Source organism: Pinus tabuliformis, chromosome 6 (genome assembly GCF_031772625.1).
Source record: "Pinus tabuliformis cultivar Carrire ecotype Pingquan chromosome 6, CPIR1, whole genome shotgun sequence".
In the NCBI taxonomy this organism is placed as follows: domain Eukaryota; kingdom Viridiplantae; phylum Streptophyta; class Pinopsida; order Pinales; family Pinaceae; genus Pinus; species Pinus tabuliformis.
The window spans coordinates 352,075,788-352,147,876 of record NC_142292.1 but is presented as its reverse complement, the minus strand read 5'-3'; the positions used below and the strand labels follow the sequence as shown (position 1 = coordinate 352,147,876).

The 72,089-nt window shown below is 37.8% G+C and overlaps 2 pseudogenes; both read right to left on the bottom strand.

The window, feature by feature from the left end:
* Window positions 1–36,879: 36,879 nt before the first annotated feature.
* On the bottom strand, window positions 36,880–38,138 carry LOC149258753 (putative E3 ubiquitin-protein ligase XBAT31 pseudogene; annotated as a pseudogene).
* Window positions 38,139–39,590: 1,452 nt separating this feature from the next.
* On the bottom strand, window positions 39,591–62,266 carry LOC149258752 (putative E3 ubiquitin-protein ligase XBAT31; annotated as a pseudogene).
* Between the last annotated feature and the right edge of the window lie 9,823 nt (window positions 62,267–72,089).

The window sequence follows — 72,089 nt, the reverse complement described above, 5'->3', positions numbered from 1 at the left end:
ATGGGAGGTGCTGATGTTGTACTAGGAGTCCAATGGCTACAATCCTTGGGTACAATAGCTTTTAATTTTCAAGAACTTTTCATGAAATTTTCTATGGAAGGAAAGGAAGTTGAATTAAGGGGTATTGCAGGGAAACCAGGAAAGATAATCAGCTCTAATGGTATGACAAAGCTTCTAAAAAAGGAGCAAAGAGGTGTAATTGCACAATTATGTTCGCTAGATGTTTCCACATTGGAATCATCTATTTCTCCAGATCTCCAAAAAGTCCTGGACAATCATTCCAAGGTATTTGAGACTCCCAAAGGTCTCCCACCTATGCGTGATCATGATCATGCTATTCATCTGATTCCAGGAAGTGTTCCTCCAAACATCAGGCCGTACAGATATCCCTATGTCCAAAAAAGTGAAATTGAACGTATGGTTGCAGAAATGCTAGAGGCTGGTATAATTCAACCGAGTCAAAGTTCTTTCTCTGCTCCAGTAGTATTGGTGCACAAGAAGGATGGATCATGGCGCATGTGTCCGGATTATAGGGAGCTCAACAAGCTCACTATTAAAGATAAGTTCCCCATTCCTGTCATTGATGAATTACTGGATGAATTGCATGGATCAATTTACTTCACCAAGTTGGATCTTCGTTCAGGATATCATCAAATCAGAATGAAGATTGAAGACATTCCGAAAACGGCATTTAGAACTCATGAGGGTCATTATGAATTTTTGGTCATGCCTTTTGGCCTTACCAATGCACCTTCAACATTTCAAGGTTTGATGAATTCAATTTTCAAACCATTCCTTAGAAAATTTGTGTTAGTATTTTTTGATGATATACTAATCTACAGCAAGTCTTGGAAGGATCATGTTGAACATGTTGACAGGGTGCTACAACTATTGGAGGAGAAACAATTATATGCAAAAAGATCCAAATGTTTCTTTGGAGTCCAGGAGGTGGAATATTTGGGTCATATTGTATCTCATGAAGGAGTTAAGGTAGACCCTAGCAAAATTAAAGCCATTAAGGAATGGAAAATCCCCACATCCATAAAGCATCTGCGAGGATTTCTTGGGTTGACAGGGTATTATCGCAAGTTTGTTAAGAATTATGGGAGAATAGCAGCACCTCTAACAACATTATTGAAGAAAGATGCATTTTCATGGACTCCGAAAGCAACAAAGGCCTTTGAACATCTTAAAGAGGCAATGTGCCAAGCACCGGTCTTAGCTACACCGGACTTCACAAAAACCTTTATTGTGGAATGTGATGCTTCAGGAAATGGAATTGGTGCTGTTCTAATGCAAGATGAAAGACCCATTGCTTTTGAAAGTCGTCCAATCAAGGGAAAGTTTTTAAGCAAAGCTATTTATGAGAAGGAAATGTTGGCAATACTCCATGCACTTAAGAAATGGCGACCCTACCTAATGGGAAGACACTTCAAGGTAAAAACGGATCATGATAGCCTTAAATACTTTTTAGAACAAAGATTATCCTCTGAAGAGCAACAAAAGTGGGTCACAAAGATGTTGGGTTATGACTTTGAAATCATCTACAAAAAAGGGAAGCAAAATGTGGTGGCAGATGCACTCTCAAGAAAGGATGAGGATGTGGAAGCATTGTTGTGCGCCATTTCTATTATCCAACCAGATTGGATAAACGAAGCAAGGGAGGAATGGAAGAATGACGAAGAAGTGTGGGCACTTATTCGAAAGCTACAACAAGATTCCAGTACGTCTGATACATTTAGCTGGAAAAATGATTCGTTATGGTACAAAGATCGCTTATACCTCTGTAAGAATTCCCAGCTAAAACAAAAGATTCTTATGGAATTGCACACTTCTCCCTTAGGAGGGCACTCAGGATTTTTAAAAACTTACCACAGGGTTAAGAAGGAATTTTTTTGGGATGGCCTTAAATCAGATATTCAAAAGTTTGTGGCGGAATGTTTGGTTTGCCAACAAAATAAAGTTGAAACAATTAAGACACCGGGTCTATTACAACCTTTATCCATTCCAAGCCAACGTTGGGAGGAGGTTTCAATGGATTTTATCACAGGTTTACCCAAGTCTGAGGGAAAGAGTGTCATCATGGTGGTAGTTGACAGACTTACCAAGTATGCACACTTTTGTGCATTATCACATCCATTTAAAGCCAGTACAGTTTCTACTGCATTTATGGAAACAATTCAAAAGCTACATGGAAACCCAAAGATTATTGTAAGTGACAGAGATCCCATTTTCACTGGAAATTTTTGGACAGAATTATTTTCTTGTCTTGGTACTCAGTTAGCTCATAGCTCATCTTATCATCCTCAATCTGATGGGCAAACTGAGATAGTAAACAAATGTTTGGAAGGATATCTTCGTTGCTTTGTATCTGATAAACAGACACAATGGGTCAAATGGTTGCCTCTGGCTGAATGGTGGTATAACACTTCCTTCCATACAGCAACAAAAATGACCCCATTTATGGCACTTTATGGGTATCAACCACCATCCATCACATCATATTTAAGAGAAAATTCTAAGGTTCAGGCAGTGGAACATCACATCGAACATCAACAACAAGTCCTCCAACTCTTAAAGGATAACCTCGTGTTGGCACAAAATAGAATGAAACAACAGGCAGATCAACATCGCAGTGAAAGAAGTTTTGATGTAGGTGATTGGGTATTCCTACGGCTACAACCATATAAGCAAATGTCCCTCAAGCAAGCTAAGAAGGATAATAAATTATCACCAAAGTATTATGGTCCGTACAAGGTGTTGCAAAAGATTGGTACTATGGCATACAAATTGGAGCTTCCTGCAGCTTCTCGATTGCACCCAGTTTTCCATGTTTCATGTTTAAAGAAGGTTATAGGCGACAAGCTCCCAGTTCAAACAATATTGCCAGAACTTGACGAGGAAGGAAAAATTATATTGGAACCGGAAGCAGTCACAGAAACAAGAACTCGACAGCTACGAAATCGATCAATTTCAGAGTATCTTATCAAGTGGAAGAACTTATCCGCTGAAGATTCCACATGGGAGGATGAGAATTTTATGCAGAAGTATCCAGAACTACTCAAGCGTTGAGGACAACACTTTTTTGAAGGAGAGGGGCATGTTGGGTCCCTATAATACTAGTGATTACCCCATTACTATTGTAGTTATACCCCTTATTTATATTGTTGTGCCCATGTAGTGCCCATATTGTTACTATTGTGCCCCATAGAATCCCTCTATTGTTATTTTTGTGCCTTATATTATTATTGTTAGGTCGGCTTTGATTATATTGTGACCCTTAGACTCCTATATATAGAAAGGAGGTTTTTCATTTGTATCATCCAAGAATTGTTCATTTATGTAATGTAAAGGAGGTTGCCCCCTCGAAGAGGCTGAATTCTAAGGCGTGGATCTCTCTTTTCTATCTTTTTGTGAGCTGGTTTCATAACAGAACCTCAAATGCTTTATTAATGGAATAAAGTAAGGTTCAGGCGGTGATACAACCATAAGAGGTCCAATCCAGCATCACCTTCCCGACGGAAAGAAATCTCCTCTTCACCTCCCTCAAGCAATCACCCAATACTCTCAACTGTAAACCAACAACAATTCTTTGCACAAAATTCCGACCTCTAGATCCCATGGGATGAGATCCTTATATAGAGTTTTGGAGTGAAGATAAGTCAGCTTGATGTATGACTTGTTGTCCTCTTCAACTCCAGTTGTTCTTCAGTCCTCGAGTCCACTCGGAGTTTCTACCTTCAACTTGGAGTTTTAGAACCTCTTTACTCATCATTAGGCGAATCTTCTGATCCAAGTGTCATTTTGGAAGCTTCCTGGGCACTGGCACATTGAGAAAAGATTCCTCCACATGTCAAAGTACGCCCAGCGCAGGTAGCCTTTGTTGCACTTGCTATGCAGCGCAGGTACACCATAGAGCTTTTGACATTCAGCGCAGATGCTTAGTGGAGCAGCTGCTTTGATCCAAAATTGACCTGTTTTTGAGTGTTTTTCAGTGGAGAACTGATCTGAAGTGCTGTGGTTTGCTGACCTTGTTCCTCTAGGGGTAGGAACAACATGTTTAGGGACTTTGGATCCCTCAGATTATTGACATTTCATGCTCTATGCTGTAAGGCACAAAAATGTCTATAACAAAGGGATATTTAGTTTCCAAGATAAGGCTTTGGTCACTTCCAGGGCTTCTTTCTTGAATTCACCAATCTTCGGATAACCTTTGAATTTCTCTACCTGTAATTTCAGCTGTGAAATTTGTTCTTCTTTAGCCTTCTTTTCCTACTGAATTGCCACTTGAAGCTTGCTGAGTTCTTGAGACAACTTTTGTTGTTTCTAAAGAGCCTGCTGATCGATCTTTTGTTTCTTCAAATTTAACTATTCTTTTAGTTGCTCATTCTGTTGTTTTTGCTCTGCTAGCTGTTTCTCAAGCTGACCGACCCTCTACTATTCCACTACCGTTTTCTCTTCAGGTTGGGTGATCCTTAGATCCTTTTCTTTAACTAGTTGGCTAACTTCAGAGGCCTTGTCCATTGTAGCAGCTGTATAGGCACCTGCATATTGAGATAACTTGGTTAAATCCTCAGAAGGATTGACTTCTGAGTCTTTCCATACAACATTCATTAGTTCAGCTTGAAGAGTTGAGAATGGTCCCTGGTCAATTTTTCTCTTTTTTCTTTGTCTTTTAACCACAACCCTATGCTTTGGACTGTAAAATACATCCATGGGTGGTATTTCCTCTACCGTCAATACAATATCTTCTGAAGGATTCTTTGGAATTATTTCAATATCATGCTGAGTGTTATCTGTGCCGACTGCCCCTTCAATTGTAGTACTAGTAATAATAGGCTCTTGTGTTGCGGGCGATTCTGGTATAACAATGTTTTGGGAGTCATTTTGGTTCTTGATCATTTGATCAAATTGCTCCCATTTCTTGATTAAGCTGGAATAAATATGCACATCGGTATCTAGGAGCTCGCTGGTCTTTTCATTTGTCTGCTCCTTTTTAGGACTCTTCTCAGTAGTTTGTTCTTCACTGTGGCCTTCGTGCTGCACCATAGGGGTAGTGTTTGTAACCTCTGTGTCCTGAACGTCATAAACTTATCTATCCCCCCTGCTCCCAATTTGATCCCTGCTAAATGTTTGACCTATGTAAACAACTCAACTAAAGCGAAAAAGTCATCATATTCATATTTCTCATGTTCAATTTGGTAAGTTTCACCTGAGTGGTAAATTTGTAAGCCACATTGTTTGGGTCATACTGTGTCTTAGGAATGATTGCTAATTTCAGAGTTTTTATCTTCTCTACTTCTTTCTCTGCATGTTGGAAATGATGCAGTGAGTAAGTACCACAGTGGAGGGGAAATGAAGGCCACATTTGTTTCTTGGACTCTTTGAGGTTCCTGGACGTTCTTCTTTTTTTTAAATGGTAAGCTATTTCTTTGGCCAATAGCTTATCAGGAATGTATAAGGGGAGAACATGTGGATCTGTGGTGTTGCCAAAAAGTTTAACATAGGTGAACTTTTCTTCACCGAACCAACTGCCGATTGATGTTAGGTCAATGCTGGCCTCATTGGATAACCGAGGAGCAGGTTTGTTGAATATGGCGTGTTGGACGGGTAAAACAAAACCATGGCAAATTCTCTATATATGATCCTTATAATGGGCCTTCCACAAATACTTATGATAAATGTGAATAGGAGTTGGGTCTTGAGGAGTCCATTTCCAACCTAAAATGGGGAAGTCAGAATTGAAACAGATGGTATCCATAATGTAGGCGCTCATATAGAATGGGGGTATTATTCGGGTAGTTACAAACCTATTTCTTATATAATCAAGGATTTGGTTGGCCATTTTATCTGATAAAATGGTTGCCCAATCCATGATATAAGAGTTAATTGCTGCTTCTATTAAAGGTACCATTTCTATGGAAATCTAGCTGAATCAGAGGCTCCAAAGAGTCTACATATCATAGCACCAGCATAGCAATAGGGAGATGCTAAGGAGTCGACGAAGTACATACCAGAGGATTCTTATGCTTTTTTGGGAAATGTCTCCATTGCTTGATAGGGTCCTACTCTACCTCATTCTCCTTGGTGAAAGCTTCTAAAAATGCCTTGTTGTAATGTTTCTAGGGGTCCGGAAAATGATACATCTTCTTGACATCTTTTGCCTTGAATGACCACAACATCCTTCCATCGGCAGTAAAGAATGCTCTATCGGTTATGTTGATACTTTCTATTACCCATCTCACTAGGTCATTGTATGGTAACACTTTTGCACGGGCTGCTATTCTGTGGAGGAAGGAGCTGGCTAAATCCTTAAGAGTATTTTCTGATTTATCACTTGAATCAGTCGTTTCTCCTTATTATTCAATTTCGGTTGGATCCCCAGCTTCGAGTAGATTATATATGCCTTCCCATGAAGTCTTGCCAAGGCCTAGACAGGTAATATCAGCTCTCAGCACCAACTTTGCTAGTTCATCTTTCACTATGACAGGGACCTTTACTTTCCGAGATTTCTTAGTCATTTTTGTTGAACTGATGATTTCAGATTCGCTCTGCAAAATGAAACAGAAGGATGTAACAGTGGAAAAACTTGTACAAAGCTAATACACGACATACAGGACTAACAGAAATTAAGCGTAATAGATGCTACGAATCTATGATATATTAAGCCAACACGGAATAAATCCTTGAAGGATTCAACCATAACTGCTTATTAATGATTTCCCCGTAACTCCCACGTGAAACTTTAATGTCGTGATGGTATGTCACATCGCAAATTTATAACGGTCCTTTTTAGAATGGGTATTGTGACTTCCCGATCAGAGATTAACGATAATCACATATCACAGATCGAGAGTTACAAGTGTCGTGCTTAAATGGTTCCTTTTCATGGTTGCGATTGCGATCAGTGGTGAGATGGCATGGGCAGGCGGCATGCTTTTAAAATTGATAAATCATTTGAATTTTCTTTATAATTGACATATAACTTTAAACCGCACATGTTCATAATATTTCAAGTTTTTCCTTTATCGAAAGCACGCTACACAATAATGAAATCGCATCGGAAGATTTCAAAGGGGCTTTTGGGATGTGTTTTATGATTTTAGTGATGCGTGATTGTGATCGGTTTATCGCATTGGAGGATTTCTATGGAACACTTGGGATAGCTTCTTGATGAGTAGTGATATGCGATTTCCGATGGAGTTATCGCATCGGCGGATCTCAATGGAACACTTTAAGTCCACCATTGAAATAAAGGATGTGCGCGATGCGACATATTCCCTTAATAATTGTTTTCATTCAATAAATATTTATGATAAGGTTTTATTATAATTCAAATCGGATAGGACTTTATCAAGAGGACTTTCATGGGTTCGATGGATTTGCAAATTACGATTGCGATTTAACCTATCCTAAAATCAAATTTTATATGACCTATTATAAAAATTTATTTTCAAACATTTTATTGATTTTATTTATATTCTAAAGGGGACCCATTTCTTATTAAAGTTTTATATAAAATTTTTGAAATGGGGAGGGTTGTTGTATAGCACAACACGGTCATAAATAATGAAAGCACGACATAATTCTCTGAGCATGTGATCAAAATAGTATATAGATGCTGAGGGCAATGTGTGACACCATTTCTTTGCATGCCCTTTCAACGTGAAAGAAAACAACACACAAACAACACCATCCGAGGGGACATCATGCCTATCACAGAAGCCAACAAAGGAAATTGTGTGCCTGAACGAGGGTGTTCCGTTATTGCCATTGAACTTATATATGGACAAGTAATCTATAATTTTTTTTTGTGCTTCAAAATAACACATCGTGAGAGAAACATGTCGGGGCTATGATTTCAATAGAAGTCATGAAATATGTGCAGAAATTAAAACATACTTCAAAGGCTCATCTTGTCATCTGGCCTTCCTTCTAGTGCCTGAAACGTTGATGGTGCTGGACCCACCAACATTCAGGGGATCTCCCCGATATGAAGTCCCAACTAGACCTCAAACCGTTTGGAGTAGGAGTCCCAATAGCGGGTGGTAGTGTAATGCATTGACCATGATAACACGCAGAGGTAAGTAAGATAACTTTGGGTAAGAGCAAGTGTGTGACCCTGCAGAGAGTCAAGTGCGATGCATGAAGGTTCTAACACACGGAGGGGAAAAGGAAGTGCACCCCTTAGAACCCTGTAATAGTGCGCAACTTGAAAGGGACACACGAGCGGAATGACATCACAAGCTAAAATGTATAATAGTCCACAAATTAAAGTGACAAGTTGATCCAATGACACGCATTCAAAAAGATTCATACAATTGCATACAAAGTAGTTCATAAGCAAATGCGTAAGTTAAACAACATACATTGCTAAAGCAACTGGAATAGTCCAACTACAATAACAACATATGCATTAAATCATGCTGGCTATGTTATTATTATTATAAGTGGAAGTTTCATCCATACATACACCATTGAAAACCACTAGCCCCGATAGTGGAACATTACAGTCAAGAACACCTGCTCCTCTAAAGAAGTATACTCACTCTACATTGTGGAGAAGCCAAGGTTCGTCACAATACTCCCAAGCCTTTTCTAAGCCTAAACCTAGCCAAAAGCTTGGTTCCCAAAATCATGTTCTATGAGTTATGAGGTTCTATTCATAAAAAAGGGTGGGGTGACCCTTGACATTCCCCCTTTTGACTCTTTGACTACCCTCATGACTCTTCAAATTATTTACAAATAACTCATTACATAACATACTTACCTTTCACATTCCACTACTGATACTTGAAATTTCACTTACAACATGTTTACAATTAATATTACAGTTTACACATGTACCATGTGAGACAAAATAGGCTAGAGACAACCTAAGAAGAAAAAACACTATGACTCTGAAGTTTGGGGAAAGACCAACTCGGCAACATCCACTTGGTGCTTCTCAGTCACATATTGATGCCAAGCTTGGTACAGTGTGATGATGTCCCTAAATTTCTTGATGGTGTCTTTCTAATAGCAGACTCTTGCCTCCATAGCATCTGGGTATATGGTCTTGGAACCTGTATCCAACTTGTCCTGAAGCATGTGCAACATGGTGTTGACCATGACAGGTCCACCAATGTACTTCTGCATGTTAGTTCAATATAGTTGACGATTTCACCATATTGGTTTTATGAGTGGTTAGATTGGTATAACTGATGCCATAGTATATAACACCAGAGGACGGATAGGGTGGGAACAGAAATAGGTTAGGAAGGATATAGATTAGTTGGAGACTCTTGATGGGAAGTGGTGTCATTGTCTGATTTATCAAAGTTTACTACTATAACTATCTCTCTATTTTATTATGCCTTCTTGTCAAACTGCTTTCGAACTCCTTGTATCTTTTTCACTCTAACTTTGGGACGAAGTTTTTTGAAGGAGGGGTGTATGTAATGCCCTACTTAATCATATCATGCAAATTTTATTAGTGTTTAAATTACCTGAAAATATTGACTAATAATTATCAAGAAATATTGGGACATACCTACATTTGTGAACTGTAAATTTATTTATTGATATAAATTTATTTATTGTTATTATTCAATTCCCATCTTGTCTTCTCAAATTTAATTTTGGATATGAAATGGTTTCCTTCCATTATTCCAATTTAAATATCGATATCTCCAAAATGTCCTCTCAAATCTACTTGAGAGAAGATATGGTCTTTCCCAATTAATTTCCAAATTAAATATCCATATCTTATCCCAAAATGTCCTCTCAAATTTACTTGGAAGAAGATATGGTCTTCCCCAATTAGTTTCCAAATTAAATATCCATATATTATCCCAAAAATTTCCGCTCAAATTTACTTGGGAGAAGATATGGTAATAAAAGTCAAATGAAAGGATGAGGGGGTAGTCATGACATTAATGATAGGTGGTTGAGGTGGATGGGAGGAAGAGGCATAAAAGGGGAAGGATTATGAGAGGAGGGGGGATCCTTGGTTTATGTTTTGGTTTGGTTCTATTTTGGAGGACTTTTGTTTGGAGGAGGGATGTGGAGAAAGATGAGGGAGATAAAACTTGGATTTGGAGAGTGTTGGTTAAAGTTATACACACTACATCTGGTTGGACTTGGGCTCGGAGGGCTAGGGAACTTGTGGAGGTTCCTTGGGCTAGGAAATACTTCCTAGTTGGCTGGGAGGCAAATCCAGTTGGGTAGTCAAGAGGAGCAGCCCAACAGAGTCAGGAGCTCATGGGAATCTCATCTAAGCTATTGGAACATGTATTCCTCTGTTTATTGATTACTTATGTAAATGGTTGCAATGAAATTCTTACTTATTTAATTTATGGTAAATAAATTTTAATGGTATATTATCATCAAATAAATGTTTAGATATAAATAAGTTATTTATCATCTTATTGTGTTTAAAATTAGAGAAATTTAGTTTTTAGTTAGAGGACCTTAGGAAGGAGCCTCACAAGAGGCCCATCCAATAAGGACTATACATTGTAAAAATGAAAAATAAATAAGTTGCATGGAAACTTATTAAGATTTCATGAAATAAGTAATTATCATGTAGAGCACATATTAATGTTATGTAAAAGAACTATCACATATCATCACATGACTAAGACAGATTAGACTTCATTTATGATTAAATAAGCCTTCTTTTATTCACATTTGAAAAATAATCTTTTTAAATGTCTACTAAAACTAGGTGAATAGCCGCAATACATTTGGCATGTTATGATGGTTCAGATATTGACTATGTTGAACTAACCTGTAGACTTCTCAAGTTTAGATGATGCACAACACGAACGTGTAGCACTGCAAACACTAATGTGTAGGAATGGAAGTGGAGACACACGGTGCCCAAGAAGAGGTAATGATACAGGAGTATCTACGAAAAACATTAATATAACTTAAGGTGGTGTAAAAATATAAGTGTAGAAATAAAGCTACGTGTCCAAGATAAACCGTGACTGAAACAGAGACACAAACCCCCATTATATCACACAAAAATATTCATACAAATTATAAAATCATTAATAAATATAATGAAAACTATACAAATGAGCTATGAAGCTAAACAAGGAATCTTTCCATAAAAACATTTAATGTAGAATTAAGTTTGATGAGCTAGGAGTATTATCAAATATTCTAGTCAAATTTATTATACAAACGATCTATGATAACTAGAACTTTTTAACAATTTGAAACAAGTAATACTTGCAATATGGATAAATACTCAGATACTTTACACTTTGGGTAAACTGTGATTTCATCATATGAATGAAGAGACAAGTGTGAAGAAGCATTAAGAATTTAGATGATGTTTTGTAGCACAAAACAAATATGAACCATATGAAGTCCAAATTGTTATTCAATGATTCAATAGAATCTACAATGCGAGATTTTTAAACAACATCCTACTCGGGCAAGTGTGGCTTTAAGGATTTGTACACAATATACTAGACAGATTAGGATAAACCTTCATTAGTTTACCACTACTACAAGTCAAAAATTCTGTAGGCTTTCTGGATCTGTGAATACTTGCAGGATTCATCACATGAGCCTCCAAAGCATTTGTTGAGGAAGAATGGTCAAAGGCAGAACGCTGCAGAGGTGTGACAATCCTGAATGGAAATCGAATGGTAATGACAACGACAACGCTTCCTTCTAACATCAGGATGACTTTGTTCCTTGAAAGAGGGAAAGATGCATTGAAGTGGAGGTGGATGCAACACAGTTAAGTAAAAACTCATTTTGCTTTGCTTCAGTCATTGTTTGTCATGTTCCCCTTTATCAGATTTCCAAACTCACCCTTCTCCCCTTGCTTAAATGCCCACTATGATGGTAGAAATTACTTGATCTACTTTCTCTATTATGAAAGTCAATGTTCTCCCTTCCCCATGATCTCCATAAACAACATACCATAACAGTAAACATCACATTCTTCACCACATATCTTGGGTAGCCTATGAGACAATCAAAATCTGCAACTTTTAGCAAAGAATGGGAATAAAAAAAATAACACCTTGGGGCTTCATATCACAATGTCAGATAACATTTATGCACTCTTCATGTAGGTATATGACTGCAATGAAAAAAAATTGTTTCCAAACAACTTATAATCATGGTCTCCATTACATATCAGTAAAACTTTAACCATATATTCATACATCAAACCTCTTTTGGATCCTAGAGACAAAAACCCAAAAGACCACTCTAGCCACTTCATCGTCTTTTGTAACCTGAAGACAACAACACAAATATCATTATAGCCACTTCGGTGATGAACAATCATTTACTCTCTTGAGATTCATCCAACATTGACTGCCACTGTAAGCTTCCTTTTATAAACTGTTCAACAAGATTACTACAATATATCGAATATAAAGAAACGTAAACAATGGATCAGTTTCTCACAAAAAAATGGGAGTTATAACATAATCATTTTACTCTACCTGAAAGCTCCACTTTATCCAAGATTACAAACGTTATTCCTCTGGTTGGTTAGCCCACGATTCCATTTCAGCTACTAATAACAACTAGCTTTTTGGATCACGAAATTTTTTAGGGTACTACCTTCAGACAGGGGCACCAAGAGATCTATGACTCCAGATCAGTGAGGATCCGTGGGACCTCACCCTGTCACATGAGATATCAGCAGCAGTTCCGTCTTAGATCCGTTCCTGGGAGACAGACTAGGTTCTCCAGCATTCAGCAGTGTGTGAACCCCACAGGAAACGATTTAGTGGATAGTTTGCACTTGTCATTGGCTCTTCACCGGGCCAACAGACTTTGTGGAGTTTCTTCAGTGTTATTCATTCAGCCTCAGATGTTAGGAGAGAGATGGGTCTAATCCTCAGACCTATTAGCTCTTGGATCTTCTCCGCTAAGGCCAAATGTTGATTTACTTCATGCATTGTATCTTTTATAGGAGATCGTTCTCCCACTTTGTATATGCATCAGTGTACTCAACAGTTCCTTTGACCTATTTTGTAGTCATTAGTTAGACATAAATATAATTATCTTATCTTATACATAAAAGTAGTAATTGTTAACTGTACTGATTTACCAAAGTGAATTGGATAACTGAGGTTTTTTGAACAGTTAAAAAAGGAAGAGATTTTGGATAAATTGAAATAGGGAGAGTGAATCGATGGTGGTCTCTTGGGTTATTATTCCCATGGATCCAAAAGAGATTTGATGTATGAATACATGTTTGTCAATAGAAACCATTACCATGAGTTGGATTGGATAAAAAAAAATTGGCATAGCTTGGCTGTATTGCATCTTTGATTGTGACATAAAGCTCTACAATCTTATTTTTGCTACCCACATCTTGCCCAAAGTTGCAGACTTTAGTATAGCGAAAAATCATATAGAAAGTAAGATCACATCTAAGTTATTCATGGAGGCACACTAGGTTTCGCCTCCCCAAAGATATGGTAAAACGTGTGTATGACTTGTCACTGAGAATGTGATGTTTACAACTATGGTATGTTGGTTATGGAGATGGTGGGGAGGATAGAACATTAACTTTAGTCAGAGAAAGTAGATCAAGAAAATTCTACAATCAGCGTGGGAATTTAAGCAAGTGGAGAAGGGTGAATTTGGAAATCTAAGAAAAGGAAACATGACAAAGGAAGACTAGGATATAGAAAAAAAAAATCACCCGAACTATAGTACATCCCATTCAATATATCTCACTGAGTCCGTCTATGAAGGAACACATCCAAATGTAGAGGGACGAGCAGGAGGTGCTGAATCCATCCTTGTTTACACACCTATGCTGTTTTGTTCCGCTGATAACAATTTTTATTTAACTTATGCTTTGGAGGTTCAAATGATAAATCTAGCATGCATTAAAACTGTCAAAATCTCCAATCAAGGCAGTATTCAAAATATTCTGCTAGGCTATGTTCTTCCTTTTGAACCCTAGTGATTGAAACGGTTGAAAACCATGATCATATTGGGAAGAGCACTCCTTTCGGGACCAAGCATCAACATATCTTATAACAAAGGATTTGTCTTCTCGACAACGAGTTTTTCACTTCAAAACACCTTCAATGGTAAATGGTTTCACAACGGGAGATCTCTCGGAGGACTTTCGCTCCCACGATCTCAACCTCCAGTGCTGCGTAGAGGACGCCCTATTTCAGTCATACCCACTATCTTGTCGATGACAAATCCCTCTCCCAGTGGGAGCACTGGCCCATTAAAAGAAATAATTCTGTGGTTGCGAGCCCTATGAAGGCTATCCCACCTAGCGGGATGAAAACATTAACAGCTATATTAAACCCATCGCCCAGATCGGGTTCCCAGAAACCCTCGAAGGGCCAAAAATCATGGCCTTGGCAGCTCGTCTTTAACGAAACCCTTGTATTTCATCTCAAAACCCTAGTCGTCTCGTTCAATAGGAACACCGACGTTATCACGTGCAAATGACAGATCTGGGGTTTTAATAAGTTCTACATCAAAATGGACAAAACCCAAAAGGCAACAACTACCAACCGACTCTTTATCTATTCGCTTGACACAGAATCAATGGAGATATTTGAGAAATCCTTCTCAGGAAGCGTCTAACACTGACGTTGAATTCTCTAGAAAGCATTGCTATTATGAAGACCAAGCTTCAGGACAAGGTGGAACTTTTCTCTGGATCAACACAGGCCGATATTTTTTCTCAAACGTAGTTTTACCCTCGCTGCTTCAATGGATACCTCTTCGATCTTGACAAACTGGGATGATGACACGAGGCTGCTATCGCATGTTACCAAGAAAAAATGTTTCCACTTGAAACATGCATAACCAACGTTGGCCTTATGTTAAAATTGGTAACCAGGGAAAAAATTCATGTGGTTCATCTTATTCATGGCTAATAATATTTTTATTGGAATCCTCTCGTCGAGACGTGTAGGATTGATATAAATATCATCCAATTCTGATAAGTATTCATGGAGATATGAATTTATTTTGATTATGGAATTATTTTCAAGCCGACCTACAACTCATGTAGGCTCAAAAGCCCAACAGTCGCATCTATTCACCCACCAACGTTGTGTATAAATAGAAGAGGACTTTTCCTCATTTTCACTCACTCATATCATCACATCTCTCTCTCTCTACTACGCAGATATGAGTCTCTTCTCTACTGCGCTGAAATGAGTCTCTCTCTCTCACACATGTGAAGCCGGAAGCTGTTGAATTTGAAGCTGCAACTGCAGAAGTAAAGATTGACTTGCGTGGCATAGAATATCTCCTCTTTGGAACTATGCTGTAGGTTCATCTGAACCTCCTTTGAAAGCCGCAACTTTTGGTGGTGGAATGAAGTCAATCCGACGAATGGTTTGCAAGATATCGACTGCCCTAGTTTGAAGATGGAAATTGCTCAAACTGAAGCTGCAACTGTAGAAGTAAAGATTGACTTGCGTGGCCTAGAATATCTCCTCATCTGAACTGCGTTATAGGTTCATCTGAACCTCCTCTGGAAGCCGAAACTTTTGGTGGTGGAATGAAGTCAATCCGACTGTCGGTTTGTGAGATATGGTCTACCCTAGTTTGATAATGAAGCCGCTAATGCTGATGCTACTGATCTAGGGTTTGCTACTGCTGATATGAATTAGATTTATTGTACTATTTCTCTCTGCTGAATTATTGAAGATAAAAGAAGATTTGATCAAAGGGTTTCCCCACACATTGTGGGGTTTGTCCCTGGCTAGCCGCCACATCTTGTGTCTCTTGTCTTGGCTTGTTTTCTGTCGATCGTTTAATGTTCTATCTGCACTTTACTTTATGTACATGTGATTGCTAATCGATGGAATATAATAAGAAAAAGAAGTAAACTGTTATAAGCATAGAACATACCATAACTTAACATGGTATCAGAGTTGAGGTGAAGACAAAGCCCGAGCAAGAGCAAGAGCAATCATTGAAGAGAAGATTGGCAAGGCTATCCTAAAAGAACTATGGGGTCCTCAACACTCTTTCCTGCCGAAGACAAGCTCCGTGAGAAAGCTGACTATCACGGATGGAAGATGTCTATTGATCTAACCCTTGAAGATCAAGGAGTGCTGGACCATGTAAGAGGCAATATTGTTGAGCCTTCATCAAATGCATCTGCTGCTGCCTAGAACAAATGGAAAAATGGAGAAGTCAAAACAAAGAAGATCATTCGAGACTCTATCGACAAGCGCTTGGTGGCCTACATCTCTGATTTAGACACCTCCAAGGAAATCTACGACAGACTGGTGAGTTTATTTAAAGTTAATGATGCAAATCAAGTTTTGTTTCTTAGAAATAAGTTGAGGGAAATCAAGAAGGGTAAAGATGAAAGTATGCAAGCATACTTTTTAAGAATCATCGAGATCAAGAACAATCTCCTATCTATTGGGGAAACCATTACTGACAGAGAAATGGCACTCACAACTCTCGGAGGATTACCATCTGAATGGTATGTGTTCAGGACTACTCTTCTGAACAATAATGTAATTCCTAGTTTCGAGGAATTAATGGCTAGATGCATTCAAGAACAATCAAGGGTAGAAGAGCAGGAAATGACCTTGCCTAAAGGTCCTCCTGCTGCTTTTTCTTCTCATGCTAAGAAAAGAAATAATTCTGGGTCTAAATCGAAAAGAAGGCTGGATTTAAGGGTGGAAGAAAAGGACGATGTTTCATTTGCAATAAAGCAGGTCACTATGCAAGGGAATGCCCTGATAGAAAGGACTCTCACCGTGACGATGATCAAAATCCCTCTCATGGTAATAAAAGGAATGACAAATTCAACAGCAAAGGTAAGAGGAGAGCTGGGAATCAAGGAAGAGGGCAACCATTCAAGAAGGCTAGAAATTCTAGGTATGAATCTAACACTGTTGACGATAAGCAAGCTGAATATTATCTACCAGCTGCTCTATCTACCTCCGCTCCTTCGAACTCAATGGGAATTTGGCTCATTGATAGTGGTGCCTCAAGACACTTCACTGGTTACAAAGAAGCACTCTATTATCTGGTAGAGAAAGAAACTAACCTGGAAATTGTCCTTGGAGATGACATGAAATACCTAGTGAAAGGTGTAGGCAATGTTTCTCTTAAACTGAATCAAGGTAATACGATTTACTTACAAGATGTATTATATGTACATGATCTCAAAAAGAACCTTGTATCCATCTCCGCAATGGAAGACAAAGGCTACAAGGTAACCTTCAGCGATGGCAAGGTATGTATATGGAAAAATAATGTTAAAGATGCCTTTACTCTTGGTTTAGTGTTGATTCATTATATCAGGTCGATGGAAGTCCGTTAGGTGTCATGTCTTGTGACACAACTCTTTAGTCCGAACTTTGGCATTGGAGGTTTGCCCACCTTCATTACAAAGCTCTACCCGATGTAAGACAGATGGTAACAAGGATGCCTGAATTCCAAGTAGAAAAAGAAGGTGTATGTCCGAGATGTGCCATAGGAAAGCTCAAAAGGGGACCATTCCCCTCAAGCCAAAGCAAGACCTCCGATATATTACAATTGGTTTACTCAGGCATACCTGAGGTTGGCATTAAGAGGGAGACTATTACACCACATACTCCTGAGTAGAATGGTGTGGTGGGAAGGAAGAACCACATGATGATGGAAGCTGTCCGGGCCATGCTACATGATCAAAGACTTCTAAATTTTCTATGGGTTGAAACTACAATCACTGCTGTATATGTACAAAATCGATACCCTCATCAAGAATTAGGTTCTTAAACTCCTAAAGAAATGTTCACCACCGGTCAAAGGGAAGTCGTGATTAGTCATGATGTCACCTTTGACAAAGATATGGCTCTCAGCAAGGTGGACAATCTGCTGACTTTAAGTAGCTCTCAAGAAGCCGACACCAAGGAACCGAAAGAAAAGGATGATGAATCAATGCCTGATGTAGAAGAAACCCATGGATCCGATTGATCCTCATCCACATGAGCCTTCCTCTTCTAGGAAGAGGCCTTCATGGCTTAGGAGGATACTTGATGATGCTGAAGGACATGCTGTACCCTGAGGAACCTTCCATCAAAGTAAGGAACTTAACAGGTATCAGGGATACCTCACCATCATGAGCACGATCATACAAAACGAACCTTCATCATTCTCAGATGTCATTAAGCATTAACTATGGAAGGATGCTATGACCATAGAATATGAGTCTATTATGGAGAATGATGTCTGGGAAGTAGTTCCCAGACCATGGACAAGACAATTGTTACTTCAAAATGGCTTTACAAGATAAAGCATGCAGCAGATGGAAGCACGGAAAAGTATAAGGCTCGTTTTGTTGCTCGAGGTTTCTCCCAAAAGGAAGGTATAGACTATGATGAGATATTTGCACCTGTTGCGAGATATACGACCATCCACTCGATCATGGCCCTTGCCGCTTCACAAGGATGGAACCTACATCGGATGGATGTCAAGACTGCGTTCTTGCATGGCTCGATCAAAGAAGAGGTCTACGTGGAGCAACCCGAAGGATTTGAGATTTATGATCGAAAATCTCATGTATGCAGGTTGAAGAAAGCTCTCTATGGGCTAAAGCAAGCACCCCGAGCATGGTATGAGAGGATCGATAGCTACTTGATGAAGCTGGGATTCACTAGGAGTGAAGCTGATCCTAACTTTTACTTTAAGGTTGAAGATGAAAAGCCTCTCATATTGGTGTTGTATGTGGATGACCTCTTTCTAACAGGTGCAAACCCTCTCATTCACAAATGTAAGAGGGAGATGGCTTCTGAATTTGAAATGAAGGACCAAGGACTTGAAGTGTGGCAGAAGCCAAGGGAAATTTTCCTATCTCAAGGAAAATATGTGGTAAATATATTGGAAAGATTCGGTATGATGGATTGCAAGCCTGTGACTACCTCGAGGATCTTAACTTTTAGAAGTTATATGGTAGTGATGTCGGACCAGACTTGGGAAATGCCTCTGAGTTTCAAAAACTCATTCGCATTGATGTTTTTGGTGAACCTCCATCCGAACATATGTTTTGCAGTTAGCATTGTGAGCTCATATTTGGTTGAGCCTCACTGGATTGATGCCAGGAATCTTCTGAGATGTCTTCAGGACACAATCTCTCATGGATTAAGATACACTGCCCGAGATGTGAGACTACTTGGATATACTGATGTTGATTGGGCAGGCAGTGTGGTGGACCGTAAGAGCACTTCCGGGTACTATTTCACCTCGGGATTTGCTTCGATATCCTGGATGAGCAGGAAGCAGAAGTCGGTGGCTTTGAGCACTGCCGAAGCAGGATATATTGTTGCTAGCATAACCTCGTGTGAGGCAGTCTGGTTGCGAAAGCTCTTCAGTGAGCTGTTTGGATTTACATTGGACACCACTGTGATTCTCTGTAACAACCAGAGGTGGGATTCGATTATTGAGGAATCCCATATTCATCAATTGCTCCAGTAGATAGACATCATCTGGGATATGGTAAGTCGATGAGCAAGGAAGCTCCATCACATTAAGATGATGTACAGGTTGATACACCTTGTCAAAACCCTGAGGAAAGATCTAATCTGTGATTTTCCCAAACGACTTGGAGTCGGCAAGAAACCCTTATACAAGGGTCCTGCATGTTGCATACACTGAGCTCTGGGAGCTCTGAGGGCTTGCGGTTCCTACTGGAGCAACATATGACCACATGGTGACTCACCCTCCCCTGGTGGTGCACACTGGAACAAGATGATTCGCTCTCTTGTGGGACAAGATGATTCGCTCTCTTGTGGAACAAGATGATTCGCTCTCCTGTGTAGCAGGATGATTAGTTCTCCTGTGAGGCCTGGATTGATGTGTTCTCCATGGCAGCCTGGATTGATGTGTTCTCCATGGCAATTGTAGCAGGATTGATGTGTTCTCCTGTGAGGCCTGGATTGATGTGTTCTCCATGGTAGCTTGGATTGATGTGTTCTCCTGTGAGGCCTGGATTGATGTGTTCTCCATGGAAATTGTAGTAGGATTGATGTGTTCTCCTGTGAGGACAGGATTGATTAGTTCTCCTATCGAGGCATCCTACCCATGCAGTCTGGGACTCATGGGAAGTACCTCTGATCTGATCAATGAGCAGGGAAATGAAGTTAGGGACCATAGTAGTACCGATGGATGCATCGTTGTAACTACCGTACTCCCTACGCTAGGATGACCTCCATTGATATGGGATCAATGATACTGGTATGGGACCAGTGGTAGGAGTTGTACCATACTATGACGCTGACTTCGGGTCGGTTGAGACTGGTCTTGGATCAGTGGTACATACTCTGAGACTGACTTTGAGTCAGTGGAGGATGATATTGGTCTGGGACCATTGGAGTTGTACTCACTATGACGCTGACTTTGGGTTGGTTGAGACTGGTCTAGGACCAATGGTACATACTCTGAGACTGACTTTGAGTCAGTATGATACATCCCGATCATTTCTTCTTCTTCATAATTCGGACAAAAGCAGAGTAGAACAGAACAATGCAAGAGCAGAGCAGAACAGAATAAAATAGTACAGATCAGTGCAGGGCAGAACAAGACAAAGCAGAACAGACAAAATAGAGCAGAGCAGGGCAAGGGTCAGGCTGTACAAGGTAGTGCATTTGATGGATGAATAGTAATGACCGATAGACAGATTGCAGATGAAGTTCTCCATGGTTGAGAGGGAGTGTTAAAATTGGAAACCAGGGCAAAACTTCATGTGGTTCATCCTATTCATGGCTAATAATATTTTTATTATATTCCTCTCGTCGAGAGGTGTAGGATTGATATAAAGATCATCCAATTCTGATAAGTATTCATGGAGATATGAATTTATTTTGATTATGGAATTATTATCAAGCCGACCTACAACTCATGTAGGCTCAGAAGCCCAACAGTTGCATCTATTCACCCACCAACGTTGTGTATAAATAGAAGAGGAATTTTCCTCATTTTCACTCACTCATCTCATCACATCTCTCTCTCTACTGCACAGATATGAGTCTCTTCTCTACTGCGCTGAAATGGGTCTCTCTCTCTCACACATGTGAAGCCGGAAGCTGTTGAATTTGAAGCTACAACTGCAGAAGTAAATATTGACTTGCGTGGCCTAGAAGATCTCCTCTTTGGAACTGCGCTGTAGGTTCATCTGAACCTCCTTTGAAAGCCACAAATTTTTGTGGTGGAATGAAGTCAATCCGACGAACGGTTTTCAAGATATTGACTGCCCTAGTTTGAAGCCGGAAACTGCTGAAACTGAAGCTGCAACTGCAGAAGTAAAGATTGACTTGCGTGGCCTAGAATATCTCCTCATCTGAACTGCGCTATAGGTTCATCTGAACCTCCTCTGGAAGCCAAAACTTTTGGTGGTGGAATGAAGTCAATCCGACTGTCGGTTTGTGAGATATGGTCTGCCCTAGTTTGATAATGAAGCCGCTAATGCTGATGCTACTGATCTAGTGTTTGCTACTGCTGATATGAATCAGATTTATTGTACTGTTTCTCTCTGCTGAATTATTGAAGATAAAATAATATTTGATCAAAGGGTTTCCCCACACATTGTGGGGTTTGTCCCTGGCTAGCCGCCACATCTTGTGTCTCTTGTCTTGGCTTGTTTTTTGTCAATCGTTTAATGTTCTATCTGCACTTTACTTTATGTACATGTGATTGCTAATCGGTGGAATATAATAAGAAAAAGAAGTAAACTGTTATAAGCATAGAACATACCATAACTTAACACCTTACATAGCTAGGGGAGGGACACCATTACTTGTGCGCCCTCCCCTCCACCTTGCCTACAGCCACGTGAACTGCATGGGGAGTCGTACGACAGGTGTCCGCCATGGACTGCCACATGTTGGGCACCGTGTCAAGCTTTCAAAACATGCTTCTGCACCGTCTCAAGGGTTGTTTCCGCCTCATTTCTGTGATGTGTTGTTTCCCTCTTGTTTTTCTGTTCGGGTCCGGTTGTTGGGCAAAGCCCTCCGTCGATGATGGCGCGAGATGGCTCCAGTACCTACACGCTTCGTCTGCCATGGTTGAGCTGATGTCCGCCATTGTTTGTCGATACATATCCATGGTTGGAACATGGTTTCTGTCTTTCTTATGGTTTTCCGCCTACAATTGTTGGTCATTCTGGACCACCGGTGGTTTAGGGTTTCCTTGGTGGTGGTTTAATTCGTGCTATTTTTTGTTTGGGGAGGAGCCAGTAGCAATTTCAGCCAGTTCGAGGTCGAAGGTTGCATTTATAGGTAATTGCAGGTTTTTGTGTTTTTTGTTTGGTTTTTTTGTTGTCCAATTGCCAATTTCCAACTTGTTGCAGGTGTGGTGAGCTCCGGAGAAGGTCTGGCGAAGGTGTGGCTAGCTCTGGACTTGGACATGGCTTCTATCCGGTAGGATTTAAATCCTACTAGCCATTTCTGACGTGTTTTTCAACACAAAAAACCTTATTGGAATTTTTGTTAACTTTGCATGGCAGGTTTTGAGGGTTTAGGGTTTTGTAGGTTAGAGGTTTAGGGTTTTGCAGGTTTCCCATCATGTTTCCCATTAAGGTTTTTGCAGGGTTTAGGGTTTTGGGCAAAATTATAATTTTTTAAGGGTTTAGGGTTTCTGCTGCTCCTCTTTTCAGCGGCTTACCTCCTCTTCTCCGCTGCCTGTAGCGACTTCCCTTCCGCTAGTCACCTACGATACACAGCTTCCATTATTTTGTTGTGTAGCGACCTCCCCTAGTCCCCTACAGTACGCTTCTGTCGCGACGAGCGAATTATACTGCGTAATAAAAGAAGGCAAGTGGGTTTCCTCCGTTCATATCTGGTTCGTAATTTGTTTATTCCAGCTAGAAAGGCGGCCTATATTATATTAGGGTATTGATTTAATGCGAATCAAACTGTATTTGTCTGCAGCTAGGTTTTTTTTGGGTTGATCTTCAATTATATTCAGTCTGTTGCCTATGCCTTGTGCATGCATTATTTTTTCATATTCTCTACAAACTTAAATTTTTCAATATTACTGGATGATGTGGTGAAAAGGAAAATCAGCTTTTGTTTAATCTTGCTCTGTATAGTACTCAGATTGCATGAATTTTATTTATTTTTCCTCAGACATGGCTCATACCCAAATCCATGCATATCATGCACCAACGTTTTCATCGGGGCATAGGAGGTTTCCACCGAAAAGAGGGTCTACTACAACTTAGGGATTGTACAATTATTGTGTTACCTTGATTACTTTTTTACATCGAGGAAATCCTAGTAGCACTATGATTTTCCAGTTTGTGATTCGATATTAGTCCCTATCCTAGATTTTGCTGGGCAAATGGTCTGAAAAGGACAAATGGGAGAAAAACTAATTCTAGGTTAAGTGTATAGGCTAATCATCTCGAGAATTTGTGCAATTCTCAGCTTAGATTCAGGACGTTTAAATCAATGGCGCCATGGGTTTGTTTTGGTTGTCTAAGCGACATTGATATGGATTCAGATAATGAGTATTCCGTGGACTGTTAAATTTCAGGTGCCCATTTTTGCTTCAATAGTAGAAATTAGTATTCTGCTTAGGATTATGGCCTTGCTACTTCTACAGAAGCCAATAATTTGTTCATATCCTACTTTAGATGGTAGGTTCAGGCTTTTGTTGCCTTAAAGTTAACATGGTCACTTTTTCCTTCATAATGAATACTTCCCAATTTCCAAACCTATAAGGCCCTAAACATTTGATTTCCTTCAATTCCACTTACCTTCTGCACATAGTGAATTAAATTACCCTATTCAGTGACCATTTAGACCGAACTTGATCCAATTTTGGGAGGAATTTGGGGGGGACACTGTAAATTGCAGAACATATGAATAACAGAGAAATAACACAAACATGATCTTTAGAATTGAACAAAAACAATATTGTAGCGAAAATGAATCTAGATTGATAGAGAAATTGAGTACAAAAGGTATCAATCTTTGAGAAGAGATATATAGCTAACCTTATTGATTCGTCAACCTTATCACAAGAGGGGAAATTTCCATTTAGCACTATGAACAAGATAAAATGAATAGACGACGAGTTTGGATTTGGTGTGCCATTTATGTCGATGCAACACTCGTGGGAGGTTGTAGTTTAACTGTAATATATTTTGGGAGGTTGTTTTTCAGACTTTTTAGTCAAATATTGAACAAAAAACTATTATATGTTTTGGGAGGTTGTAGTTTAACTGTTATATGTTTTTGGAGGTTGTAATTTAACTGTTATATGTTTTGGAAGCTTGTTTTTTAGACACGTTTAGTCAAATATTGAACACAGAACTTGTATATGTTTTGGGAGGTTGTAGTTTAACTGTAATATGTTTTGGGAGGTTGTTTTTCAAACTTTTTAGTCAAATATTGAACAGAAAACTATTATATGATTTGGGAGGTTGTAGTTTAACTGTTATATGTTTTGGGAGGTTGTAATTTAACTGTTATATGTTTTGGAAGCTTGTTTTTTAGACATGTTTAGTCAAATATTGAACACAGAACTTGTATATGTTTTGGGAGGTTGTAGTTTAACTGTAATATGTTTTGGGAGGTTGTTTTTAAGACTTTTTAGTCAAATATTAAACAGAAGTTTGGAATGGTATCATACTTATTTGTCCAGAAGAAACTTGTTACTGGCAATCGTAATTTTTATTTGTAAACTTTACACGATTTTTGAATATTTTTATTTGTAAACTCTACACAATTTTTGAATATCTTAAGTTTCAGATGCATTAAAAATAAATTTCAAACAACATAAACTCCTCATGAATGGATTTCAAGATCCCTTGGGGGTTTTTTGATGGGGCCAGTCAAGGCCATCCTCCTCGGTGTGGAGTAAGAATTGTTCTTCACTTAAACTCCTCTCATTTCTTTTATCTCCATTATGCTCCAGGCTTTGGTTCACATATATGATATGAAGGCAGAATTTGCTTCTCATATTTTCAGGGGAATCAACACAAAGACAGATAAGTTGTCTAAGGAAGTTTTGTCCCTCCAAGGTAGAGCTTTTCTCTCATGAATTCCTGGATGGTCATTTGATTCAGGACATGTCCCTCTTTTTAGGTTTTAAATTCCTTTGTCCCTTTTGGTTTTTTAGTTTTTTGCTGTCAAAGTCATTTTACAAAGTGGTATTTAGGATATACAAGCTAGACCTCTCCTTTTTGGCTTTTTGCTGTAATTGGCCATGAATGGACCAGTATAGTAAACATATCAGCAGGATTGGTGTATGATTCAAGTTTACAGAAAAGCACTGTGAGCCACTTCCAGTTCCCTGCAGAGGATGTAACATGTATATTTCTCTTTCTGAAATATAAAGATTTTTTCTTTCCAGATTATATATATATATATATATATATATATATATATATATATATATATATATATATATATATATATATATATATATAGAAATCCAAGGAGAGAAGTTTGCAAGTTTCAAATTTATTGCACGTCTCAAATTGTGCAAGAATATTAAATGAAGATTGAGAGCAATGGTTGCAATTTGATTTCTATGTACTTTAGATGACGCGTGGATAGAACCATAATGTTGTTAGCATTTCAAAGCAATAAAACAACCTAGGTTGTAAGCCAAAATGTTTCTGTCACAAGAAAAAGACACAATCCATCCAAAATCCACATCATAATGTGGTTACAACCAAAAACATATGACACCCCTATTCTTTATGACCCTGAGAATCTTGTAAGATTTCTACATTATAATAAATTATAGATGTTCCTTATAAAATGGATTTTGGCTACAATGTGGCACACATTATGAAATAAAACAACCTAGGTTGTAAGCCAAAATGTTTCTGTGACAAGAAAAAGATACAATCCATCCAAAATCCACATCATAATGTGGTTACAACCAAAAACATATGACACCCCTATTCTTTATGGCCCTGAGAATCTTGAGTGCCAAAACTCCCCGAGTTACCTTCTTGAGCCAGGTAGGTTGGCCTACCTATCAAGGGTTGATTAGGAAATGGTTGATTGCTGCCATATGATTGACTCCAATTTGCAGCTTCCAACCATGGAGGTATTGAGTACCCATACCTCACATTTGCACTACTGACCCCTGCATTAAGTGGAGGTGTGTAATGAGCATACATAGAATTGACACCAACTCTGGTAGGAATAAGGCAAGTGGGTAAACCCTCAGTTTGATAGTGAGGCACTTGAATGTTTATGAGATCTTGGAATAATGGTGTATTATCTGCAATGGAGTCCAATGAGTTTGAAATAATCCTGATTTCATCAGCTATTCTTGTATCAATTTCAACCATATTGATCATCCGTTGTTCCTTTTCAAGCATTTGTTGTGCCTTTCTTTTTTCCTTTTCCTATCTTGCCATTTGTTTTTGTTGGTCCTTAACTTGCCTTGCTTTATCTCTTTCAATCCTTTCATCTGCTCGACATTGCACTGCAACAATCCTTGCTGCCTTCTTCTCCTTGACTAGATCCTTCTTTTTCTGTTTTAATTCTTGCATTTCAAATTTCTTTTTTTTTAGACTCAACTAATAGGTTTATATAGTCCTCTAAGGTGAGTAACTGTGAGCTTCGGCCCAGACGAAGACTACTCGGTGCACCTTGCTTTTTTTTCATTGATACTCTCTCTACTGGTAACTTTGGGAACCGACCAAGTGTCTTCTCCACCCCTCCCACCTGCATGTCATTGCTTGGTACTTCCCTTTCAGTATCCGATGGAACTTATTGAACTATATCATTATATTCATTTGATGCCTCATTATGTGCTTCATCTTCTTCCATTGATCTATTGTCCACAAAAAAATGAACAATTTCATTGTTCAATTCTGCTAGTTGTGAGGGCATGTTCATGCTTTGTTCATTGGTTGCTGAGACACTATGTGCATTCATATTAATCATTGCTTCTGCTAGCCATGAAGGTGGGGTTACTTGGCTTGGCAATGTCAATTGGTCATTTTCAACTGCATGTTCAGCAATGTCATTAACAATATTAGCAACAGGAGTTCCATGTTCTTGAGTTGGTGGAACGATCTCCATGTTACTATGAATTTGTTCATGGTTATATTGTGTTTCACATACAGTTTCATCATCTTCAGCATATAAGTGTCCTTGAGATAGGGAAATCATATTACCAGCTGCAACAACATCATCTTGGTCATCTACTTCTTGCACTTCAACACCTGTTTGGGCATTCCCTTCTTCTTGACCATCCACATGAAACACTTAGCTACAACCAGTATCATGCATAAGAGCATCATAGTTCAGTGTCCAGATTCTTGTCCTCCTAAAGCCAGCCTTTTAAAAGCTTTACTTGCAAGCTCTGCTAGCTCGAACCTTTTCACCTCAACCCCTGGATTCTTTGCCATCCATGCAGTGCACTCCAACCTGAAATAGTTCTTGAAAGGGCCAAACACACTAACATCAAGGGGTTGCAGTCTGTGAGTGGTATGAGCGGGCAATGTCAACAGGTCGATGCCTAAATTGTTTGCTTCCTCAATTGTTTGTACAGCCATGTGGCTCCCATGGCCATCTAATATCAATAGGTGTCTGTTATTAGGTGAGACGCCACCTGGTACTGATGTAGCAAAGTGAAAAAGCCAAATTAGAAACAGTTCTTTCGTCATCCATGCATGGGGATGTGCAGCCATGCATGCACCTGGTTCATAGTTCTGTATATAGTTTTTCAGTTGATTTTTACCTTTGAATAGATAAAATCCTGGGATTGAAATACCAATTGCATTGACACAACATAAAATAGCTATCCACTCCCGACTCTTAGGCAAAACCTTTGGCACATTTCGACTCCCTCTCTTGGCAATTACCCGCATGCCACAATTCCTCCTTGCCTGTAAACCTGTTTCATCACAATTCCATATATGGTCTACTCCATAAGAATGTTTATCGTAAGCACTAGAAAGTGTGTCATAGAACTTTTGCACAACTGCAGGGCGCAAATTTAATGCTATGTCTTTGTCAAGGCCCTTAGCAGTACGCAATACAAGTTCTGGATGGCTTTTTTTAAACCCAAACCACCATGGTTTACCAGGAAACCCATCTTTGAATGGGTTTGGCCTCCCTTGACAGATTTGAGCAACTGTGGATTTGAGTTGTATCAACTCTAGCCCATGTCCCAATTGGGCCATCTCTTTACACCACTCAACCACCTCGGCCTCCTCCTCCTCAGTCATAACTGTAAGAGGCCCTCTACGTTTTGTATGAGTCATTACATTTATCCAATAATGTATTGATGAGGGAGGAATACCATGTTTTTTTGCAGATGCCCAAACTGAGTATCCATTAAACTCTATGTCATCAATTGAAACTAACATTTGTTCTTTTGTCCATCCTCTTGTAGCACTGATATTTTTAGTTGAACTTGTCCCTTGGACTATTGTTGACGGTGGTTCATTGGCTGATGGTGTGTTAACATCAGTTTCCATCACATGGTCATCCTCAACAATGTTCCCTGGTGCATTGTTGACATTGACATCAGTTGTCCTGTCCTCATCAGACGATGTGCATCATAGCTGCGCACCCCTTTCCACTCTCCTACCACTTCTCCTTGTACGAGCAACATAACTTCCTTTTGCCATAGATGCAACAACCTGTAAAATTATTGCATGCATTTAGACATTAGAATATTTGTAAATTATGCTTTCATACAAGGCAAAAATACTTCTGCTTTATTACAGGAAATTATCAACATGTATGTTAGTATCCTTGAAAAATCAAATATACAAAATCATTTTGTTGTATGTCTTCAAAATTATCAGTGATTGTTGTTTTGATAACTTGTCTTTACACTTAAAATACCATGACTGTATTGATTGGTTTTGTTATGCATTTCCCAACAGAGCTCTTGTTCGGTTTGACTACTTAAAATATTGTTTTGTTGTTTTGTTGTTTTCTGTAAGTGATTGGCTGACATTGGAATATGTATTATTACAAAAGTCGAAGATTACAAATAGAGTTCATGCCTCAACATCCCTTTCTCCAAACCTGTCCTTTGACCACATCCCTACGTTTCCACTGCAGTGATGTAACTGGATGGAAATGGAAGAAAACTTAGATTTTTAGTAACAGCCAAATAGGCAACCAAAAGCCAAATTATCTTGAGTTTCTAGCTTAGTCGATTTTGATTATTACATTCTGAGTCTCTCCATTGACCTTTGTTCACCTATTTACACAGTGTTTTAGCTAAGGCATAAGCAAGAGAAATGTGCACATATATTTTGTTTCACTCTGTCTCATATCATTTTCTAGTGATATAACACATGCTAGCATCATTAGAACCATGGCTATGGCCAAGGAAGAAGTTCCTTCACATTCAGTTACTCTATTGATCACAACTTGTGATGTTTTGGTTATCGGTAGTTATGTGCATAAAAAGCCTTGAATCCATGCTTTCATCATGTAGAGAAAGAAATGCTCGATAATGGGGTAACTGAAATAAAGGAAAAGTTGGATCATGTTTCCAAGAAATATTCTCAATTATAATATTTCATAGATTTGACTTCCAAAAAATCGAATTGCATTACTTCGTAGTCTCTCATTGCAAATTACAACTTTCTTTTGCCTCAGAAGATGGGCAGAAAGCTAGGAATAAGCAGGACAAAAAGCCAAGGAAAAGAGGAAGGTCTGTGACCAAAAAGCGAAAATATCCAAAGCTAGACAAACTTGATCCATGTAGCACAAAAACAAAACGATAGTCAGCACCCATAATTTGCATGACACACATAACATTGGTTTCCAGGTGATAGATCAAGATTAAAGTAAAATCTTGTCCTAGGTCATTTGGAGGATAGGCAACCAAAAGCCAAATTATCTTCAGTTTCTAGCTTAGTCGATTTTGATTATTACATTCTGAGTCTCTCCATTGACCTTTGTTCACCTATTTACACAGTGTTTTAGCTAAGGCATAAGCAAGAGAAATGTGCACATATATTTTGTTTCACTCTGTCTCGTATCATTTGCTAGTGATATTGCACATGCTAGCATCATTAGAACCATGGCTATGGCCAAGGAAGAAGTTCCTTCACATTCAGTTACTCTATTGATCACAACTTGTGATGTTTTGGTTATTGGTAGTTATGTGCATAAAAATCCTTGAATCCATGCTTTCATCATGTAGAGAAAGAAATGCTCGATAATGGGGTAACTGAAATAAAGGAAAAGTTGGATCATGTTTCCAAGAAATCTTCTCAATTATAATATTTCATAGATTTGACTTCCAAAAAATCGAATTGCATTACTTCGTAGTCTCTCATTGCAAATTACAACTTTCTTTTGCCTCAGAAGATGGGCAGAAAGCTAGGAATAAGTAGGACAAAAAGCCAAGGAAAAGAGGAAGGCTTGTGACCAAAAAGCGAAAATATCCAAAGCTAGACAAACTTGATCCATGTAGCACAAAAACAAAATGATAGTCAGCACCCATAATTTGCATGACACACATAACATTGGTTTCCAGGTGATAGATCAAGATTAAAGTAAAATCTTGTCCTAGGTCATTTGGAGGATAGGCAACCAAAAGCCAAATTATCTTGAGTTTCTAGCTTAGTCGATTTTGATTATTACATTCTGAGTCTCTCCATTGACCTTTGTTCACCTATTTACACAGTGTTTTAGCTAAGGCATAAGCAAGAGAAATGTGCACATATATTTTGTTTCACTCTGTCTCGTATCATTTGCTAGTGATATTGCACATGCTAGCATCATTAGAACCATGGCTATGGCCAAGGAAGAAGTTCCTTCACATTTAGTTACTCTATTGATCACAACTTGTGATGTTTTGGTTATCGGTAGTTATGTGCTTAAAAAGCCTTGAATCCATGCTTTCGTCATGTAGAGAAAGAAATGCTCGATAATGGGGTAACTGAAATAAAGGAAAAGTTGGATCATGTTTCCAAGAAATCTTCTCAATTATAATATTTCGTAGATTTGACTTCCAAAAAATTGAATTGCATTACTTCGTAGTCTCTCATTGCAAATTACAACTTTGTTTTGCCTCATGAAGATGGGTAGAAAGCTAGGAATAAGTAGGACAAAAAGCCAAGGAAAAGAGGAAGGCCTATGACCAAAAAGCGAAAATATCCAAAGCTAGACAAACTTGATCCATGTAGTACAAGAACAAAACGATAGTCAACACCCATAATTTGCATGACACACATAACATTGGTTTCCAGGTGATAGATCAAGATTAAAGTAAAATCTTGTCCTATAAGAATGTTTTTGACATCCTTGGATTAAGCAAATAACGCCTTCAATTATATAAATCACAAAAACGAATATATAGAACGTGTTCAAGAAATATACATTGGATGGATTGGGGAACTTTTAAGATAACCTACAACAGTAACTATTTTCAAGAGCTTTATGATCTGGTGGTGGAGTTAATAAAATGTGGTCATGCATATGTTGATCATCAAACCAAGAGAAGTAAAGGAGTATAGAGAGGAAAAGATAAATTCTCCATGGAGAAATTGACCTATTGCAAAGTCTTTAATGTTGTTTTATGAAATCTAAGTACTCTATTTTCCTTACTGTATGTTTTCCTTACTGTATGTTTTCATCTAAATGGACAACAATATTTTCCTTACTGTATGTTTTCATCTTATAACTCAGTTCCCCTTAACAGTCTTTTCGTTACTGTCTATTTTTGTCATATCCTTGTGGTTATATCTTGGTGCTCCTTAACAGTATTTCCCTTCCAGTCTGTTTTCGTCTGATCCTCCAGGTTATATGTCGGTTCTTCTTAAGTAGTAGTCATTTGATTATGCTTTTCAATAAATCTTGTCGGGCACATCAATACGTTTATAAGTATGAACATAGAAATAGAAATAGGTGAATTGTGAAATAGAACTGTAGGCTGTGTGTTTATTTTCATGAAAGTGAAACTGAATATGTAAGAAGGTGAATTGTGAAATAGAACTGTAGGCTGTGTGTTGATTTTCATGAAAGTGAAACTGAATCTGTAAGAATTGAAACTGTAAGAACTATGATAAATGAAAACATAACTGTAAGAAGAATGTGTTGTAATTGATATAACTAACTTGGATATACTAGCAACTATTTTGTGATGTTGTCTTCAAGTTTGCTAAATAGTTTGAAAGCATAAGATGCAACTTCAACAGTGGTTGAACTTATTTTATAGTTTTTGGCACTTGAATTTAATTGGTGGACATGGATGGACATGGATTGCAATGGCTTCATTTTGAATGTGTGGTTTGGATTTAATTTGATGTGATCTAATGGTTGGGAATTTGTTATTTGTTGATCCATGTGCTTTGATTTGTTTTAATGAGAAATAGAGTGAGTTGGGTGTCATTTATTGCAGTTATTGGGTTTGGGTGTCATTTATTGAACAAAGTGGGTTTAAATGTTATTGGATTAGGTGTCATTTATTGAACATAAGGGGTTTAGTTGTTGAATAGCACAGTAGTTATGGCTGACATACATTCCCTTTTATTATGTGCAGGTATGGATATTTATTTGGGATACAAAGCTTCAGTTCTGATGAGTGGGGGTTGAAGTGACTGCTACTTTGTACTTCTGGAATAGACCATTTTGGAAGCATTTATGGTTTTATCTGTTTTCTAGTTGGGTCAATATGGTTTGCACTCTTAAGTATTAAGATACTATTTATGGACAGTTGTGGGCCCAGTCAATGTATGGGGAAATTTTGGACATAAATTAATACTTATTTATACTTAATGTTATTTATCTTTGTTTAAATATTGGTTGCAAAAGTCTCAATTTCTGGTGGTTTGGTGGGACCAGTACTATATCAATTACTGGTCCCTGCACAACATTAGGAATCTCTCCCTTATGGAAGATGGATTACATCTTAAAAAGAAAATTTGGATGAAGCAAAATAAAAAGTGGTTGAGTAAGTGGAATATCAAGGTGCATGAATGCCCTAGCACCAATGAGGAAATAAAAAAAATTGTGATGGAAAAATTTAGCACTACCATGTGGAACAATCACAATAGGCGTAAAAAAAAAATACTACATCAAAGAGTTCAATCCAACTTGTGACCATAGTGAGAAAACATATTTAGGAGCAGCTATTAAAGGAAAAGCAAGGGTGCTAGTGGCACAATTGAGGAGAGTGTCACATCATATTGGATGTGAGACTGGTAGGTGGAAGAACCCCAAGGAAGTTTGGGAAGAGAGAACTTGCATTTTCTGCGATAAGGGTGTGGTGGAGATGGAATGGCACTTTGTCATGGAGTGTGCAACATATAAGGATATCCACATTCAATATGAAAACAATCTAAATGTTGACAACATGCACCATCTATTTGACAAAGATAAGATTAATCAGATTGCTAACCTTCTAGTCAAGACTCATAGCCGAAGATCCGACATCGAAAGGAATATGAAGATGAGTTAAGGTTGTTATTCTCTGGGTCCCTTAGGCTTCTCAGCCTCGTGGACGTCATTAAAATCATTCATTCATTCAGTCACTTCTGACACTGGTATAAAGGACAAAGTTAGAAAACTTTTGGGATTGAATGATGGCCCAAAAATTCCTGCAATGTTCTCAATTTGGGGTGGCTAGGGTTGGACTAAAAATGACCCTATAATTCCTGCATCCTTCTTGGTTTGGGGTGGCTAAGGTTGGGTTAAAAATGACCCCACAATTCCTGCATACTTCTCAATTTCGGTTAGACTAAAAATGACCCCACAATTCCTGCATCCTTCTCGATTTGGGATGGCTAGGGTTGGACTAAAAATGACCCCACAATTCCAGCATCCTTCTCGATTTGGTATGCCTAGGATTGGACAAAAAAATGCTCTCTCCCAAGTAAGCTTTAAAACTGGTGCTTCTATGCACGTTTTTCCTTTCTTTAGCCATCAAATATTGGTTATTTCAAAATAAACATGTAATCCTTGTATAGCTAATAATTTTAAAGAATGTCATAATGAGGGGTGTATAAAAAATGGAAAGTTTCAAATTTGTACACACACACACACACAAAGATATATATATAAACACCTTCATCTTTGTCCTATGTAGAATTTGCATACAGATTTTTCGGGTACTGGCCGCTCTTCATTATCATAAAGACTCTTAATGTAGATGAATCCAGAGCACAGAGAAAACAAGGACAAATGAGGACAAGCTCTCCATGATGATTTCAACAATGTAGAGGTTGGTGGAATCGAGGATGAATAAACTACAGTAATCAGAAGAAAATGCTGAGGAAAGTGATGAAAAATACTTGGTATTTTTGGATTTGCTGCTTCATTGCCACTTGTACACTATGGTCATTCAAAGCACAGAATTGATGAGAGACAAGTCGGACCTCGCATTTACCGTTAACTACCATCCAGGAATAGTTCACTTTTGACATAGATATTTCCCAAATCTCTGTTTTGTGCGTGAGTATCAATCGCATGCCCTCATGTCAACACCCCAGCCATTTCAAGAAACAAAGCTTGGTTCGTGGACACTGTACACTTCGGAGCTGAGGCCATTGTCACCCCCCAATGACCAACTCCTATACAAATTGTGCCTATTCAGGGTCTCCACTGGTTTTTTCTCACATAAGTTTTTCATGAATTTCCCACACAATTTTAGTGTATTTGTCGGAAAATACTTTCCCACACAAAATTTCAGTGTATTTGTAGGAAAATTTCCCAACACAAATTAATCTTTGAAGGAGAAGTCTAACCATTTTACAACTTGGGCTTTCTTTGACCACCATTATTAGAGGAATTCTACTATATAAATTTTTAATAGAATTTTTTCATTTTGTTATATGATTTTTTGAATTAATCGGGGAAAGAAAGTTTAAATTTAATACAATTGATGTTTATATAATTTCATTCTATTATATTTGGATGTTTAATCTTTGATGGAAAATTCTAATTATTTGCTTGAGGGAAATGTTTTTTCTTGGGAAATTACGCTATAGATGCCATAATATTTAATGTTTTTTTTATAGTCTTTTCTCACATATATAGACCATATCTATAATAGCATATTTGCATATGCTATATCTATATCTGATGTTTTTTTATAGTCTTTTCTCACATATATAGACCATATCTATAATAGCATATTTGCATATGCGAAAAACAGGTGTATAAGTGAACGAATAGCTTGTACCAATATGGAAAAATAAGAAAATTGGAGCTTAATATTTTGAATGTGTTATGCCATGAACTCACTCTTTGCAAAAGTTATTACATTTTGTAGCTTATTAATGATTATAAATTTTCACTTTTGGACTCAATGCAGCCAACAAACATTCCAGACCAGACATGTTTGATGAAAATGTTGAATATGCGAAGATATTTTAGATATGTAGTTTGTCCTTGTTTTTTTATTTTTATATATATTTTTATTTTGGCGATTACTTTTTATATATCTATATATCCAAAATTTAATTTCTTTATATGATGATATTGAATGTATCTTTTAAACATTTATATAGTTCATACATATTAAATTTTATTGTCTAATTTAGTTGCAACAATATTTACAATCATTATTTTCATATAAGAACAATTATGAATATAATTTACAGAAATTAGAATAAATTGGTAAAAATAAATATTAAAAATCATGTAAAAAATACTTTAAAACCAGTGAAATTGCTGCCAAGTATCTTTCTCACCGCCTAAAAAAATACTTCATCATTTCATAAATCAATGTTGTTCATTAAAAATGAAAATACACTGGATTCCAATCCAGTAAAGATTATAAATATTTTAAAACATATATATATAATTTTAATATTAATATTATTAAAGTTTTAAAATTATGTTGAAGGAAAGTCAACAAATCTTTGTCAAACTGGTGGTCTCTCATTACCCCTGCCACTTATGCTTCAATAGGTATTCTTATGGTATTTTTTTCCAAAGTTTTGCTGTTTTGTCATTATATATATATTATCCTTTATCATGGTTTTCTCACATTTTGAATATATATATATCTATATATATATATATAAAATATGGTTTTCTCACATTGTCGTCAAAAATCTTATTTGATGTTATGATTTTTTTTAAAATTTAATCAAAGCTCTAGCTAGATTTATAAAGAAAAATAACTTAAAAACATATTATTAAATTTATAAAAATAAACTATTTTATTATAAACACTGTTTAATTGTTTTCTATTTAATTTTTTTAATTTAAATTTAATAATATTTTTTTGGGAGAATGTAATTTATTGTTATTTAAATTATATATTTAAATAAAATGAATTTAATACTTAAAAAAAATGGGACACTCAAATTGTGCTAATTATACATTTCTAACTTGTAATTTCAATAAATACGTACTAGCAATTACACCTGATGTTGCAAAGGAAACGTCGTAAGGCGGTATAATAGGTATAGTAGTAAAGAAGAATGGAAACTGTGGACAAGGCCATGCATATAACTAGAGGATATGGCATTGGTGGTGGAAATCAAGAAATCTCCAATGTTGTTTATGTTTTTTATTGTACAGAAATTTACTATATGAAAATGCTGGAGGCAAATCTAGTACTAGACACATCAGGGTTATCATTGAAATATTGCATATTTCTTGTTTGAACTCTGGATCCTAAACAACTTCCCTTAGATTCAATTCATCTACCTTGGTAACAGCTACTAGACAACCCTTTTAGACATCAAGCATCGCTCAAGCTATAGAACCAAAACTTACTCGGCTCATGCGACAAACTCTGTCCATTTGCTCCATTTTCAATCAAACAAAACTTTATTCTTGAATGAATAAATGTAGAATTATAGGCTTCGAAATCCATTTTGGAAAGATTTATGTTTCATCCTGGCAACAATATCTACAAGGATGGGAGTGTAAGGACTGGTTAGTAATGCCATAGCATAGATTGAAATTTCAACTGGTATATTTGGTGTCACAAATTAAGTCTTCTGTTCTGTCCAATCACAGTTGTCTAGAATTTTTCCATAATTTTTCCAGACCCTTTTCCAATTATCTTCCCAAAAGATCCCTTGGCTGAGATTCCTTTGAAACTATTGCTCCCCTCACTGAAACTCTTAGATTGTCTTTGGGAGGGACAACCACTAGTTGTGCTATGCTACTGCGACAGAAAGGGCAAGCTGGAGGAGGATAATATGTTGTGGTAAGATTAGGTTTATTGTGACAACATAGTGTTAGAGTGCAGAGGGCAAACATCTGATGCCCACAATTCTGAACTTCAACGGTACAAAATTGATTAAAGAAAATGCAACAAACCTCATATTCACTAGCATCAGAAAAATTATCTTCAATGTCGTCTTCTTGATAAGTGGAAGAAGACACTGAAGAGGCAGCTCCAAACAAAATGCTTTTCTCCCTGGCTCGATTGGCCTCCATAAGGGCCTTTTCTAACAAGAGCTTAGCCTTTGGATTTAGTTGATTATGAATTTCCACGGTGTAGGCCAAACTAATGGTTTTGCGGAACTGAGATTAAGTAAGGCTGCACAAGAAGAGTGTTTGTACTTAAGAGCTACCGCATATGGGATGCATCTAGACACATCTCGCTAAATGTAGTCAACACCCCAAGCCAACAATTCTCGCACAGAATCCAAGCAGCCTCCTTGAGCAGGAAGGTGCAGAGGCGTGATGCCTGGTCATCCATGAGCTCCAATGGCTGCACAAACTAAAGCCCCATTTCTCAACAAAAAATTAACAACCCCTGCATGTTTCATTCGGGTCGCAAGGTGTAATGAAGTGGATCCAACCCCATCTCTCATGTCTACAAACCAAGCAAATCCCTAAGAGTCTGCAACGTGAGTAGACTGGGTAGTTGAGAGAATGGCTTCCCAAGAAATTAGTGTGCCCATAGTTTGCAGCACAGTGCAAGCAAGTTCTCCAATGTAATGAGTCAAATAGAAGTATGTTTGCACCAGCTTGCAATAGCCTCTCAATGCAGGAAACCTTCCCATACATGGTGACCATCATCAGAGGAGTCTGTTTGTTGCAACTTAGGGCATCAAGATGCAAATTCCGGTCCAACAGATATGACAGGACATCAATCTGGTCATTTGCAGTAGTAATATGCAATGGATACATATTTTCATAGACTGTGGTCTCTGAGATCAAATGGGCCTCTCGCTCAAGAGTAGCCTCCTCCCTTTGCAAATCCCCTTGTTAGACAGCATAGAAGAAGGCATGTCCATTGGAGACACTGCAGCTCAGATCCTGACCCATTTATTACCAAATCTTGCCCGTTGAATCCGCAATGCCCTGAGCCCCTTATCAACACCTCTCAAGCATTTGAATCCCAGAAAATCTAACTTGGGACTCTTGAAACCAATCGTGTAATCAATCAATCAATCAGTGAATCCCATCTTTGTTGCATCAGCAAAAGATAGATCCACTAAAAGAACAAATACCCAACTACAACAGGTTTCTAAACAAGCATAAAAAATGATACTATCTATCTGCCAAGTTCCATGTACAAATAGTTTGAGATCCACTTACGACTAGAAAGAAATCCAAAGTAGTATGGATTATTTTAAGTTCAAAGGTCTCATGAGATACTATACTACAAATTCCATTATTCTTTTGTCAAAATGCAAACCTCTATAAACGATGTAACCAGTCAAAATACTAACTAGTTAAAAATAGAAAATTGAAAATTAACGTGCACATGATGTAGAATACCAGCTCCTATGTAGAATGAATTTAGGTAAATTTTCACCAAGAAATCATGCCACAAAATTAATTATTGTCGAGAATACAATGAGGATCAAAGAATTAAAGGGAGCTTTGTCTCTATTTCATTTCCCAGGTCCTAATGCAACTTCATAACTAAATTGGAAAACGAGAGTAAAAATAGCTTTAGATGCAACACAAGGTAGTTTTTTCATGTCCTCTTTTCTGTGATGTACTTTATAAAAATTTAAACGTCGATAGATGTCTACTCTATGCTTCAAAAGGAAAATGACATATTCTTCATGCAATTTCTTATGTAGATTTCTACTTTTATCTCTTAAAGGGAATTATTGCATAACAATATCTCCATTTTTATTCAAAGGATTGGAATACATGCACACAGATTGTACCCCGAAGATTATTCATGAGGATGTGAAAACAACGAACATTCTTTTAGACAACTATTTAAAAGGAAACCTTGGTGACTTTGGTCTTTCAAAGGTATGGATTAATGAGGAGGATGGGGAGCCTTCTCATGTTACCACTATAGTGATAGGAACTGCAGGATACCTTGATATAGAGTATATCATACACATAACTTGTACCCTCTTTACAATAATAGTGATGGTGAAGGAATTGTATTTGTTGTAGAATTTGACTTTTCATTTTTCTTGCCATTCTTAGCTCATATTTTCTTTCGGTTTTGTTTAACAGGTATTTTAGCACTCAAAGGTTGACCGAGAAGAGTGATGTGTATATTTTTGGAGTAGTTTTGTTAGAGATCATGTGCAGTATTACTTCCATCTGAGAAACATCACTGTGGGTCATACAGATAAAATAAGGGTATTCATATGATGTCAGAGTTGGATCTGTCGCTGCAAAGGACAAAAGTGGGAGTTGGATCTTCATCCTGGCAGCAATATCTATAAGTATGGGAGTGCAAGGACTGGCTAGTAATGCCATATCATAGGTTGAAATTTCAACTGGTATATTTGGCATCACAAATCAAGGTTTTTGTTCCATCCAATCACTGTTGTCCGCAATTTTTCTAGACCCTTTTCCACTTATCTTCCCAAAAGATCCCTTGGTTGAGATTCCTTTGAAACTGCTGCTCCCCTCACTAAAACTCTTAGATTGTCTTGGCTTGTTGGTCTTTGAAGAATCAGTGTTAGTGCAACTCTCTTTGGGAGGGACAACCACTAGTTGTGCTATGCTACTGCGACAGAAAGGGAAAGCTGGAGGAGGAGAATATGTTGTGGTAGGATTAGGTTTATTGTGACAACACAGTGCTAGAGTGTAGAGGGCACACATTTGATGCCCACAGTCCTAAACTTCAATGGTACACAATTGATCAAAGAAAATGCAACAAACCTATTCACTAGCCTGCATATTGGCACAAACAAAGACAATCAATCTGTTGCAATGATAGTCACTTGAAATTTGAAGAAAATAGATAACTGATACAACTTCTTAGTCTAATATGTGTCATAATTCTACCAAGTTTTAACCAAATAATAGACATTTGGGATTAGAAGCAAGAACACACAGCATAAATATTATCTTCAATGTTATCTTCTTGATCAGTGGAAAAAGACACTAAAGGGGCAACTCCAAATAGGATGTTTTTCTCCCTTGCTCGATTGACCTCCATAAGGGCCTTTTCCAACAAGATCTTAGCCTATGGATTGAGTTGACTTATGAATTTCCACAGTGTAGGCCAAAGCAATGGTTCTACAGAACAGGGATTCAGTAAGGCTGCATAGGCAGAGTATTTGTACTTAAGGGCTACCGCATATGGGATGCATTTGCCAAGTAAAACAGATTAATCAATAGTCTACGGAAATCTCTTGGTAAATTCTATCTTTTTATATCCTATTACAGTAGTCCTATATGTAAAAAATTAAACATATAATAAAGTTTTAGTAAATAGGAGGAATGAAGTTATGCCCTCAAAGAGAGTTAAGGGAGTTCTCACCCAGATGCATCTCGCTGAATGCGGTCAGCACCCCAAGCCAACAATTCTCACACAGAATCCAATTAGCCTCCTCAAGCAGTAAGGTGCAGAGGCTTGCTTCCTAGTCATCTGTAAGGGAAAAAACATAAAAACAAGGGTGGGTTTGATTAAATATTGAGACGGAAGGCACCTTGCCTATTCAGTCACAAACAACAAAAATACAAAGTTTCCTTTCAAGTTCAGATAGAGTGCATGCTGTTCAAGAAAGAAAGATCCATTTGACACAAATTTTCAGGAAAAAAACACAATTTTCACGAAAGAGGCACACATATTATTAAAATGAAGAGAAATATTTCACATGTGACAACTATGGTTTCAATGATACAAAGAAACTAATTACAAAATTGGGTGTCTCTATCTCTTACCCATGAGCTCCAGTGGTTGCGCAAACTAAAGCCCCATTTCTCAATAGTAATTGAACAACCCCTGCATGTTTCATTCGAGCTGCAAGGTATAATGAAGTGGCTCCAACCCCATCTCTCCCATTTACAAACTGGGAAAATCCCCAAGAGTCTGCAATGAGAGTAGACTCAGCGGTCAACACCTAAGCCAACAATTCTCGCACAGAATCCAAGCAGCCTCCTCAAGTAACAAGGTATAGAGGCATGCTTCCTGGTCATCTGTAAGGGAAAAAAACATAGAAACAAGGGCGGGTTTGATTAAATCTTGAGGTGGAAGGCACCTTGTCTATTCAGTCACAAACAACAAAAATACAAAGTTGACAATATTTCCTTTCAAGTTTTGATAGAGCACATGTTGTTCAGGAAAGAAAGATCCATTTGGCACAAATTTTCAAGAAAAAAACCCAATTTTCATGAAAGAGGAAAGCATGTTATTAAAATGAAGAGAAATATTTCAGATGTGAGAAATATGGTTTCGATGATACAAAGAAACAAATTACGAAACTGTGTGTCTCTATCTCTTACCCATGAGCTCCAGTTGTTGTGCACATTAAAGCCCCATTTCTCAACAGCAATTGAACAACTCCTGCATGTTTCATTCGGGTCGCAAGGTGTAATGAAGTGGCTCCAACCCCATATCTCGCATTTACAAACTGCGAAAATCCCCAAGAGTTTGCAACGGGAGTAGACTATGCAGCTGAGAGAATGGCTTCAAAGCAATTAGTGTGCCCATAATTTGCAACATAGTGCAAGCAAGTTCTCCAATGCAATGAGTCAAACAACAATATATTTGCACCAGCTTGCAGAAGCCTCTCAATGTAGGAAATATTCCCATACACAGTGACCATCATGAGAGGAGTCTGTTTGTTGTTACTCAGGGCATTAGGATGCAACAATTCTCACACAGAATCCAAGCAGCCTCTTCGAGCAGCAAGGTGCAGAGGCATGATCCCTGGTCATCTGTAAGGGAAAAAAAATACAAACAAGGGTGAGTTTGTTTAAACCTTGAGGTGGTGTGAACCTTGCCTATTCAATCACAAACAACAAAAATACAAAGTTGACATAATTTCCTTTCAAGAGAGCAGCCTCCGCCCTTTGCAAATCCCCTTGTTGGATGACAGAGAAGAAGGCATGTTCATTAGAGACACTATAGCTAAGAGTCTGACCCATTTATTACCGAATCTTGCCCATTGAATCCCCAATGCCCTGAGCCCCTTATCAACACCTCTAAGGCATTTGAATCTTGAAAAATCTAACTCAGGAGTCTCAAATAACTTACCAAACAACCTTGAGAAAAGTTTCACCTTGCTTATAGAATCTCGGTCCATGGAATACCATGGTGAAGGTGTAGAATATCGATCCGTGGAATACCATGGTGGAGGTGTCGAATGAGACATTTCCTGCACACCAAACCATCTTAGGCCGTGATAAGTAAAATAAAAAGATTAAGTTTCGATTGTTATTGTTTCAGTTATAACCAATTTTTTTATTAAGAGTGGCAAACATTTTAATCGTCTAACATCAGATCAGACAAATCATAGTAAGATAGGTAAGACAAGAGGGGAGTTGATTTCAGAGGGGAATGCCTTACGGCATAACTAGAGTTTGAGAAAAATTATCTAAAAATATACTAAAAAATAATAGAAACTTAAAACTATATTATTCCAAAATTATCATATTTAAATAAATTCCCTTTCATCTTATAAGGTCCAACAATGATGTGTGTTTCTATGACTATGATGTAAGCTTATTATAACATCATTGAGCACCAAGATTTTTTATCACCATTATAAATCTAGAAACAAATTAATAAATGTTATATAATCCTGACTCTAGATTTGAAAGCATTTAATTTCAAATTTTTGTTAAGATAAAATAAAAAATATGGATATAAATACAACATGTAATTAGCTATATGAAATGATCATCACCATAAACGTGAAAGTGATATTAGTAGTGGTATTATATATTATATCTTTCATAATAATAGAAAAACAAGAGTTGCATGCAACAAATGTCTCTGGGGTTTGTAAATATTGCAAGCTAAAATAAAAATAAAAAATTAAAGATAGTTAGCAAGTGGAGTTATATTCTATTCCATTTAATTTACTATTTTTATTTTGGGTGTACTAAATAAAAGAACGCATAGTATTACATGCAGATATTTGGACTCTCGAATCCTTATTTAATAGTTGTCCATTTATTATTAATGTTTGCAATATCTGGTTTTGTTGTCGAGGATTTTGGAAGTCATACCCCTAAATTTTAATGTGTAAAAATTTGATATCTATGTTAAGGGTCAAACTCGTAGTGCTTATGGTTGCAAGAAACACTTAAAAAAGTTCAAATATGAGCATTCAAAGAAGTTCACTATGTTGGATCAAGAAAATAATAATAATTTAGTGTTAGTTCATTAGAATCTTCCATATTTGGAACCATAATTAGAGGCAATGGAGATGTTGAAGAAATTGGGTTAGTTGAGGTCAATCCAACATCTCATTGGATCATTGAGTGTAACAACCCTGGTGAAAATTCCATGTAATAATAAAGGCAAAATAATAACAACGGTTATGGGACACTTATTCCAAGCTGAATGTTGGACAAAAACATCCTAGTGTGGGTGTTCATTTGGTTTATTATGGCTAAGGAAATTGGAAAGGCTTTGGAAATGCATGAGGCATTAATTATCATTTTATTGATGAAAATAATGGAAATTAGTAGAAAAAGAAAGAGAAAGGTCACAGGTTGCCTGTGAGGAGGAAAATGAAGGAAAATAATGGAAAATGAAGAAAATAAAGGCCTCATTAATAAAAAGGTTTCTGAGGATCAGTTGGTACCTTTTGTTAGTTCAGTTTTGGAGCTCTCTCTTTATTCTTTGTCTCTCTCACACTCTTGTACACTTGATTTTTCTTGGAGCACTACAGAATTGGATCAAAAAGAGTAAAGAAGGCAAAGGAAAGCAAGGATAAAGCAAGGAAGAGTAGGATCTAATAACTACAATGAGATTATTTGAAGGTATCGATTTTCATGTGTGATTTCCTTGCTAGTTTTGGCATGCATGGTTATGCATGTGTGTTTTTGGTTCTCTTGTTGTCATTGGCATGGGTTTTTCTAGGTGTGACAATGTTTTTCAGCCTAGCCTTTCCATTTTTGGATAGCCTTGGTGTGATGGGGTTCTCATGTTTAGTTGAGTTGGATTTCCAAATGGATTGAAACCGAGTGAGGTGGATCTCTGAAAGAAAGAACACATGGCCTAGTGATCCTTGAACCATACCGTGGATTGTAGTAAAGCCTTGGCCTAGTAACCCTTGGACCGGACTGTGGGTTACAATACAACCAGATTTTGGGTTGCCTCAATGGGCCTAGGAATCCTCGATCGGTAAATGGAGGGATATATGGTAAATCCTAGAGGTGGGTTCCCTTGATCAGGCCTAAGAATCATTGGTTGGTGAATGGAAGGACATACAGTAAAGCCTAGAGGGTGGTGTCTCGATTATGGCCTAATGATCTCTGAATCAGAATGTGGATTGCGGTAAATCCTAGAGACTAGGAGATAGTAAAATTCCTCACGGTGTAGGTGGAGAAATCTGGTAGCATCCATGCTTATTTGGTTTTTTTGTTTGGTTATGAGTCCCACATTCATGCTTGGAATATGGAATGGGGGTGAATGGCTGAAAGAAATATTTGGTTCAGCCAATCTATGCTCGGGTGGTTCATAGAAGTCCCAAACCCGGTTGGATTTTCCATTCATTAATAAGAGTTCCTTCTCCTTGGTATTTCATGTGTAAATGTACTGGGTTATATGTGGATTCTATGATTGTTGCATCCTTATTATTTATGTTGTTTATATGTTGGTTATGAGTGTTTTCTATGATAGTGATGATGTATGGTTCTCATCATGTTTTGATTTATAAATGAATGAACAATGAATATATGACCTAATAGATGATAATGGAACTAATGTGATAATGCATCAATTCTTCTTAGTGATGTTTAGATAAGTATGAAACTCCTATGCTCAGATCTGTTTTATGACTTGTAGAATGCATATTTGTGATATGCTTGAAGAAATGTTTGTCATGGATCGTAGGGGTTTAGTAAAGTATTTACTCAAGTATTTGCATTTGTATCATTGTTTCAGTGTTACTTTTAATTTCTGGAAGTTTCATGAAGTTCTGGGTAGTGGCGTGATACCTGGCCCTGAAAAAGTGGCATAGAATTCGGGGTCGTTGGCTTTGAACTAGCTGAAAAAGACCCCAATCACTTGTATGCCCTTGTTGTGAGAGTGACTAGAGGGCCCCAGTCACATGCATGCCCATGTCATGGGAGCAACTAAGGCTCTAGGTCAGCAAAATGCTAGGCTGTTTCAGGGGTTGATCACCTGGAAGGGTTGGTTGGCTCCTTAGGGTTATGTAGCATGTGTAGAAGGTCAGATTGGTTGTGTTGTGTCAGTTCCATTTCCTTAACTAAACATGGGGAGTTGAGTAAGATCATAGTAGTCTCTCATCACATGTTTACCCCTGTGCACTAGTTAACTTGGGTAAATGTGGTAGGAGGGTGTTACAGAGGGGTATCAGAACATGGTTCACCCCTTGGACTAGATGGGCGACGTGATGGTCATGCATTCATATCGGTGGCATATGTGTTCTCTATGCTTGTGGTTTATGTGCTTGTTGAATATGCATGGTGTTAGTCATCGCTGTAGTGGTGTCACCATGTGAAAGTTGATGGTGTTTATGTTGGATGTGTTTATCATGAGTATAGGTCGGTTATGCACGTTAGTGTTTGTATGTATCGAGTGTGCATGTAAGTATTACATATGTTTATATGTACACATTGACATGGTTTTATTTGTCATGCATGAGGTCATGATGGGTGGTTGATATGGTCATGCATTGATGACTAAAATATGGTTAGGATGACATCTATATGTTGTTATGATTGTACTTATACATGTATTGCGCTAATATGGTTGATCTTGCAGATGAGATATCCTCCTCAAACTATATTGAGGTTTTATTATTATGTTTATATTTTGGTTTAGCTGACATGATATACTTTGAAAGAAGAAAACAACAAAGATGACTAGCAAGATGGTAGACTACAGTTCCTGAGGCTCTCCTTATGGATCAAATGAGCAGTGTGGTGTTGGGCATTCTTCCAACTTAGCAGACACATTGAGAATCTTGAAGGAAGAATTAAAGATTTACAAGGCAGATAATGACATAATCATGCAGGCACAAGAGAAACAAGTAGAAGTCAATGCGGTAATCCTTTAGAGTTTGTTAGAATTGCAGAGAAAGGGATCACTTTAGATCAACCATGGATAGGAGAACAAAACAAATGGGGCATATGACGGTAGATCTCATGGTGGGCACATTGAGAATCTTGAAGGAAGAATTAAGGATTTACAAGGCAGATAATGACATAATCATGCAGGCACAGGAGAAACAAGTAGAAGTCAATGCGGTAATCCTTTAGAGTTTGTTAGAATTGCAGAGAAAGGGACCACTTTAGATCAACCATGGATAGGAGAACAAAACAAATGGGGCATATGACGGTAGATCTCATGGTGGGCACATGTTGGATAGGGATGCCATGGTTAGAGATGGAAGGTTCTTGGATACTTCGGATAGGAAAGGTGATGGACAATGTGCTATTCTAGTTCTGGTTTTGACAGGCACTATGATTGTCATCGTTATCACCCTTACAAGAGGAGTGACAAGGGATATTTTTTGGATGAGTTTAAGAAAGCTAGGCCACCTACTTTTGATGGATATTTGAAGACGCCGAAGGATGCAAAGGCTTGGTTACTTGGGATGAAGAAGTTATTTGAACTACATGAGTACACACATAATATGAAGGCCAGAGTAGCTACTTCAACCTCAAAGGAAAAGAAAATATCTGGTGGGATGATGTAAGACAGGTCAGAGACATCAGGACAAAAGACTTGAGTTGGCATGAATTCAAGAAATTCTTCAGGAATAAATACTTGTTAGAAAGGTACTACGACATCAAAGCCAAGGAATTATATGAGCTCAAAATGGGATCGATGACAAATGAGGAGTATACGACCAAGTTCTTGGAGCTTTCGAGGTATGTACCGTATCTTAAGGATGAGAAAACTAAAGTTCAAATATTTTTTAGTGGATTTCCATTATAATTTAGAGATCGGATTGAGTAGGATGAGCCTCGGTCACTTGAGGAGGTTATTGGGAAATTGAAGCATTATTATGAATAGTCAACGCGTAAGAAAATATTTCAGCAAGGAAAGGGAAAGGTAAAGGTAAAGGTAAAGGTAAAGCTTCCTCACTTGAGATTCCTCACAAATTTGGCCTCTTCTTCATCTGATTCACTGCATGAGTTAGGATGATCATCCTTGCACTTATTTTCTTGCACTTCTTTTCTACTTTGAAGGTTGATTCTTTGGCTACAAACTTTCCCTTATAACTCCTCGTCTCATAGGTAGTGAGTATTCCAAGGATTTGATTTAGAGAGAGAGGGATCAGCTTTGGTATTTCTTCAATGGTTGATACCTTGGGATTAAACCTCTCCATAAGAGATCTTAGCACTTTTTGACCTACCACCTCTTCATCCATTTTCTCATCAAGTCCTCTTATGGTGTTCACAACTTCATCAACTCTTAAAAAATACTTTGCAATCTCTTCATCACCATGGATGCTCAAAGATTCAAATTGCATCCTAAAGCCTTGGAATTTAGCTTTCTTTACCTTGTTGTCTCCTTCATAATAGTTGCTCATATTCTCCCAGTGATCCAGGTGGCTCCAGAAATGCTCAGATTTAGAAGTGGCTTCAGAATAACTCAAATATAAAAATTGTCGGATCGAAGCAAAATCAGGACTAGATCAAAGTGCTCGGCGCCCTGATTCCAACGGTGTGAATAACACTCAAATTCAAGCTCATATGGTCAAGTTATTCACGGTCAAACTTGGGCAAGTGGTAGGGTTAACGAGGCAATAAATTGACCGAGACCTGACTCATGGAATCCGACCACTGGAACGAGCGAATATGTTGGGTACTTAATTTTCCCAATAACCCTTATTTTTGTCAAAGTTAAAAAGGGTCAGTTGGTTTTATAAGAACCAAAAATTATTAAAATATGGGTGGTGGGTTGCCACCCCCCGACCTTGTAACAGATCGTACAAATGGCGCAACGACCAGTGGTCAATGCAAACATTAAACCATATAAATATAACATAGTTGTTATATGTCTCACGACCATTGGAAAATGGAACCATATGTGGAGCCAACGGGGCTCGAACCCGCTGGGCCCACCCCCACCGGACGACCCCATATTTAAACTTAAAACAAAATCCAATGCAAAAGAAGTTTAACCGCTAGTTATGTTAAGAGGTAACTGTCGGCTATGTTAAGAGGTACATTACCACCAGTGCATATGTTGACCACCAGCGGATCGGTTAAAAAAACGTTACCAAGTTGGGGGTCAGTGGGGTTTGAACCCTCAACCTCCCAAATCCAATCTTAGCACCTTACCATTGGATCAAACGATCAAAATTGTAATTTCCGCCGCAACATTTATATATATTTCTTTGCTAACCAGTCAATGGGGGAGAACCGACGGAGGTTGAACTGTGCACGAAGGCCAAGGTGAAATCATGCCCAGTGGAATCTTTCCCAGTCAGCAGAGTGGAACACTAACACAGGAGAATCTCAAGATGTCGAAAATATTCCTTGGGAGGTAAATTTTTACAGTGACGAAACTTGATGTGTTTATAGTCATTTTTACAAGTTTTCTCACTAGCAGTCCAACCGTGCATTCAGAATCTGCATCTGAGCAGTGGAAATTCAAGTGCCCAGTAGCACAGAACCTTTGAAGAATATTATGGAATCTTAAAGATTCCCTTGGAGGCTGAATTTTGCCAGTGTCGGAATGTAGCCAACTTTATACTCATTCTTCACAGAATTTCGCAAAGAGCATAGTGGTGTGCTCACAATCTTCATCAGAGCAGAAAATCTTCCGAGCATCTTTAGGAATGAATCTTCATGGGAATATTCAAGATTCATGATGGCCCAAAATTTGACGATGTCAGAATTGGACAAGTTTACAATCGATTTTACACCACTCAACGCCAGGAATTTAGTGGTGCAGTCCATTTCAGCAGCCGAGCTTTGCATTTTCGGCCATATTCAAAAGTGGAGGTATGTGATGCAGTTATGTTATGCGTCCTTTTTCTTTGCTGAGATGATGTATTGTTGTTGAGATCCCTGTGTAACACTATGTTGAGGGATAATTGTTGCCACATTATTGTGAAAATGTATTAGTTTGTCATGCTAAAAAAAGACCCATTTTGAGTGATAATTTTTATAGTGAGAACGTCTCATGGAGAGACACGCCACTCTTGTCGAGGGTATTTGTCCTTGTTATGACAAAGAACATGCCATGTACATCATCATCATTAGCAATAATTAATGAAGCGACCTCCACTATCTTGACACCGAGCCCAGAGGCGTAACCCACACTAGGTGAACTCTTTTATCAATGTGTTTTGTGTTCTTGATTTGTTGATCATCATTGTGTTTCCTCTTGTTTAAGCATGCACATGTGATTGTTTTATGCTCTTTTAAATGCAATTCTAATAACATCACAATAGTAAAAGGCCTTGGATAATTCTGATAGCTGAAGAGATCTAGATCAAGTTTGGTATCAGAGCGATCTTCTTATTGATGTGAATTGCGAGTATGAACGACTGAACGTGCAAAAAGAAATAAAATGGATGATAACATAGATATGTACGAGGACCTCCTCAGGATGTCCAAAATGGTAGACATAATATACGTAGCTTATGAGGAGAAGATGACAAGAGAGGAACGAGAGAGCAAAGGACGATGCTCCATCTACCCCTTCTAGTGAACATTCATCACCTTCATCATCTTCTCATCATTTGAATGAGGAGATCATGATCGAAATCTTGTGGGGAGGCCCCCAAGATCTAAAAAATTGAAATGGATCTTGAGGGGGGAGGCCCCCAATATCTGAAAAATTGCAATGCCAGAAAGAAAGGGAGAGACCACATAGTAAATAAAACCACAAAGAAACTTTTTTTATTAAAACAGATAATAACTATAGAGGCTACATTGTGGTGGACAATCTACCCTTTTACAAAATGTGACGTTTTACTTATAGCCTTTTTTAATTACAATACCATAGGTAAATTCCATGGGTGGGTATATAGAATAGGCAAATGAATACCATCAATTGATGTCACATACAATACCATGGGAAAATACCATGGGTGAATGAATACCATGGATGGATACCACTTACAATACCATGGGTGGAGGAATACCATGGGTAAATTCCATGGGTGGAGGAATACCATGGGTAAATTCCATGGGTGGATGAATACCATGGGTAGATTCCATTTTCCATTCGGATCATTCCTCCCTCCTTAAGAAGCAATGGTCCCCATTGTGTGAATTTTCCTCCTTAGAAGCCTGGTTGAATACGAAGAGCCACTAAAGAGAAGGTTTTTGTGTAGTTAACCCATAACCATGATGAACGAAGATCCGAGAATAGAGATACCTTGTAATGCTTGTGACCAATTGTGATATTGATAGTGTGCGACCTAGAAAATGGTCTTCGATGACGTGTGGGTTTGTGGATGACCCATAACCATGACAAACGAAGATCTGAGGATGGAGATACCCTGTAATGCTTGTGATCAACTGTGATACTGACAATGTGCGGCCTAGCAAACGGAATTCGATGAAGTGTGGATTTGTGGATGACCCATAACCATGACAAATGAATATCCGAGGATAGAGATACCTTGTAATGCTTGTGACCAACTATGATACTAACAGTGTGCGGCCTAGCAAATGGATTTCGATGATAAGGATTTTGTGTGGTTGGCCCATAACCATGATGCTGACTATTGATGAAGTAGCAGGTGCCTACATAGCTTAGGGTGGGAGGGAACTTCTCCAAAAAACTCGATCCAGATGCTGATATGCTAAAATTGATGAATGTGAAGTAGGTGCCTACTAAAGTGGGGTGGGAGGGCACATCTCCAAAGGGAACCCACTCCGAATGCTGCTCCAAATTTAAAATGGGCATAACTCGGTCAATATAACTCAAAATCTTTATTATAACCTATTTTTGGAAATAGAATGACCATTTTTCATCTTCCCATGTGGTTGAAATCCCTACATGGACACTTTGGAAACTTAGGTTCGCACTACAACTGTCCTGTCATTACAAAAGTTCTAAAAAAAATAGTTGATTTTAAATCAATGATATCTCCCTCATCCGAACTTCGATTCGACCAATTTTTTTTTTTTGAAATTGGGTGATTTTTAGAGAGGAGCTCAAATATATAATCATTTTTCCTGAAATTTTGCACAAAAACTGCAAAAAATGATATGAGAGCCACCATCCACGAATTGCCGTCAAAAAAATTTATGCAACATAGTTTATTTTAAATCAGTGATATCTTCTTCATCTAGATTCTGATTCAACTGATGTTTGTCTTGAATTTGGGTATTTTTCGCAAGGAATCTAGATTTGTTATTTATTTTTGTAAATTTTGCACCAAACATTTCAGATATTATCTTCAAACTCGCCGCCGAAAAAAATTCCTACAAAAAAATGAAAAAAAAAAGAAAAAAAAAAGAAAAAGAAAAATTCTTCCTGCTTTGCCCAAGAAAGTGCCCTGTGGAGGTCATAGCACGTGCCTGAAATTTGTTGAATATTTCTACAAAAAATTGAAACTGAAATAAGCATCAAACCCTCATTCCCATGGAATCGTAACCTGACTATGATACAACTGATTCAGATCTTGGGGGGAGGCCCCCAAGATCTGAAAAATTGAAATGCCAGAAGAAAAGGGGAGAACACACAGTAAATAAAACCAAAAAGAAACTTTTTTTTATTAAAACAGATAATAAATATAGAGGCTACATTGTGGTGGACAATCTGTCTTTTTACAAAATGTGACTTGTTACTTATAGCATTTTTTTGTTACAATACCACAGGTAAATTCCATGGGTGGGTATATACCATGGGTGAATGAATACCATCGGTTGATGTCACATACAATACCATGGGAAAATACCAAGGGCGAATGAATACCATGGATGGATCCCACTTACAATACCATGGATAAATTCCATGGGTGGATGAATACCATGGGTAAATTCCATGTGTGGATGAATACCATGGGTAGATGCCATTTTCCATTCAGATTTAATCAATCAGAGCCTTCAAGTAGATAATTTTGAATTGAGGAGGCTTCTACAAGAAGAGAAAGAGGAGAAGCAGAGACTGCAGCTTCAACTACGAGCCACAAAAGAGGCCTTGGTAGGATTGAAACGCAACGAAGGCTTAGCAAAGCCATCATCACCTTTTTTAGAATCAATAGTTGAGGTAAACAATGTTGATCGTTCTTCAATTTCATCTTCACATGATGTTATTTCTATTGGAAATGTGGAGGTAGCCATTTCAAGAACTAGCATGAGACTCCTTACTAAGATGGGGTATAAAGGAGGAGGACTTGGTGTTAATGGCCAAGGAATGACTCAACCATTGGAGGTTGTGCAAAGACTTCGATTTGCAGGTTTGGGGTACATCGAAGGAGAGAGTTCAAAGGTTTCTGAAGCATCCAAGACATTGTTGAAACCGTCAAGGAAAGAGAATGACGGGAACACATCACCATCCTCCCATGGCAGTGCACATTGTAGAGGAAGACTTAAGGCAAGCTCTCATCACCATAATTGCACCAGAGGCAACACAAAGAGGTATAACAAGTCTTATTATTCTAGAGTTCATTTTTTATTACAAGTATTTTGTTAATGATGAACGTAAATCGTGGCATAAAAAAACATGTAGTTTTTGTTGTTTACATAACCTTGTGGTTGCTGAGTGTTGGAAGAGAATGGAAGCAAGAAAGAGGATGAGGCGTAAAAGGCCTTTTCCACATAAGGGAAGGAGGTAGGTTAATCAGGTTTGGAGGAAGAATACTTTTTGCAGTCATTGCAATAGAGGTGGCCATCAAAGAGCCACATGTTGGAGGCTCCATCTAGAGCAACATCTTAAGGACAAAGCGTCTGTGCAGAAACCAGTTGGTGAAGTCATTCAACAAACGAATCCACAACATTCATGGTGCTCTACTTTATTAATTAAAAAATGGTTACTAGACACGATAACTTGTCATGGCCTCATTTTGTAAATCATGTGTTGTGACTTAAAATGTAAAAGTGATGATGTGTTTTCCATCACTTGTTGAAGCAACAATGATGTTTTGGCCTTGTATTGATATTTGGGGTATTGTTTCCATTTTGATGTAAACTTGACCACAAAGTATGTGTTATAAACTTGTGGTAAGTATGGGATGCTTGGGTCATAATTGGTCATGTAATTGAGCATGTAATTTCCAAAATATTGTACTACATGTTTGCAGAGGATGCAGGTGTCGGCTCATCGCTTATGGCTCCGAAGAACAAAGGTGAAGGAGAATGAAGGGTGACCTGTCGCGACACTTGTGGGGCAGACATTGTGCATGAAAGTTGCAAATTATGTTCATGTTTTTGGAGGACCAAAATCTCCTTATTGGGGAGGAATGATCTAGGTGGCTCCATACATGCTCAGATTCAGAAGTGGCTTCAGAATAGCTAAAAATTTAAAATTGTCATATCGAAGCGAAACTAAGACCAGATCAAAGTGCTCTTCTCCCTGATTCCAATGGTGTGAACGACACTCAAATATGATCTCATATGGTCGATTTATTCACGATCAAATTTCAGGTCAAACTTGGGCAAGTGGCAGGGTTAACGAGGCAATAAATTGACCGAGACCCGGTGCACAAAATTTGGCCACCGGAATGGGAAAATTTGTTGGGTACTTAATTTGCCTAATAACCCTTATTTTCATCAAAGCTAAAAAGGGTCAGTTTGTTTTATAAAAAACCAAAAATTATTAAAATATGGTTGGAAGGATTCCACCTGCACCACCCCCACCACCCCCACTAGAGAATGTCATAAACAAAAATAAAAATCAGTGATATGATTGGGGTGGTAGGCGGCCAAACCCCGCCACCCCAACCTTGTAACATATTGTATAAATGGCGCAATGGCCAGTGGTCAATGCAAACCTTAAACCATATAAATATGACATAGTTGTTATATGGCCCACGACCATTGGAAAATCAAACCATATGTGGAGTAGGTGGGGCTCGAACCCGCCCGACCCACGTGGGTCGGCCCTTGTCAGGCGACCCCATATTTAAACTTAAAACAAAATCCAACACAAAAAAAATTTAACCGCCAACTATGTTAAGAGGTACATTACCACCAGTGCATATGTTGACCATTAGTGGATCGGTTGAAAAGGTCAGCGGGGTTTGAACCCCCAACATACCAACTCCAATCTTAGCACCTTACCGTTGGATCAAACAATCAACACTGTATTTTCCGCCACAATAATTATATATATTTCTTTGCTAACCAGTCGACGAGGGAGAACCGACGGACCTTTGGAGCAGAGAAGCGGAACGAAGAAGGAACGGAGGCAGAACTATGCACGAAGGCCGAGGCAGAACCATGCCTGGCATAACCTTACCCAGTGAGAGGAGTGGAACCCTAATGCAGGAGAATCTCAAGATGCCGAAAAGATTCCTTGCGAGGTAAATTTTATAGTGACAAAATTTGATGTGTTTATAGTAGTTTTTTTTGCATGTTTTCTTGCTAGGAGTCCAACCATGCAGTCACAATATTTATTTGAGCAACAGAAATTCAGGTGCCCAATAGCACAGACTTTGAAGAATATTATGGAATTTTAAATATTCCCTTGGAGACTAAATTTTTCCAGTGTCAGGATGTAGCCGATTTTATACTCATTCTTCACAGAATTTCGCAAGGGGCATAGTGGTGTGCTCAAAATCTTCATCCGAGGGCCCAAAATTTGCTGGTGTCAGAATTGGACAAGTTTACAATCGATTTTATGCCACTCATCTCTAGGAATTTAGTGGTGTAGTCCATTTCAGCAGTCGAGCTTTGCATTTCCAGCCATATTCGAAAGTGGAGGTATATAATGTAGTTATGTTATGCATCCTTTTGTTTTGCTGAGATGATGCCTTATTGTTGAGATCCATGTGTAACACTATGTTGAGAGATACTTGTTTCCACATCATTGTGACAATGTATTAGCTTGTCATGTTGAAGGAAGACCCATTTTGAGTGAGAATTCCGATAGGGAGAACGTATCGTGGAGAGACACGCCACTCTTGTTGAGGGTATTTTTCCTTGTTATGACAAAGAACATGCCATGTGCTTCATCATCATTATCAACAATTAATGAAGCGACCTCCACTATCTTGACACCGGGCCCAGAGACGTAACCCACATTAGGTGAACTCCGTTATCAATGTGTTTTGTGTTCTTGATTTTTTTGATCGCCACAATGTTTCCTCTAATTTAAGAATGCACATGTGATCGTTTTATGCTCTTTTAAGTGCAATTCTGATAACATCACAGAAGTAAAAGTTCTTGGATTATTCTGGTAGCTGAAGAGATCTAGATCACCCATATAGTTTTGGCAGATGTGCAATTCATTACTTTGACAAGCTCCATTTGAGCTAGGCTAGCAAGTAGGGCATGCATTGGTTTAGCATTGCATGATAACTCCAATTTATTATATTTAGTTATCATTGTTGGAGGTCTTATATATTATTCTTCCACACCATCCCATATATTTGATCCAAGTGACTGAACATAGGTCCTCATCTTCACTTTCTAGAACACAGAATTTGGTCCATTGAGCATAGCTACCTTATTGGTAAATCCTCCTTCCTAGTTCACCATGGTACTTGATATTTATTCCATTTGTTAGACTGATAAGAAGTAATGTTCTCTAATACCAATTGTTGGAAACTAGGACAATACTGAGAGTGGGGTGAATCCATATTGTAACAATATTACCAATTAAAAAAAACTTGTTACTTAGTGCATACCATTGAATACTTCAACAATAACTTAAGTAACCATAATAAATATTAGCATAAAAAATCAAAATGGAACACACATGAACAAGTAAATTTCAGAACTAATCTTTAATTTATTCACGAGGCAAGTTACAACTTGCAAGTACAAAGTACTGGCTATGACCAAAAAGAAGCTACAACTTCCCATTTTATCAGCTACAACTAAATGGAGCTACAACCCCACCTATTCTCCAGCACCCACTGGAAGGAGCTCCAACCCCTAATCAACAAGATACAAATTTCTTTGACACTTACTGTTCCATTTTTCATCTATTTTCGTACTAGGGCCATCAATTCCTTCTCTTCTTTTCTAACAAATAATTTATCCTTTTCACCCCTCAAAAATCACCTAAAACAATCTCTAATTACTATGAAAAACACCACCCCACCATACCAACACCTCCCTGCTTCAGAGGCTCTGTCTCGAAATCAATTGGTACATTTTGCTCGATGATGCCTTCTTTTATATATTTTCTTTTGCTATCTTTAACTTTGAATTTGTGCATGAAGTCTTTATTTTTTCCTTTGTCCTACTTCTTCAGTATTTTAGACTGTGTTTGTTGTTCTAGGCTGCATCTCTATGTTAAAATGACCTTCTTTTCCTTTTCTTCCACTTAAACTAAGTTTTTCTGCTATTTTTATGCATTCTGGTTTTTTACAGAGTTTAGAAGTACACTTTCTATTTCTATCTATAGCTAATTCTGAATTAACTACCAAAACTGTAGTTAAACTAGAAATTCCATTGTTTATTCCCTTAAGGCCCTTTTCCTTGGCCCTTTTTTCAGTTTTCCGCCATAGAACTAGTCTCTGCGACCACTTTCTAAGGCCCTCGACATTAAGCCCTTTCAAGTCCTATTGGGAGCCTTTTTCTTTTGTTAATGCCTCCACGCAGTTGGTCACACCTCTATGCGAAGTGACCAAGGAACACTGCTTAGCTGCTTCCAAGAGCCTCTGCGACTCTTTTCAACTATCACGCTTATGGTCAATCCTTGTGACATAAGGCATGGTGAAGGCACTTAGCTCGTAGCTCCCAATTTGGATCTTCTATTTAATTTAATTCTTTAACAGTTATGGGATTCTAGGATCTAGGGTTATCCCCACACTCTATAATCGTTGTGCCCTTAGTCTCAACTGTTGCATGGCAGTTGTGCTTGGTGATAATTCTGGAGCCCCCTTTAACCGTCGGTGTCTTGCTGCTGGGCTGATGTGTTTGTGGGGACCACCCAATGCTTTCTCTATTGGCTACCTCTTTTGAAACTATTCCCCAACTCTCTTTTCCCAACGCCGTTACCAAATTGCATCCAACAAACCTGACGGTGAAATGCCTACAGGATGAATTGTCCTGTGCATACTCCCGGTGCTTTTTTAATTGGTTGCTACTACTGTCAGTAGGCCGATGTGTCTCGACACTCATTGCCTGAAAAAATCTCTTGTGCGCCATTTTAAATCTTTCGGTCTTATTCCACCGGGATGACATCACCATGACATCAATACTGCCACATGTCGTCCTCTGAGTGGTGACACATGTCACATGGAAAAGGGCCACTTGGGTGCCCAAAAATGTTTAATCTTCTTGCCATGTGTCCACCCCTTATCGGATGATGCTAACGTCATCCTTTGTTGTCATTCAGGCCAATCATGAGCTGCCACCTGTCTTGTTGTCAGAGAGGAGAGAGGATGTAATATGCCTTCCGTTACTGTAACCTTATTTGGTTTAGATTTATGGAAAATCCATGAAAAAATTTGATTGATGATGTAAATGAATAATTATTAATAAATAAATAAATAGAGTGTATGTACTTGGGAATGAGGCACTTAGAAATGAGATTCTTGCCAAAAACAAAAGAATATAATCTCATAGGTAAATGAGATTGGAAAATTATTCATGATAAGAATTCTAGATAATATTCTAGATTAGCTTAATGGATGGGAGAGAAATATCCATTAAGTTTCTTAGCTGGAGAAAGATTCTAAGCTTGGAAAAAAAACATAAAAGCATTGCGGGAGAGAAAGGTGGGATTTTATGGAAAAGCCTAGGCAAGTGGATAAAAAGGTCCACAAAAGCAGGACACCGCTAAAAGGAAAATTTATCATGGAATATAAGTATTAAATACTTGAGAAAAGGATCAAAATGTTTTTGATTCCTTGGTAAGACAATCTTGGCTCGGGGGGAACTGGTGGACAATTCAAGCTTGGGTGGTTAGTGGCTTTCTCTAGTATAGGTTCAGCTGCGAGCTTAGCTACTATTATATGGTTAGATCTATGAAGGGTTATGAAGTTTGTTATATAATAGTTAGATGTGTAGCAAAGCACAGTTAATATTATTGTGTTCAAGCTTACATAGACACATGTTCGAATTGGAATATGTTCTAGGTTAAATTACCAGAGAATGATGAATGTTTGCAGCACTGATTTGAGTAGAAAATAGCTAATTATCTTAATTATAGTAAGAGCATGCTGGATAGCACTTAGGTAGGATTGAATTGGTTTCTTTTATTGTTAAATTAGGAATAAATTCATTGTGAAAGGAAATACAGGTAAAGGGATTAACTAAATATATTTTATTGAACACCATATTGGCAAAAATCGTAATAGCATGAATTATGATCGTGAGCATGTTGTAGCTAGATTTCTCCAACTCTATCTAAATGGGAAGGTGAAAAGTAATTTTGCAAGTTCAACTTATATTTTCTTAACTAATGTTATCATATTTAAGATCCATAATTGGATAGGCACAATAATATGCTGAAGAATTAAACGGCATGTTCAACTAGAGAGTCAAGAGAAGGTGGATTGGTTTCCTAAGAGGAGGTTAAATTTAACCATTAGCCGAATTGGTTAATCTATATATGGTTTCTTGTTCTCAAAACTATGCTTTTTATTACATTGAGGTGTGTTTTATACTTATTATTGTTACCGCTGCTGAATAAATAGGATAATTCGGGGAACAACCATAAAATAAATTAATCTTTAGTCTCACGTACTAGAAGACAAAGGAAATATATTTCAGAATTCGTTTAAAAATTGTAAATATAGAACACTAAATAGTAAGGGGGTTAGTGGCTAATTTCAAATAGGGACTCCCTTATTTATTTCGAGCAATAGTTACTATAAGAATAAAGAAATGAGATACTAGTGAAGATGTGTAGTATAGTTGATAAGCATAGATGAGATATGCGTTGATCACCGAACTCAACTCCTTACAATTAGAAATAGTCTACGTAGAAAATGTGTGCATTGCTAATGAGACAAATCAAGAACCTCACATCAATTACATACAACACACAATTAAAATTAGAGTCGAAATAGATGGAAATGAGCAAATTAAATAAAACCAGTACAAATTCTTAAACAAAGACTTAACTACACCCCCACTATCCATGACAAGAATTTTACCAAACATGTCACAAATATGCATTTTACAAGTCATAATAACATATTTGAGCATAGGGGTCTTATACTTATTTGAGAATTTCTAAGAAGCATTGATGCCTTATCACATTAGCTACATTATCATCTATTAGTCATAGATTCATTGCTTAAGAAATTACAAGTTAAAACATGATGAGAACCATACATTTTCACTGCCATAAAACATATTCATAACCAACATATAAACAATAGAAATAATGAGGACCCAAACACCATAAATGCCACATATAATCCAGTAATTTTATACATGAAGTACAAAGGAAAGGAACTCTTATTAATTAATGCAAAAGCCAACCCGGTATAGGACTACCACATTCCACCCAACCATATATTGGTTGAGCCAAATCTCTCTTTACCCAATCACCCGTGTGCCATATTCCAAGCATGAATGTGGGACTCAAACCAAAAGAACCAACCAGGGCTTCCCGAGGCTAAGCCACCTCACCCTCATCAATAGAATTAGGATTTACCACAATCCTCATTGGATCACTACGCCATAAACAATAAACACATAATATCAGGCTTTACTGTAACCCACATCAGATCACTAGGCCATAAACAAGCATGGATGCCACCATATTTCTCCACCCACACCGTGAGGTATTTTCCTGTCTCCTAGTCTCTAGGATTTACCACAATCCACAATCTGATCTAGGTATCACTGGGCCATAATCGAGACACCACCCTCTATGCTTTACCGTATATTTCTCCCTTCACCGGTAAGGATTCCTAAGCCTGATCAATGGAAACCACCTCTAGGCTTTACCGTATATCTCGCCATTCACCAGTCGAGGATTCCTAGGCCCACCAAGGCACACAATACCTGGCTTTACTGCAACCCACAGTTTGGTTCAGGGTTCACTAGGACAATGGATTTACCCCAATCCATACTCTAGTTTAGAGATCACTATGCCATGTGTTCTTTCATTCAGAGATCCACCTCACTCAACTTCAAATCCATCTGACAATCTAACTAAACCAAAACATGAGAACCCCATCTCACCATGATTATCGGGAAATGGTAAGGCAAGGTTGAATAACACTGTCACACCTGGAGAAACCCATGCCCATGACAACAAGAGAACTGAGAACACACATGCATAACCATGCATGCCACATCTAGCAAGGAAATCACACATTCAAATCGATACTTGTAAGTAAACTCATTGTAGTTGTTGGATCCTGGTCTTCCTTGCTTGATATTTGCTTCCACTTTGCCTTCTTTTCCTTTCTTGATGCAACGCTGAAGTGGTCCAAGAAAACAGTGTCCAAGAGTTTGTGAGAGAGAGAATAGAGAGAAAAAACTAACAATGAACTGACCAAAAGCCATGAACTGATCCTCATAAGCCTTTTTATTAATGTGGCCTCTATTTTTTTTCATTTTCCATTATTTTCCTTATTTTTCCTCCTCATATGCAACCTGTGACCTTTCACCTTCCCTTTCTCCTAATTTCCATTATTTTCATAAGTAAAATGCCAATTAATGCCATATTTCCTTTCCAAAGCCTTTTCCATTACCTTTGCCAATTTCCTTAGCCATGATAACCGAAATTAACACCCACACTAGGATGCTTTCCTAACATTTAACTTGGAATAAGTTTCCCATAACCGTGGTTATTATTTTGCCTTTATTAACTTTAATTACATGGAATTTTCACCCTTAGGGGAACACCGTCCTCAGTTTTCAATGACCCCTAAAACCAACAATACTGCTAAAAGTAAAACATATTTCCCATGGACCTTTATAACTTAACTCTTTGCAGTATTTACAATGATCAACTTGTTGAGAAGCAAACCAACATGACAACAATAATGACATGACACCCATACCACTTATTGGATGTTTATAACACAACTCATGGTGGTATTTACATCCATTACATATTTACATTACCAAAACACCACATTAAACATATACTCAAAACATATACCAAAAAATATATCAAGGAAATTCTCTCAACTAGTGAATAAACAAGGATGCATAGTCCGCATCTGATCTTCCATCTCCCATGTAGCTTCATCGAGCCCAAAGTGCTTCCAATGCACTTTAACCTGCTCGATTGCTCGATTCTGGAGCATGAGAACCTTTCTCTACAATATATGCTGAAGTTCCAGATGTAATTATCCATTTGGCTCCACCTGCAATACAAACCAGTTAATCACATGATCAACATATTTAACATACTTCTTAAGCAATGACACATGGAAAACATCATGGACTTTCACTGTTGGAGGCAGTGCAAGTCAATAGGCTATTGGTCCAATCCTTTCAAGAATCTTGAAAGGTCCACAAAACCGAGGTGCCAGCTTGGCACACGATCCAATCCACAAGGAGCTCTTCTTTGACTTGATGCACAAGTACACATGTTCCCCAACCTGAAAATCCTTTAACAACTTGTTCTGATCTGCATAACTTTTCTGAATGTCCTGTGTTTCCTTTAGATTCTTCTTGATTACCTACATTTCCTGTTCCATTTCTGCTAACATGTATGGTCCAATCAATATCCTGTTCACCAGGTCACTCCAACTGATGGGAGTATTACAACTCCACCCATACAATGCCTCAAACAAACTCATCCTCAGTGATTTTTGGTAACGATTATTGTAGGTGAACACAACCAATGGAAGGTACTCCTCCCATCCCCTCTGTTGATTCATCAAATACATCCTCAACATGTCCTCCAATATCCTGTTGACCCTCTCTGTCTGTCCATCTATATGCGGATGATAAGTTGTACTGAAGGCCAAATTTGTACCTAAACCTGCAAACAAATCCTTATAAAAATTGGATGTGAACTTTGCATCCCTGTCAGACATTATCTTCTTTAGAACACCATGCAATCTGACCACATCTTTGATTAAGATCTATGCCACATCACTAGATGAATATGTAGCCTTCACTGAAATGAAGTGTGTGTTATGAAACCAGCTCAAGAAAAGATAGAAAAGATAGATCAACGCCTTAGAATTCAGCCTCTTCGATGGGGCAACCTCCTTTACATTACATAAATGAACAATTCTTGGATGATTCAAATGACAAAACCTCCTTTCTATATATAGGAGTCTAAGGAGTCACAATATAATCCAGCTGACCTAACAATAATAATATAAAGCCACAAAAATAACAATAGAGGGATTCTATGGGCACATTAATAACAATATGGAGGTAATGGGGGCACAACAATATAAATAAGGGGTATAACTACAATAGTAATGGGGTAATCACTAGTATTATAGGGACCCAACATGCCCCTCTCCTTCAAAAAAGTGTTGTCCTCAACGCTTGAGTAGTTCAGGATACTTCTGCATAAAATTCTCATCCTCCCATGTGGAATCTTCAGCGGATAAGTTCTTCCACTTGATAAGGTACTCTGAAATTGATCGATTTCGTAGCTGTCGAGTTCTTGTTTCTATAACTGCTTATGGTTCCAATATAATTTTTCCTTCCTCGTCAAGTTCTGGCAATATTGTTTGAATTGGGAGCTTGTCGCCTATAACCTTCTTTAAGCATGAAACATGGAAAACTGGGTGCAATCGAGAAGCTGCAGGAAGCTCCAATTTGTATGCCATAGTACCAATCTTTTGCAACACCTTGTACGGACCATAATACTTTGGTGATAATTTATTATCCTTCTTAGCTTGCTTGAGGGACATTTGCTTATATGGTTGTAGCCGTAGGAATACCCAATCACCTACATCAAAACTTCTTTCACTGCGATGTTGATCTGCCTGTTGTTTCATTCTATTCTGTGCCAACACGAGGTTATCCTTTAAGAGTTGGAGGACTTGTTGTTGATGTTCGATGTGATGTTCCACTGCCTGAACCTTAGAATTTTCTCTTAAATATGATGTGATGGATGGTGGTTGATACCCATAAAGTGCCATAAATGGGGTCATTTTTGTTGCTGTATGAAAGGAAGTGTTATACCACCATTCAGCCAGAGGCAACCATTTGACCCATTGTGTCTGTTTATCAGATACAAAGCAACGAAGATATCCTTCCAAACATTTGTTTACTATCTCAGTTTGCCCATCAGATTGAGGATGATAAGATGAGCTATGAGCTAACTGAGTACCAAGACAAGAAAATAATTGTGTCCAAAAATTTCCAGTGAAAATGGGATCTCTGTCACTTACAATAATCTTTGGGTTTCCATGTAGCTTTTGAATTGTTTCCATAAATGCAGTAGAAACTGTACTGGCTTTAAATGGATGTGATAATGCACAAAAGTGTGCATACTTGGTAAGTCTGTCAACTACCACCATGATGACACTCTTTCCCTCAGACTTGGGTAAACCTGTGATAAAATCCATTGAAACCTCCTCCCAACGTTGGCTTGGAATGGATAAAGGTTGTAATAGACCCGGTGTCTTAATTTTTTCAACTTTATTTTGTTGGAAAACCAAACATTCTGCCACAAACTTTTGAATATCTGATTTAAGGCCATCCCAAAAAAATTCCTTCTTAACCCTGTGGTAAGTTTTTAAAAATCCTGAGTGCCCTCCTAAGGGAGAAGTGTGCAATTCCATAAGAATCTTTTGTTTTAGCTGGGAATTCTTACAGAGGTATAAGCGATCTTTGTACCATAACGAATCATTTTTCCAGCTAAATGTATCAGACGTACTGGAATCTTGTTGTAGCTTTCGAATAAGTGCCCACACTTCTTCGTCATTCTTCCATTCCTCCCTTGCTTCATTTATCCAATCTGGTTGGATAATAGAAATAGCGCACAACAATGCTTCCACATCCTCATCCTTTCTTGAGAGTGCATCTGCCACCACATTTTGCTTCCCTTTTTTGTAGATGATTTCAAAGTCATAACCCAACATCTTTGTGACCCACTTTTGTTGCTCTTCAGAGGATAATCTTTGTTCTAAAAAGTATTTAAGGCTATCATGATCCGTTTTTACCTTGAAGTGTCTTCCCATTAGGTAGGGTCGCCATTTCTTAAGTGCATGGAGTATTGCCAACATTTCCTTCTCATAAATAGCTTTGCTTAAAAACTTTCCCTTGATTGGACGACTTTCAAAAGCAATGGGTCTTTCATCTTGCATTAGAACAACACCAATTCCATTTCCTGAAGCATCACATTCCACAATAAAGGTTTTTGTGAAGTCCGGTGTAGCTAAGACCGGTGCTTGGCACATTGCCTCTTTAAGATGTTCAAAGGCCTTTGTTGCTTCCGGAGTCCATGAAAATGCATCTTTCTTCAATAATGTTGTTAGAGGTGCTGCTATTCTCCCATAATTCTTAACAAACTTGCGATAATACCCTGTCAACCCAAGAAATCCTCGCAGATGCTTTATGGATGTGGGGATTTTCCATTCCTTAATGGCTTTAATTTTGCTAGGGTCTACCTTAACTCCTTCATGAGATACAATATGACCCAAATATTCCACCTCCTGGACTCCAAAGAAACATTTGGATCTTTTTGCATATAATTGTTTCTCCTCCAATAGTTGTAGCACCCTGTCAACATGTTCAACATGATCCTTCCAAGACTTGCTGTAGATTAGTATATCATCAAAAAATACTAACACAAATTTTCTAAGGAATGGTTTGAAAATTGAATTCATCAAACCTTGAAATGTTGAAGGTGCATTGGTAAGGCCAAAAGGCATGACCAAAAATTCATAATGACCCTCATGAGTTCTAAATGCCGTTTTCGGAATGTCTTCAATCTTCATTCTGATTTGATGATATCCTGAACGAAGATCCAACTTGGTGAAGTAAATTGATCCATGCAATTCATCCAGTAATTCATCAATGACAGGAATGGGGAACTTATCTTTAATAGTGAGCTTGTTGAGCTCCCTATAATCCGGACACATGCGCCATGATCCATCCTTCTTGTGCACCAATACTACTGGAGCAGAGAAAGAACTTTGACTCGGTTGAATTATACCAGCCTCTAGCATTTCTGCAACCATACGTTCAATTTCACTTTTTTGGACATAGGGATATCTGTACGGCCTGATGTTTGGAGGAACACTTCCTGGAATCAGATGAATAGCATGATCATGATCACGCATAGGTGGGAGACCTTTGGGAGTCTCAAATACCTTGGAATGATTGTCCAGGACTTTTTGGAGATCTGGAGAAATAGATGATTCCAATGTGGAAACATCTAGCGAACATAATTGTGCAATTACACCTCTTTGCTCCTTTTTTAGAAGCTTTGTCATACCATTAGAGCTGATTATCTTTCCTGGTTTCCCTGCAATACCCCTTAATTCAACTTCCTTTCCTTCCACAGAAAATTTGATGAAAAGTTCTTGAAAATTAAAAGCTATTGTACCCAAGGATTGTAGCCATTGGACTCCTAGTACAACATCAGCACCTCCCATTGGAATGGAAAGCATTGGGCTAGTCAATACATATTCTCCCATGGATAGCTTGATATTATGGCACTTTCCAGAGCAATTTATTGTTCCTCCATTTGCAATCATCACTTGACACTCTGGTGCTGGATATAGGAAGCAATTCAATTCTTTTGCTACCCTACAATGAATAAAATTGTGGGTGCTTCCTGAATCAATCAACACTATTACCTTTTTCTTCTTGATTTGTCCTTCTATCTTGATGGTTTGAGGAGTGGTAATTCCCGCCAATGCATTACAAGATATGGTCGGATTTATTTGTTCTTCATCTAGGCTTTGTTCCTGGAGTATATCCTCTTCTTTTGACCTTTCTTGCTCCTTTTCTTCTTCCTCTTCACAATCTATGTAGAATAATTTCTTCTCAGCACACTTATGACCTTTAGTGTATTTGCTATCACAACTGTAACAAAGCCCTTTTGCTCTTTTTTCTTCCAATTGTTGTGGTGTCAACCTTATAGGTTGTGGAAGACTAGGGGCAACAACACTTCCGTCTTTATAGTTGTGAGTGGTATGCTTCCTGGTTGCCATAATTTTGCTTTCCATTTTTCTTGCTAACCTGAATGCCTTCTCTAATGAATCAGGTTCCCAAAGGCGAACATCATGTTGGATATTATCCTTTAAAGACCCTATGAACACATCAATCCTATGCTCCTCTGGAATATCTTTTACCCTTATGTTCAATTTTTGGAACTCCTCAATGTGCTCCATTATTGAACCCTTTTGTTTGAGACTTATCAATTGGCTAAAAAAAGTGTTGCTTTTTGTATCCTCATAATGTGCTATCAATTCTTCCGTAAAAATTGCCCAAGTGATAAATTGTTTACGAAAGCAAAGCCATTGATACCATACAAACTGATTTGGTTCCAAATATAAAGTTGCCATACGTACCTTTTGTGTGTTTTGCACATTATTGAGATCGAAGAATTGCTCCATCTGTAATATCCATGTGGCGGGATCCTTGCCATCAAACTTCCTCATATCGATTTTTGGAATATGGTGGGTCTTCGATCCAACATTAGAGTCTATGGAATCATGATTAACATTTCTTTTGTTCACATCATGAGTTTCCTTTACAACCTTTTCACCATTAGTAAGTATTTCTTGTAGAAAATTTGTCAAATCTGTCTTCAAATCTGCCATGTCTGTCTTCAAATCTTTCCTCAAATCTGTCTTCAGATCATCCATCTTAGCTTCCATGCCCTTTATCTTAGATTCCATGCCATTTATCTTAGCATCTGTTAGCTTTTGTGAGCGTGACATTTGTTGCACTTGTTCTTGTAATTTTGATATATCATGTAGCATTTCTTCCTCTTCTTCATGAGTCATGCTAGAGCTTTCAGGTTCCTTACTAGGTGTTTGCATTTTCTTTCCTCGGGGCATCAGTTACCGATAATAATGCTTTACTATGCCCTTTGAATTCCTTCAAACCAAGCTTATGCAAAAATAAAAAAAAAAACTACACACCTTTTTTTACTTTGTAGAAGCCTGATATTGAATCTGATGTATCTCTGTAATTTCGAATCATCCAGTTCTGAAATTATGACCTGTAGTAGCCTTCTATGTCCTCTTTCCAATGCCACTAGTCTGAACCAAATTGGATTCTCCAAGAAAGAGTTATGCACAATCTCCCGCAGTGACCTGATTATAGACTAGTTCAGTAGAAAAAACGTGTATGAAGTGCCACGTGTCACTGTTTCAACCTTTGACTCTGAAAAATATATAAAAGAAAACTAAAGTCCGTCCTCTTTCTGTACCTTCTTACGAAATTTCAATCCGATGCTCAGAAAGAAAGTTATGACGATTTTCCCCAGGTCACCTGTTTTGAATGTAATTCAGGAGTCTGCAAAAAGACCAACTTCCTCAGATCATATCTCCGAAAATATCGCGCGAAAAGCTCTGAAATTTGGACCCAAGGTTCAGCGCGATTTCTTCTCAAATGGGTTTTTTTTTAGACTTCTGAAACGTCAAAGAAAAAAAGTTATAGCGAAAATTCCACGATGACCTGTTTGGAGCAGCGAAACCCTAGAATCCAAAGCTCTGATACCAAATGTTATGAAACCAGCGCAAGAAAAGATAGAAAAGATAGATCAACGCCTTAGAATTCAGCCTCTTTGAGGGGGAAACCTCCTTTACATTACATAAATGAACAATTCTTGGATGATTCAAATGACAAAACCTCCTTTCTATATATAGGAGTCTATGGAGTCACAATATAATCCAGCCGACCTAACAATAATAATATAAAGCCACAAAAATAACAATAGAGGGATTCTATGGGCACATTAATAACAATATGGGGGTAATGGGGGCACAACAATATAAATAAGGGGTATAACTACACTAGTAATGGGGTAATCACTAGTATTATAGGGACCCAACAGTGTGCTACCTTAGTCAATGTGTCCACCACAACCATGATGGAATCATGTTTTCTAGATGTCCTCGAAGAACCTGTAATGAAATCCATGGAAATGACCTCCCATTTCCATTATGGAATCAGAATCGGCTGTAGTAGTTCACCTAGATGCCTACACTCTGCCTTTTCCTGCTGACAGTCCAAAAATCTAGCCACAAACTCTACCAAATCCTTCTTCATATTTGGCCAATAATAAAACTTCTTTACTGTTGTCAATGTCTTTTGGTATCCTAGGTGACCTGAATACGATTTCACATGAAACTCCCTTAATATAATCTTCTCGAGCTCAGTGTTGTCAAGAAAATATATCCTCTCCCTAAATCTGATTAAGCCATCTGCTAAGAGATGATAGTCTGCATCTTGTGCACCTATACCTGTACCTGTGCCTATACTACTATATGTACATGTACTTGTACTCCATTGTAACTTGTGCATAATCTCTCTATACCTGTCATCCTACTGACCTGCATGTAAAATTTGATCCTATAAGTTTGTCCCATAAGAACTCATAACTACAATGTGATTTACGTGTACCCTTCTACTAAGAGCATCTACAACCTTGTTCTCTTTACCCTTGACGTACTTGATCTCAAACTCAAACTCACTGATCATGGCCAACCATCTAGCTTTCCTGACATTCAGATTCAGTTGGTCAAACAAGTATCTCGACCCACTGTGATCACTCATCAATACAAACCTTCTGCCAAGAAGATAGTGCCTCCACATCTTCAATGCATGAATGATCTTTGCCAATTCAAGATCATGTGTCAGATAGTTCTGCTTGTGCTCATTCAGTTTTCACGACTCATAACATACTACATGTCCCTCCTGCATAAGGACTCCAACAAGTCCTCTCTTACAAGAATCTCTACACACTACAACTCTTTGTCCAGGTCTGCAATATTTAACACTGGAGCGTTTGTCAACAACTGATTTAACTCCTCAAAACTTTTTACACATTCCTCTATCCATTCAAATTTCTTACCTTTCCTCTGTAATGACATAATAGGATATGCAATCTGAGAGAAGTTCCTGATGAACCTCCTATAATAGCTTGCTAGTCCCATGAATGATATTACCTCATCCACATTTCTAGGAGATGCCCACTCCATGATATCTCTTATCTTCTCTAGATCTACTGTTATGCCTTCCTTGGAGACCACATGCCCCAAGTAATGTACCTATGTCCCAAAGAAACTGCGTTTACTAAGATTAGCATACAACTAATTCTCTCTCAACAATCTCAACAATGTCGCTAAATGTTCGACATGCCCTTCCTCATTCTTATAATATATCAAAATGTCATCAATGAATACAATAACAAACTTGTCTAGATAAGGACGCAAGACACTATTCATCAAGCACATAAAGGTAGTTGGAGCATTATTCAAACCAAATGGAACTACAACAAACTCATAATTCCCATACTTGGTCCGGAAAGTTGTCATGTAAATGTCCTTTTCCTTGGTCCGGAACTCCCAGTGTCATGTTGCTGGGAAAAATTATGTTTTCTCTATAATAGTTTCTCTTTCTCCCAAAATCCTCCCACTGTTTCAATGCTTGTTTTATCTTCCCCTTTGAAATCAATGGAAAAGGGACATGCTAAGGATGAATTCTTATAAAGTGACTACTTGTCCATGTTGCGTAATTGTTCATGTATCTTCCTATGGACCTTATCCTCTTTATAAAATAATTCTCCCCTGGAGAATATTCTTCCATGTCATGTAAATCTCCCCTTGTCAATAACTTATCTTTTGCAAAATATTCCTGCTATGTACATCTTCCTCTTGATCTTAAGCTGAAATCGATGATCCATTCCTTCCTATTATACAAATCCTCTAGTATGCAATATAAGGCCCAATATGAATGGCTCAGGTTCCCTGAACTATTCAAATACCTCGTCAAATGGTCATACTCCCTTTGTAAACATTTGCAACATGATTTTCCCAATCACCTTGATCTCTTCTAGCAAATGGAAACTTCCCTACTAATGATCATCCTACCTTCATAATTTTTCTTCTTCAAGTTTTATTTCACATAACTACATTCTTGAAGAAGCCTTCATCACCGGATTAAGTCTGAGAGAATATATCTAACCTTGGTTTATCCTGTTTCATTCTCCATTACTTGATGTTCATTCTCGAGTTATTAGAGATTCCTTCTCCCTTATACCATCTCAAATTGGTTCTATAGTCACGAGCTATGTGTCCTTCTTTAAGACACATGTAACACCCTCTGTTGGGCTTGAAAATGAACAAAAATTACCCAATGACCCGTTTTCATAACTTCTAATTTGATTGCTCATGTATCTGAGCCTGGGAATTTGATCGTGTCCTCTATACCACATCATAGGTTTTTCAATCCTATGCTTTGTTTCCAAACGTTTTGCATGAGAAACAATGACCAAAAAACATATTTTGATACATGGATGCATGAAGTTGTCTTGATGAGGTATATCTTCTGAAGTTGTTCCTTGGAAGAGATTCATCTATTTAAAAATTCTTTATTCCTCTTCCATTGTTGCTTGTGGATTTCTTCAGAATATTTTCTATCATTGAAGGCTCCATACTTTCATTCTAATTTTTCTTACTTGAGCTAGATGGATCTTATTGATTCTTGATACCTTTCTAAGAGTCACGAGCATGTTTGGGTTGATACATCACTTTCTTGGGATCATCAAATGAGTTGTTGCTAGATCTAATGGATATAGGTACCTGGTTTTTAGGTTTTTTTACATTTGATGTTATTGAGATATCTTTATCTATAGATGTCTCATGATCTTCATGATAACCAAGGCATATTTTGATGAGAGGAGATCTTTGGATGATGAGGATGTGATTTAGAGACATAGACCCTTTGAGAAGTTTTATGTCGTGTTTGAGCTGCTCCAATTCTTCTCTCAAAAGCACAACTTATTCTTCTATTTATTCACGAATTTCTTCCTTTTTGTTTAGTTGTTCAGACATAAACTCCTTTACTCTTTTGGCTTGTTCTAGCTCAAACTTGAGAAAACTAATGGAATTTGTATCTTAGTGTTTGTCTTGCAGTTATTGTTCTAGTTGATCCACCATATTTCTAAGAATTTTTATTTGATTCAATGCACTTCTAGTTTCTCCTTCATAATTTGTTTATGCTTCAGTGAAGAAAAAATTATCACCTCTTTCATCAACAGTCACACTTTCACTACATTCGTAATCATTTTCTTCTTTTGAGAAGTTTTTTCTTTTTTACATATCATCTTTTCTTTTAATCCTTAGACTTAAAATTCATTTCATCATCACTATCATTCATTTTTGTGAAATGACATTTAGAAGCATAGCATCCTATTCTTCAACATTCAAAGAATATAAAAGGAATATTTTATTTAAACTTTTTCATTCCCTTCTTTTTGCTTTCTAACGAACTTGGCTTCTTCTTTATCATGATAGATTCTTCTTTATTCCTGCACTTTCTTCCTTCTTTGGCTACTTCGATTGATATTTCTTTTATTCTTGACATGTCCTTCTCTGTCCTTAGTTCATATGTTGAGAGTGTTCCACGAAGCATATCCATGTTTAACTTATCCATGTATAATAGCTCTTCAAGGGATGATACATTGGGATTAAATCTTGAAGGAAGAGATCTCAATATTTTTCGAACAATAAAATTATCCTCGACTTCTTCACTAAGGCTTGTGATAGAGTTGACAACCTTTTCTACTCAAAGAAAATATGAATCAATATTTTCTACTCAAATAAAATATGAATCAATATTCTCATCCTCTTCCATTTTGAAACTTTTGAATTGAGCCCTGTAATATTGTAGCTTGGCTTCCTTCACCTTCTTGTCCCTTTCATAAAGAAA